Raw genomic sequence first — 72089 nt, forward strand, 5'->3', positions numbered from 1 at the left:
TAAACTTATTGTGGCAATCATTTCATGATATATGTAAGCCAGACCATTTGTGCTATATAAATCATTATATTAGTTTTTATAGTGCTACATGCAATTATTAATAAAACTGGAAGAAAAAATGAATTATTTAGAACTGGAAAAAATAGCATTGAAATGAGAGCTGGAAGCAAAAGTTGCCAAGGTCATGTTATGGCACAGAAAAACAGTGCTGTGTCCTTCAGATCAACTGGGCAAACATAAGCAGGTGAACCATGTCTAGTAACATGGGGAAATGGAGGGTGTCTGGATTTTTTTGTAAAGAAATAAAAATATACTGACTGCACATTCAAGTAGGGATGATGAAAAATATTTTAAGTGTTAATTTGTTAGTTTTAAATAAATAAATAACACATAAATTTATACAATAGCAAGGAATATACTGTGAAGAGTAGTTCTCCCTCACTTCTGCTCCTCAAGCACCAATTTCCATACTAAAGCAACCATTGTTGGCAGTTTCTTGCATATTTTTCAGAAATATTCTCTTTATATACAGGCATTATGTACAAAATCCTTATTAGATTGGTAATGTACAATAACATGGTTCTGTACCATTCTTCTTTTGCTTAAAACAATCCCAGAAGTAATTTCATATCAGTATTTTGTTGATTTTTATGCCATACAGCATTCTAAAGTATGGATATAATAGAACTTATTTAACCAGTTATCTTTGATGATATTTTTTAGATCATTCTCAGTTTTTGCTCTTACAAATAGTACTACAACTAGAATTATTGGCCATATAATGTCAAGCATATGGAATATATGTATTCTTAGGTTTTCATGTAAGTAATCAATGTATGTACAATTGTTTATTCTGCTTTTTTCAGTCAGCATAGTCAGAAGAATTTGGTTTTCTCAGTCATCCTCATTATCACTTCATGAGTGCATACAAGTAATTGCCATAAATAATTTAATAATATCTGCATTGGGGTACATTAGTTTGTTCCTATTTTTCCATATTTACTACTGCAGGGAAAAACTTTGTGCACATTTTAATCTCTTGGAATTTCATGGGGAAAAGTTTCTTTTTTCTTTCAAACAGTAAAGAGCTTTTTGACTCATTTTGACCTTCTGATTCAAAATTTTGTTCAGGGGAACTAATAGCATTATGGAAACACTTATTTAGGAATCTTATGAGAAATGTCTATTTTGAACTCTTTTAAAATATGAACTCTTTTTCAGTATTTTAAAGATATAATTTTGAATGAATATATACCCCAGCTAATAGATAGCCATCAGCATAGCCATCAGCATAGGGAGGCTGGCTGGTTGGCCTACAGGGTACAGTTCTTGCCTAGGTGTAAGAGGTACCAGGCTCAGGACCCGGATGAGCCCTTTTTTTGGAATTCCCAGGTGGCACTAGTGGTAAAGAACCCACCTGCTAATGCAGGAGACTAATAGACAAGGGTTTGATCCCTGGGTTGGAGAGATCCCCTGGAGAAGGGCACAACAACCCGCTTCAGTATTCTTGCCTGGAGAATCCCAAGGACAGAGGAGTCTGGAAGGTTACAGTCCACAGGGTCACAAAGAATTGGACATGACTGAAGTGACTTAGCACATATCAACATAAGTCCAAGGGAATAATTTCTTTTGCATTATTAATTTTCAAAACACGTAAATTAGGCCTTGAGGAGGATATGTGCAACAGTGTTCATTCTTCATAGCCATGTATTTCTCAAGAAACTACTATGTGCCAGACCCCGTGATGGTTACCAAGGCTATGACAATGAATGTGATCGGCACGGCTTACTTTCTAACAGCATCTCTAAAAGCCGAATCTAAGATGCTTTGACCTTGACATTGTGTTACAACACATTCTTGTCCTCCAACATTTCCAATTTCTTTGTTCTTTTTCTTTTAGGGCATTTAACTCATTCCTTAATATCAGCCCAACATGTGAAGAGTAAACAATATCTTATGCTCAAAAAGATACATATATATCTTAGAATACACATATATGCATACATATGTATTATATATAGTTTAAGAATCTCTGAAATCATATTTCTCCCTCCCTTTCTGAGATTTAAGGATCACTTTAGGATGAAAATATCTTTCTCTGTAGTTTGAGGGCTCTCTAAATAATCTTATCCTCATTGTCTATATTTCAGATTGCCTCTAAATACATTTATCTTTTAAGCAATTTAGCCTAAATAAACCAAGTGCAGGGACTTTGGTCCCTCTGTTACAGGAACATCTTAATGTGAAAATAAAATGTATGTTTAGGCTGCACACCACGATTGATTAACACAGTGCCTGATAACCGCAATTTTCATGGGTAGAGATAACCATTTTGGTCCCTTTTAGGGAGTCAGATACAAAGAATCCTTATGTAAAATTGCACCTCAAAATTGCATTTTAACTTTTCACGAAATTCTTCCATCCCAGACCTACTAATTTCTTGATAAATATAACTTTTATTATCATAGTGTATTTTATTCGGACGTGGGGTATCTCTTCAGGGCTGCTCCAGCAAAGCGCAGCCGCTGCTCCTTGTTTCAAAAGCTTTGTAGTGCAGACTTTTTACTTCACTGATGCTTAAATATTTCAATGGAGAAAATAATTAATTAGTAAATATTACATCAGTTTAATGGCTTAACAAGCAGATCAAACTCTTCATTGACCAAGTGAATATTTCACTTTCAAAGATACTGTCATATCATTTTAAGGAATTTTATGTTAGTTAATATGCATCTAAATTTTACTAAATTCTCTATATGTACTTTTGTGTATATCTACACATTTCTATGGGCTTCCTTGGTTGCTCAGAGGGTAAAGAATTTGCCTGCTATGCAGGTAACCCAGGTTCGATCCCTGGGTCAGGAAGATACCTTGGAGAAGGGAATGGCTACCCACTCCAAGTGTTCTTGCCTGGAGAACTGCATAGACAGAGGAGTCTGGTGGACTACAATCCATGGGGTCTCAAAGAGTCAGACATGACTTAGCAACCATCACACACACACACACACACACACTTCTATATAATTCCATAGGCTGACTTTTAGAAGGGAAAGTGTGTATTAGGATGTAATGATAACTGTCTCTGAATCTAAAGTTGTATAAGTTATTCTTAGCAGAGATACCCAAATTAGTTTCTCATTATTTTGCCTAAATAGAATTTGCACTTTAATGTGAGGATATGTTCCAGTAATAGAAATTTATAGACTACTCTTCTTGATGAAAAACAGAAGAGGGGAGACTTCTTAAATTCAGCATACCGCTTCCATGAGTTTACTTAAAGCTATTTAGCCATTAAACTGGCTCCTCCTACTAACAAGCTGATCATAAGACATTACCAAGGTAGCCCAAAGGTGGAAAAGTAAAGACAAAGGCATCTGAAAATGGAACTCTGGTAGATTTAAAAAAATTTTCTCCTTATTCTAATATTCCGTATCCTTAATATTGAGGTTGGAGTCCTTATTGCAACTTTGCACATACCCTACTGTTTGAACTAAAAACCCCAGGAACTACCTGTCTGAGATCTGAATGTATTCTTGGTCCCAAATCAATCTTGTCACTTCTCAGGAAAGCAACAGAAGATAATAAGTAGTATTCACCTGATTGCTTTCCTGCTCCGAGACAGCTGGTGACGCGTGTCTTCCTGATAACCAGGAGTTTCAGATCTGAGGCAGGGATAAAGAGAAACTCGGAGCTGGCAGAATCTAAATTTGACAGTCGATGGCTGAGGAGAGGGTCAGAAGGGATGGAATCTGTGACACGTATGAGAAAGGAACAAAATTTATCTGCTCTGGTTGCAATGATTAGATGTCTCTTTGTCTGGCTCTCCTACAGCGGTTGACTGATTGTACCTGCCAGCTGGCTAATATCATAATTAACAAAGTTGCTACTACGTCTGCAAAGTTTAATCGAAAAATTTGCCAGTGATATGATGGCATTGTCACAAAGATCACAAGGGACTCGGAGTCGACTTTCGCTCAAGGTGGAACGGCAGAGCTGTGGAGGCAAAATGAGAAATCTTGAACTTGTTCAGCCAAAGGTAGGTTTCTTTCATAATCCAACATCCTAGGCTCTCTTATTAAGATTTTTATTTGATGGTTAGTGGGCTTTTTTTGGTTGTGAGACTAGGACGATTCAGAGAAAGATCCATATGCTTCTTGAGCACTTACAGCACATTCTCAGAAAGCTTTGAGTTTTTTCCAAATATAGAAATTCAGAAATATAATGAAATAGCTTTTGATGCTGAGAATGGAATATAAAGCAATATATTTGCCTTTTATTTTATCTAGCCAATCTTTATCAGTTTACAGAATTACTGTTTGGTAACCAATATCAATTGAACAATTATATTGTATAGCACTTGGATTTATTTTTGTTCAGCAACGTAAAAGCTATTACTCCTCTTTATTCTACTGTGTCAACCTAGTTATAAGAGTGAATAAAAGCAATCGTAGTTATAGAATGTGTAAAGTTCTATTTCAGTTTCCAGAAATGCTCAAAGTGGAGGGGGAGGATTTCTAAGGTCTTAAGTCAAGCAAGAGATTGGGGCTTTTTCTTTGTAACACTCAGAAAAACCACTGCTTTTTGAGATCATGTGCTATTCCTCAATGCCAGTCTGGCCATTGACTATTGTACCTGTATTTTCTTTTTACCATGATTTGCTTTGCTTTATTGAATATTCATTCTCTGGGGAGTTTCCCAAATGATAGCCTTCACATATTGCTAATTAATGGAAGTGAATATTGATGAGAAGGGGCGTGCGCCTCTGTGTCTATGCTTGTGTGCTCCCTCTGAGTACAAAGAGAGAGGAAAGTATCTCAAAAAATCATGCGGGAGGCAAAGTTTGGGTTATTTATGCTGTGTCACAGCCCCGCTGTAATTCCAAGGCAGTCAGTTTGCAGTGTAATTGGGAGCAAATGTTAAGGGTCTTTTACTTTCCCTCCATGGTCATCTAGGCACTATGTCATGGCAGAAAAAAGTGCAATAATTTTTTTTTTATGTCCATTGCTATTTATCTTTGGTGTTAATAGCAATTTTAAAACATCATGAAATAACATTTCAGAAACAAATGAATGCACAGCACGTATATTTTTTAATAAGTCCATAAACTTTCTTGTGGTTTTATTCCTAGCCCTAAGGAGACTAGACATTCTGAATATGCTCATTTTTAAAACTTGACAAATTTCATATTCTCAAATATAAAAAATGAATCTTTTTTATGGGATTATAAATTGTAAAGTCTTTAGGAGTTGGATAGTTTACAAAACTGTTTATTGAAATTTTGGTTAAATTTTTACTTAATGCATTTCCAGTCTTCACTAAAATTTAATGACGTTGATAAGAAAAGCTAGAAGTGGTATTTTAAATCATGATTTTATTATATTCTGGACATTGCTTTTGGACGAGAATGTTATTCTCCTGATACAGTCTCTCTTTTTTTTTCTTTGACTTTACTCTCTCCCTTGGTAGTATGTGGCACGTAATAGGCACTCGATGCATTTTTATCGAGTGAATGAATTAATGAATTTGAGTCTTTCTATTGCTATTCAAATATTGTTAGCATCTGCTGCCTCTAAATCGATAACTTTTGAATGTGGTAAACATTATGGACAGAAACAAGTAGATGAATGACACAGTCACAGACAAGAGGGAGGATTAAGTTCCTAAAATAATATAATGTTGTTTTAACGTAAACCTCCATAATATTTTGTGTAATTGAGATTTGCTATTGTAGAAGCTCAGTTGGAGGAGCAAAGGTCTATGAGGATTAGAAAGGGCCAGGAAAGCAGTTCACAGCTGATGCACACGTTCTTTTAAACAGGATTATCTCCTGAGATGTGTAGAAATGAACTCTTGTCAGAGTTTCAAAGGAATTAATATTTTTGGTAAAATGTGCTAATGTAAAGAGTTAGAAGATTAGTGATGCATAATGAAAGCAATGCATTCTTTCACATGGAAATAGGAATATAATAGATGTCCTGCAGGTGATTGGGGCTGTAGCAATTTTATTCAAGATTAAAGTTTGATTGACCTTTGTTAGGGTGATTAACCCTTCTGAAATTAAAAGCCAGAGCGGAATTATGCCTGCCCATTTAAATGCAAACATTGAGCAGGTCGTATGTCATTCAAATAATAATAATAAAAAACCCTCCTATTTTAATTTTCATTTTTGCACATCTGAATGAGATGCTGCTTTGGAAGGATTATAGTTCAGGCAAAAGCAGGCTGGTAGCAGAGCATACAGAATAACATATAGATAATTGAGGGCACGTGGGAAGAGTCCTAGGTTTTACCCCCTCCCCATTCAAAGCATCAAAACCACCACCCCAACAAAAGCAGGGAGCCTGAAGACAGTCTTCACACATTTAGAATGTGTGTTCTCAATAGAAAAAGAATATAGAAATAGCTGGAAAAGGGTTGGAATAAGTAACAGTGACATCTCTATTCTTACCCAGTGCTAACCACTAAACTGCGTATTAGATCCTTATTAAATTCATATGATGCCTCCTGAAAAATGGGGGCTTTGGGGTATGGTTGCTTATGAAGCTGTTCACAAAAGTTGATTGTTTCCGATAACTGGAATTTTATTCCCCGTGGTCTCTCATAGTCTATAGATAGCATAGGTCTTTTCAAAAATGTTGTATGAGAAGCAAACTAGTTCTTTACAAAGCTTTTCAATGGCTTGGTTTTATTTCTCTTTGTTAAATTTTCTTGAAGCCTTGTGAAAAGTTGCGTATTCACGTTGCTTCAAAAAACTGATTCCATTTTTCATACTATATTAAATATTTTTATCCCTAAGTCAGTGAATATTTTTAGTTTTAGTTTCCACCACATGATGAACGCATCTTCCTTTTATGTATCTGTGGACTATTAAAATGATAATAAATGTTCTCTTCCTTCCATATGTAATTTATTTCTCTCTAGTCATCAAAGAAGTTAGTCTGAATGTTTCAAGGTAGAAAAGTCTAAGGTATTATAGTGTAAAAATTAGGAAGCCCGAGGTACTATAGTTTATTTTATATAAGCTTTTCATGTGCTCTTTTAACATCCTTAATAATGATAGGCTTCTACTCCAGGCCTATGAAGAAAGTCAAAGATGAAAAACTTGTGATAGACTGACTGAGATTATTCAGCTAACAAAGTGACTCTCACATCCTCCAGAGAATGGGATAATACCACGCAGCACAGACTAATAACATGCTTAACTAAGATCTGTTTGCTATAAGGATAATTTCCTAATTCTTAATCATGGGGTTAGTATTCAACTATAAATGGTAAACAAATACTTTCTGTACCTTGCCTGATAAAGTGTAGATTATCAGCTTTAGTTTTGGTACATTGAATTGTCAAACTTAAAAAAATATCCAGCTGTTCCCTGATAATATTTTCACTAAAAAAAAATAAACCCCACCGCTAAATCAAATCCCTAAAATAAACACCATTAATTCTTCAGACATATCAACAGTCTTCTCTAATTTGATTATTCTTGTTTCACCTCTTACCAGAACTGAATGAAGATAATTTGGGGCATTCTGATTTATTGTAAACACACCATTTTCTAAACATAAAGAGCTAATGTGCCAGGCTACTGATAACATCTTCTCTGTGTTGCCGTTAATTGTCAGCAGTCTTCCATAACACAAAATCATAGATCAGAGAAGAGAAATTCATATCATCTTAGGGTAGAAAAAAGAATTGGTGAAAGAGCAAAGACAAATAAGATTATATTTTGTTAAATCCAAAATCCAATCATTTGTGTTGCTTCAGTGTGTTTAGAAGATGTTTTTATTTCTTTGTTGCCTTTGTTTGTGACAATCCGTTCCCTTCTAATCCGTCCAGTCCCAGACCTGACATTTTCACTTTTAGTTGTGAAATAATATTCTTTGCCATTAACAGGCTGAAATTAATCTGTTTGACATTTTCATGGGACACATATTCTAGTTGGAGTCCTGTTCAATAAAACATGCAGTTTAAAAAGTGACCAATGGTGTTATTTTATATATCCTGTATTATTTGTCAGTCAGCAATTTAATTTCACAAAAATTTAGAGTAGGGTCACCATAAGCAATTTTATTGTTCTGGGCTGGAGAGGGAGAACAGGTGGCAAACTTGAGGATTTTCAGGGTTTTAAAAGTCAGTAATAGTGAAAAAAAAAGTCACACGAATTTTTCAAGATGTTATTCTCTTTAACAGACACTCATTCTGGAAAAAAAATTAGTGGGTTATGTCAGTCCAGTGAATTATTTTTTGTAATTTGTTTGACAAAATAATATGCTCTCAGACAATAAATGCTCTGATGTTGACTTTACAGCTAATTGGGAAGGTTAATTCCCTAGCTTTAGTTTTAAAGCAAATTGGAAGGTGCCCTAATACAGTGCAATGGCCTGCGGCCTATTGATGCATTACCTGCTATTTGTATTAAAATGATCACACCATAATCCCTTGAAAGCTGGAGAACTGCTTAATATAATAACTTTGACTAAAATGCCTTTAGCGTTTCTGGAGCCATCACTGTCTGACCTTTATTCCATTTCAACATTTACTGAGCACCTCCTATGTTCCAGGTACCCCCTTCAACCAAGGGAGGTGGATCTGTGAACCACATTTTATGAACCAGAAACCGAGACTCAAGGGTGGAGAATGATTTGCCTAACGTCACACAGCAAGTCAATGGTACAGCCTGGGTTGGAAGCCAGTGCCATATTTCAAGGTCTTTGAGACCGGAGCTGCCCTTGCATAGTAGTCTTCCACTTTGCCAAAACTTGCTTATTGTGAGCACAGGGATGTTTAGCACTTTCCCCAGATGAAGGAATTTCCTAAATCACAGGATCTTCAATGAAATGATGAATTCTCTCCTGATTCACTCCCAAGGAAGGAAGAGAAGAGGTGCTTTAGAACAGTTCAGATTATTCCAGGTGATGAACGTCACTTATTGGTTCATTTCATGGAGACCAGAAATTGTCCTCTGCAAATATTGGCCATTTAGTTCAGAAAAAAAAAAACACAACTTTTAGGCTCTTTTAAAAAATACGTTTACAATGTGTTTGCTTACCTATCTTTCATTTAAAATTCATAAATAATTGGGTCTAATAGAGTCCAAGTAAGAGGTACTTCATCCCCCCTCATCCACTTTGGCTGGTTGAATAGTTGGACAATCACTGATAAATATGCCCCCAAGTTTTATAATTCCTGCCTTTGAAACTGGATTTGAGCACAGAGTCTGTTAGATTTCTGTTCCATAGGGAATTGTCCAGTTGTTTATGCCAATTGAGTTTAAAGGAATATATGGGGAAATTTTTTTTGGTAAGTATTTTAAAGATACGAGTTCTATGGGGTGACTGCAATATGAGAAAAATACACCATGCTATTTAATGAAACAGTTTTGACTTTCATTTCCTCATTTAATATGAGAATAAAGGAATTAGCATGGATGAGTTAGAAAAAAAGTAAACCTCTAAAAAATTAGCCTCAGAGGTCCCAAAATTTGGGACTGACAGATACATTTTCCTTTGGAAATTTGTTCCACGTTTTGAAAGCTGGCTCTTTTGGTCTATAAATTCTCAGAGTGTGGCTCACAGAATTCCAAAGGTCCAAATATATCCCTGTATCTATCCACAGGGCCTAGAAAAGTGCCTGATACAGGTAGGTACTGAGGAAATGTTTGTTAAATTGGATTGAAAGTGACTATTACCATTAAATAAAGTTTGGGATGCTAACTAAACCCAGTGCTTCATTTAAAGGCCTGGTGTCTGCACTAAGAAATAATGTTTTAGACTTTCTAACTTCAGAGTTCGAAAAGAGAAAGGAGAAGTTGAGAGAGAGGAATACAGGTGTAGAGATAGTTATATTTTCCCATATGCATGTTAGGATTTTTGTTAAACGGTCCACTTTTTTCCTTTTCATAGCTTTACCTCTAAGCCTATCAACCTCGCCCAATCCTGACTTGTTAGTCACTAGTCACTTATAACCTACCAACAGGGAACTTAGCTTTTCTGAACTGATTAGAATATTTAATCAAAATGATACAATTGGATTATGTCTATAGGAATACAGGGAAAATAATTCACAATATTCATTTTGAAAATGAATGGAAAAGCAACTTAAGGGCACTACATAGAACCAGGAAAGTTTAAAAGTGTTTGCAGGAAAATAAGAAATTCTACTGTGATTCTAACTACAAATGAAATTACTTGGCAGCAGAGAAAATTAGTGTGTGATAAGATGAGATATACTGAGAGCATCTCTCCTAAGAGATGCTACACAAGAAGGGAGAGCAAGTTTGACCAACACCTCCACAAATGAGATAAGTACTTGAGCATTCATTAACCATTTGAGTCCTGTTTGATGATGATTAAACCCTTAGGTGGATGTGAATCAACTTTACTATGTGGAAACATTGAGGAAAACATTTATGAAAAATATGATCCAATTTCTGAAAATACAGGCCAATTAAAGTTTGAGTTTTTTTTTAATGCTGTCTGCATGATGTATATATTAATAAGTATGTCTATCCTCTCATTCTTCATCTTCTTAAGCAAAAGCAGATTTTTACTTATTGACATAATACTGAAGAATCTAGTTTTTCTCCAAAATTATACATTTTTTTGCATAAATGTGCCTAATTACCTGAATTCAGTTTTGATTAGCAGTGTTAATTGATGCAGCTGTGGATGGTATCTGTTTACCTAAATTACCATGTGCAAACAGCAATATGTCTGGAAGTGAATATGCTAAACTGAAAATACTAATTAGCTAAGACAGATTGTTATTCAAGTCACATCGTAGGGCTTTCTAATGAAAGCCTGGATGTGTCAGGGCTTTATGATATTCAGACAGAAATGTCTATATTACATATGATTTCTAAATTTAATTCATAAGAACAGATGGGATGTCAGCCAGGGTTCTTCTGCCTTATTCCAGTATTAATGTGAATATTTTACTCAACTAGAGATATATTCATATGTTTTTTGTAAGAAACTAGTTGTGTGCCTTTGTAAGAAACCGGTTGTGTGTTTTGACTATGTGCCAGCTTTGCACATTCAGAAACTTCTATTTCTTGACCAATATATTCCTAGATGGTATCCACCTATTGTCCCAAAGAGGAAGATAAATAAAACATCTTGCAAGTTTAATCACATCAATTGACTAATTTAATGAAATCAAGTAGCAGAAAGTTTAGTTAGAAAGACAGCTTACATTGAGTAATAATTTATGTGTGTTTTCTTGCATTCCAAATTAATAAATTAATAGTAATAATAATGAAAAAAGTTTGCTCATAGGAATCTTAAGAATCAGCAAGCAGTTTGCAGGGCTGAAAGGTGATTTCTCATTATCTTCAGATTTTCTTGCATCTTTAATCATTTAAAAATGAATAGAAAAGCAGTGCTTATTTTCAGCTACCCAGTTTTGAAGTATTAGAGTTTTTTCTGTGTCTGTGGTTCCCATTCCCTTTGTCCTAAAGCATGATCTGCTTTGCGTAAGGATTCTCTCCAAAGAAAGCATTAATCTTTTACTGTCTGCTGAGGTACTCAGCACTCATTAATTGCAGTGTAACTTAGATGTACCCAAAGATTATAGTACAAATCCTGGACATCATGTATTGAGGAAATAATGGACCCGTATTCCTTTTCCCAAGAGGCAAAATAACTATGCTTAATGCATAATAAGTCTCTTCTTCCCAAAGGCTGTGAAAATAAGGCCTTTTGACTCAAACTTAAGAGTTTAAGATCCCTTATTAGATGTTTTAAGATGGCATGAGCAAAATGGGGATAATTTTCATGATACAAATTTGAACATAATTATAGTTTGGCATATTTAATTTAGGTTTAAGTGAGAATTATAATTACCAAAAATTGAATTATTTCAATTATGCTAATTTCTATCCCCAAAGTTTTGTGTAATGTGGGTTCTCTAGGATAGGTTTAGATCCAGCAAAATTACAATAGAATCTACTACTAAAAATAAGGAATTTGTGAAAATGACTCTGCTGTAGTTACATTTTAGCTGCAAAATGTTAACACACTGTTAACTGGCCCAGGAGAACATGAAGTGCTTGAAATATCTTAAATCAAAGTAGAGAAAAGGAACATAATGCACTGCGTGGACCCTTTGCTTTTCCATTTTCTGTATCACTACCAACTGTAGCATAATATTGCTATTTGTTGTCTAATCAATAAAGCTAATCCCAGTATTTTTAAAATAAAATTCATGGATGTGACAGTTATGATTATTTAATAGTACGCTTTGAAAAGTCACCTTCAGAATTGTCTTGCCTTTGATAACCATTTGACATTAGTCTTTTCAAAGAGACTTAAGGTAAGATCCCTCTATTCTCCTAATTTCCTTATTCTTAAAAGCTTGAGGAGGAAGGTTTTCTTTCCCAGTGGCTAATTGTAGTTTGCTTATTGTTCTGTGGACAGTCCAAGAAAGTTCGTTGTTATAAAACCAAAGTGTGTTTGTGTATGTGTGTGTGTCCACATATTCATCAAATCACCTAAGTGAAGAGTTGAATTCAATCACTAGAGCCAGTCAACCAGTTTGATTGTCAGGTGTGTTTACTTTCTGTGCTGCTGGATTCACCAAAGCAACTGCTGAATTAATTTAAGTCTGCTTTTCAAGCATAGATAAAAGAAGAAATATCCTCTCTAGAAAGTTCAGCCATCTATTTTATTCGAAGCAATGTTTAGGGAACTCTTTGCTCACCATGATATTCTGTAAATACTATAGTAAATGAGTTTTTGTTAGTTTGTTGCCATGTATAGACATGAACTTGTTCTGTGTCATCATCTTTTCTAGAATCTTTGTTGACCTATGTGAGCATTTGTATGCGAGAACCTTAAAATGGGGAAACAGGTCAGTGATGTGAAATGTAGAATGGAGTTAAGGCATCTTATCAGACATTTCAATGAATTGTCTTTAGGCCAATCACTTAACTTCAGGGTGCAAATTAGTTAATTTTAAGAATAAATATAGCTCTCTTTCTAACTTATTAAGGATTTATCACTGGTGCCCAAGATTCAGTGGATCTGTAAATGAAATGTATGAATCTTTTCTTTGAACTTTAATTGGCATGTGGGGGAAGCAGGTCAGACTGAGTTAAAGGCTGAGGGACTTAATCCTTTGAAGAAATTTTTATTTAGTTTTATTGCTTCTAAGTATTGCTAATATATTCTAAGATGAATTTGACACTTTGCTTCATATATGCTGGTTTATTTTCAAAAAGGTAGACTGTAGGCTCCCTGAGGGATATATTTTACTTCTTTGTTAAATCTTCCCTTTGTCTTCATGCAGCTTTATCACAGGAGAAGTATTACATACAAGGGTTCTCCCTGAGCAAACTGTGGCCACCATTGAGTAAAAATCATGGCCATTAACCCCATTTATAAATCTTAGTAACTTATGTTACAGGAAACCATGTTTTATCTAACCTGGGGACTAGAAACCCTCTGAAGATATTTAAAATTTTTTAGGTTCCTGTTTATTTTGAAAAAAGTGAATATTTTTGATCAGTTTATGTTCTGGTCAAAGGAACCCTAACAATTCACAAAGGACAGAATTCATCTGAACTTACTCCCTGAAATGTATAACATAGGCTACATTTGAATTAATGCAAATTTCAGATGAATGGAATTTAAATTGGTAAACAAAACTTGATAGACAGACAGACCTAAATGCAGATTTTGCCTGTCACATTTCAGCAGTGTGATCTCGGGGCATTTTTCTCAGTTCTTCTGGGCCTTAGTTTACCGTGTCATGGAGAATCATACACACTTATAGGAGTGTTATGATGAGCAGATTGTATAGTGTATGCAAGCACCTTAACCTGATACCTGTCATCAAGCTGACATAAATAATAGACATAATTACTGTATACAATGCAGTAGTTCTGTATTAAAAACCAACAGAGGCAATTAGATGCTTTTAATGTGGCATTCATTAACTCTTAAAAAGTTTATCCATTAAACTGATTAAAATTCCCCACCAATATATACATACAAGCCCATTTTATCACAGGCATATATTTGTACATAAACGTATGTGTATACACATACACGTATAATTTGTATAAGAATGAAATTAAACACCTGGCTTCCCAAGGTATATGGTACATGAGTTTTCTTTTCCAATAGTTTCTTACAGCTACCTAACGCTTCATAGCTCAAAAATTATTCTGTACACCTTATCATATGTAATCTTCACAGTAACAAGATAAAGCAAATGGCATTTCATTCTTCTTTATAAATAATTTATGCAAAGATGCTAAGTGACTTAACCAATGCCTCTTACTATATTGAGGGGCGGGGCGGATAGGGGAGGGGCAAGGAAAATGCACTCAGAGTCGGTATCTGAACTGTTCGGAAAAAGGAAACTAACGATGCTGTTTCTCCATGCAACATTGGTAGAGGAGTGTCCTAAGAGAATATTACTACGTATACATGCAGGAACCACAGATGAGTATATTATGAAATCCAGGACATTATCCAGATTTTGATAGGTGGAGTAGAATTTGTTTCTTCTCAACAAACTTGTATTACGATATTCTGACTGGTTGCACTGTTCACACTAGTTAGACATTATCCTTTCCACAGTTATTACTAGGGCTTCTGTGGGTCTTATTTGCAAAAGCTAGGATCAGGAACTTAGGTCCCAGGCCTGGAAAAAGGCCCGGAGGTCCACACATGAGTGCACATCTAGGGATTTCTTAAGAGAGTAGCACCTGGAGCCAGATTTACAGAAAAATGTATTCTTCCTTCATGTAAGGAGCTAGCATAGGAGAGGGGAAAGACCCTCAAATGCCATCTCACCCATTTATAATTTGTTTAGCTAAGTTAGATTATTTCACTGATTCAACAAATATCTTACAAATACCTTGAATGTGTGAGATATTGCAGAAAGCACTGTAGGTATGTAAAACTGGAATTTAGAAAGATTCAATACCTTCAAGAATTTTAAATAACCATCCTGTCATTGTATACCTATTATTGCAACAGCGATGTACTTTGGGTGGTAAATTTTTCCTCCTTTAATTCCAAAGATATTAAATAATGCATTTGTCCATTCATGTATTCATTCGTTTAGCATGTACTCTTCCCTGCACTGAGTAGTGGAACATGAATGTGGTTTTTGAGCCTGGATGGCCTGGGTATACATGGATCACTGTGCTGTCTTAGTCACTCAGTCCTGTCTGACTCTTTGTGACCCAAGGGACTGTAGCATGACAGGCTCCTCTGTCCATGGGGATTCCCCAGGCAAGAATTCTGGCGTGGGTTGCCATGCCCTTCTCCCGGGGATCTTCCCAACCCAGGGATCAAACCTAGGTGTCCCACATTGCAGGCGAATTTATTACTGTCTGAGGTACCAGGGAAGCCATTTAATTCTCCTCTAATTATAGATGGGGCAAATTATTTGAATCTTCAGCTTGCTTATCTATAAATTTGGATTGATCATAAAAAGATTGATTTGGGAATTTATAATATGTATAAAGCACTTCCCATGTTGCAGGGTACACCTGAGTGCTATGATTTCTTGAACGTGAATGCTCTTCCACTCGAGGGACGTTAAAGTAGTTGGAATGTATATACACATACCTAGAGCAACTAGAGAATTCTAACAGGTGACTAAGTATAATCTAACAGGGTCCAGCCCCCGTAGGTGCTGACAGAATTTAGAAACAGGAAAGATTTTTTTATTAGGGAAGAGGAAACAGTAAAAATGCTTTCTGAATGGTGTGGCTCGAGATTCCAGCCATGCCTTTTTCAATATATGCATGCAGCCTGATGACCATCTCCCTGGAGACCACTGTTAATTTAGGAACCTACAACATCTGTGCAGTCTAAATAGGCCCAGAGCCCAAACCCCCAAAACACATAGAGCATGATTTCTTAGTCAGTGCAATTGAATAGGACCACATCCACACCCGGGCTTTGATTCATAAACTATATGGACCTAATTGACACCAAGTTGTTGCCTTCTCAGCTAGCACGCATGGCAGAGTTCTGGTGTATTTGGGCTTCTTCTAGGTCTGTATCCAGAAATTTCAAAGTAGATTTTCGTCATTAGCTTGTCAAGCTTGTCTTAAGCCCACTTAATGAGGTCTGCCAGTGGAATGCCTTTTATGTTCTGTGGCCTTTATGCTTAGCCTCAGCTACTCTCAACTGTGGCTGAGAAGCTAATGAAGTTACCATAGTGCTCGCTTGTCTGCTGCTTTTGAAAACACACCTCGTATGTGTTTGGGTATTTAAATTCTGTTTTCTAGCTTTTAGGGTTTATATTCTCGTAGTGCATTCAAGTGCTATGGAAATAAGACCAGATGGATGTGACAACCAGCCATTCGGGAAATTACATACACATTACATTTTTGAAAACCAGTATACATATGTCTTTCTGGATGCATTCATATGCTGGATTATTTTTGTTGCATCCAAATGGTTGGGATTTCAATGAACCAGTTACCTAGAATGTCAACTGGAGAATTCCTTTCAGAGGAAAAGCATGGCCTGCAGTGAGCCATTTTGTCAAACACAGCTGAATATGGAAACAGAATAAAGGTCACTCTGCATTTCTCTGTCTTCCTTTAGTTTTCTGCTTAGTAATCTTCACTGTAGACATTATACAATAAATTTGTTTGTCTATCATCCCCCTAGAATGTGAACTCTATAAGGACAGGAAATTTTAATACTGTATGTAGTGTTTAATACTATAGTGCTCAACATATCTTAAGCATCCGGTATGTGATAGTGAATAAGTTGGCTGTGACTGAGATAATGAAATGGTGTTTAATTCCCCCTTGTGCTAAAACCAGTATAACATGCGGGTTTTCTTTTGTCTCTTCAATGAGGACCATATGATTGTGAATAATGATGAATACCTAAATGCATAATGTTCACTATGTATCAGGCACTGTTCTAAGCACTCATAAGAACCTTTAGTGTCAGTTCAGTTCAGTCACTCAGTCATGTCTGACTCTTTGCATCCCCATGGACTACGGCACACCAGGCCTGCCTGTCCATCACCAACTCCCAGAGTGTACTCAAACTCATGTCCATTGAGTCAGTGATGCCATCCAACCATCTCATCCTCTGTCATCCCCTTCTCCTCTCGCCTTCAATCTTTCCCAGCATCAGGGTCTTTTCCAGTGAGTCAGTTCTTGGCATCAACTGGCCAAAGTATTGGCATTTCAACTTCAGCATCAGTCCTTCCAATGAATATTCAGGACTGATTTCCTTTAGGATGGACTGGTTGGATCTCCTTGCAGTCCAAGGAACCTTCAACAGTCTCCTCCAAGATCATAGTTCAAAAGCATCAATTCTTCAGTGCTTAGCTTTCTTTATAGTTCTTGCCTTGAGAACCCCATGAAATTTTTGAAGAAGGGAATAGCAAACCCCTTCAGTATTCTTGCCTTGAGAACCATTAGTGTGGGGCCTGTTATTCTCTCTATTTTATGGATTGGGGTATTTGAAGCACAAATACTATGATGTGACAGCCCAAATTCAAACTTATCAGCCTGTGCTTGTGTTTCATGTGCTATTAAAATGTGACTTCCAGGGTTTGAAAATAAGTCATCTCAGGAATTTATCCACCTTTTTCCATTAGCAAAATCATCACATAACCATGATTTATTAGTTCTGTGCTATTCTTAAATATGCTCTTCAGTTCAACCCGGTGGTGCAAGGAGAATTACTCATACTTTGCTCTAAGAAGTGGGAATCTGTAGAGGCAATCACTTTTCTTATTTGCCTTACCCTCTTCATTGGTTTGCTTCCTTATGAGCTCCTACATGGAAAAGATACTAGATGATAAATGCCGTAAATAAATATTTCAAGTTTCTGTGCTCATTAAGATATTATGTTAATAAGCCCAATGCATATCGTCAAGCTAAATGGAACTGTTGGTATTGGGGATTCTATCTTGGCTCACTCATGGTTAGTCAAGTTTCATTCTTACTGACACAAGTAGTGATGGAATAACCAAATTTAGATTTGAGATAAAAACATAGAACTTTGATGAACAAATGTGTCTGCCCAATTGAGTTTATTTAGGTTGATGAAAGATAAGTGTCTATATCTCAGCACAGAACTCTCGTGGTGGTATAGGATTTGTCTCAGGTGAAAGCCAGAATGGAATTGTTAATTCCTTACTATTTGGCAAAAATCACCTCCAAACACACAGGTATTCAGGGTGTGGACAGTATATGGAACGAAATGGCTAACTGATCTTCAGAATAGCAGTTTTCAGAGAGATGCTTTTGTGTATTGAAAGCAGAGTGTTCCATGGCCCCAAGGACCGTATTTCCCCTAGAACTGGGGGTTGTGTTCAGGACCTGTGTGTTTCCCTGCAGCCTTCCTTACTGTCTGTCCACAGGGAAGGATTACTTTACCAGCTCATTTCCCTGACACCTTCTGATATTAGTCCAGGCATTCAAGTCAAACTTCCTCCATTCCTTCTTTTCCTGAGTCTATAAATTCCATGAAATCCCATTCAAAAATGAAATACCTTTATTTGGGGTTTACATAGTCCATTTATTTCTTTTGTGTAATCTGCATTTATGTGGTAAGCAATTTTAGTATTACTTAATATGGTAGGTCATATGTGAATGGTCTAGTGGTTTTCCCTACTTTCTTCAATTTAAGTCTGAATTTGGCAATAAGGAGCTTATGATTTGAGCCACAGTGGGAATGAGAAATAGATTTAAGGGACTAGATATGATAGACAGAGTGCCTGATGAACTATGGATGGAGGTTCATGACATTGTACAGGAGGCAGGGAGCAAGACCATCCCCAAGAAAAAGAAATGCAAAAAAGGAAAATAGCTGTCTGAAGAGGCCTTACAAATAGCTGTGAAAAGAAGAAAAGTGAAAAGCAAAGGAGAAAAGGAAATATATATCCATTTGAATGCAGAGTTCCAAAGAATAGCAAGGAGAGAAAAGAAAGCCTTCCTCAGTGGTCAATGCAAAGAAATAGAGGAAAATAATAGAATGGGAAAGACTAGAGATCTCTTCAAGAAAATTAGAGATACCAAGGAAACATTTCATGCAAAGATGGGTTCGATAAAGGACAGAAATGGTAGGGACCTAATGGAAGCAGAAGATATTAAGAAGTGGTGGCAAGAATACACAGAAAAACTGTATACACAGGAAAAAAAAAGATCTTCATGATGCAGATAATCATGATGGTGTGATCACTCACCTAGAGCCAGACATCCTGGAATGTGAAGTCAAGTGGGCCTTAGGAAGCATCACTACGAACAAAGCTAGTGGAGGTGATGGAATTCCAGTTGAGCTATTTCAAATCCTAAAAGATGATGCTGTGAAAGTGCTGCACTCAATATGCCAGCAAATTTGGAAAATTCAGCAGTGGCCATGGGACTGGAAAAGGTCAGTTTTCACTCCAATCCCAAAGAAAGGCAATGCCAAAGAATGCTCAAACTACTGCACAATTGCACTCATCTCACACACTAACAAAGTAATGCTCAAAATTCTCCAAGTCAGTATTCAGCAATACTTGAACCATGAACTTCCAGATGTTCAAGCTGGATTTAGAAAAGGCAGAGGAACCAGAGATTGAATTGCCAATATCCACTGGATCATTAAAAAAGCAAGAGAGTTCCAGAAAAACATCTATTTCTGCTTTATTGACTATGCCAAAGCCTTTGACTGTGTGAATCACAACAAACTGTGGAAAATCCTGAAAGAGACGGGAATACCAGACCACCTGACCTGCCTCTTGAGAAATCTGTATGCAGGTCAGGGACCAACAGGCAGAACTGGACATGGAACAACAGACTGGTTCCAAATAGGAAAAAGAGTACATCAAGGCTATATATTGTCACCCTGCCTATTTAACTTATATGCAGAGTATATCATGAGAAACGCTGGGCTGAATGAAGCACAAGCTGGAATCAAGATTGCTGGGAGAAATATCAATAACCTCAGATATGCAGAAGACACCACCCTTATGGCAGAAAGTGAAGAAAAACTCTTGATGAAAGTAAAAGAGGAGAGTGAAAAAGTTGGCTTAAAGCTCAACATTCAGAAAACTAAGATCATGGCATCTGGTCCCATCACCTCATGGGAAATAGATGGGGAGACAGTGGAAACCATGTCAGACTTAATTTTGGGGGGCTCCAAAATCACTGCAGATGGTGATTGCAGCCATGAAATTAAAAGATGCTTACTCCTTGGAAGAAAAGTTGTGGCCAACCTAGACAGCATATTAAAAAGCAGAGACATTGTCAACAAAGGTCTGTCTAGTCAAGGCTATGGTTTTTCCAGTGGTCATGTATGGATGTGAGAGTTGGACTATAAAGAAAGCTGAGCGCCGAAGAATTGATGCTTTTGAACTGTGGTGTTGGAGAAGACTCTTGAGAATCCCTTGGACTGCAAGGAGATCCAACCAGTCCATCCTAAAGGAGATCAGTCCTGGGTGTTCATTGGAAGGACTGATGCTGAAGCTGAAACTCCAATACTTTGGCCAGTTGATGCGAAGAGCTGACTCATTTGAAAAGTCCCTGATGTTAGGAAAGATTGAGGGCAGGAGGAGAAGGGGACGACAGAGGATGAGATGGTTGGATGGCATCACTGATTCAGTGAACATGAGTAAACTCCGGGAGTTGGTGATGGACAGGGAGGCCTGGAGTGCTGCAGTCCACGGGGTTACAAAGGGTCCGACACGACTGAGCGACTGAACTAAACTGAATTGAATATGGTAGGATATCAATTCCTGCCCCTACTAACTGAGACAATTTATGCAAAAGTGCTTAAAAGCCCAGTAAATGACATCTGTTATTAGGCATCTATGCCTTGTAAACATCCTCAAATACACTGGAAGAAAACTAAAGAAATCCATTTTACACAAGAACTTTCGGATGAACCCATGATTTTTCCCATTCAGTGTCAGATAACCAAAATCATATGTTTATGATTTAGGTTACAGTCTTGGACTTCGATATCATACTCACTCTAGTCTGCTTCCTCATATCTTTCCTTTATATATTATGAAATTACCTGGTCCTCATCTAACAGTCAGGTGTCCCAGGTAGCACTAGTGGTGAAGAACCCACCTGCCAATGCAGGAGACATAAGAGACACAGGTTTGATCCCTGTGTCTCCAGAGGTCGGGAAGATCCTCTGGAGGAGGGCATGGCAACTCACTCCAGTATTCTTGCCTGGAGAATCCCATGGACAGAGGAACCTGTCAGGCTACAGTCCATGGCGTCGCAAAGAGCTAGATATGACTGAAGCAACTTAGCATGCACATATAATGATATACACCCATCATTACAATATGACACAGAGTATTTTTATTGCCCCCAAATCCCTGCTCTGCCTATTCATTTTTCACCTCCCCAGTCCCACCCCTGGCAACCACTGATCTTTTCTCTGTGTCCATAGTTTTGCCTTTTCCAGAACTTCTCATAGTATTGGCTTGTTTCATTTAATAATGCATATTTGAGGTTCCTCTTGGTCATTTCTGGCTTGATAGCTCATTTCTTTTTTAGTGTGAATAATATTCCGCTGTCTGAATATACCACAGCTTATTTATCCACTTGCCTACCTAAGGACATCTTAGTTGCTCATGTCATGGAATTTGATGAGGAAAAAATCCTAGGGATATAGAAGTTTTATTCATTAATGTTTGTAATATTGCAGTAATATTACTATGACTCCGCACAAATATGTCTAACAGCTTTAGCACTGAAAAGATGAATGTGGCGTGGTTTTTATAAATTATATGTGTTGTTGGGTGGAATGAAAAATGAGAATGGCCCAGTTTTTATTTAAACAACAGTATACCAGGTGACAAAACATTCAAGATAATAGCAAGGCCATATCTGTGAGTGTAACGTTGAGAGCTTAGTCATTGCAGGCATAAGAGGAAGTGAGAAATGGTTTAGGAGAAATGAAACAGATATACTTCAATGATTATTATTACAAACTTTTGTTCTTTTTCTATCATACATCCCAAATTTGGATGCCATCTTCATCCTCCAAGTGCTTGTATCATAGAAGAACATCAATATTTTTGTTAACTTATTTTTCCTTATCACTGAGAATATTTGTGTGTGTGTGTGTATATATATATATATATATATATCTGATTATAAAGATTTAATCTTTTCACATTTATGGTTTTAATCAAGGAAATGTTAGTGCCAGAGTAAATTTTTGTGACTTTGACTATTTTGTTGTTGTGAGAGTGAAGAAAAAATATTTTGATCCTATAAAGAGCAAATGAAGAAAATTCTACTAACTGAATATTAAAAATAACCAGTGGAGGTTGACTCAAAAGGTTTACATTTATTTGATCAAACTCTAACTGACTCTAAGTTCTGAAAGCAGAAACTTTGGAGGAATAATGATAGAATGATTTGGGAACGTTGACCGAAGGGGAAAAAGATATTACAATCTGCAGAAATAGAGGGCTGCTCATTCTCTGCTACTCATCTCTGAAAATGATGCTAGAACAAACACATATGCACATCATTAGCTTTAAAACCAGGCCCTGTAACAAGTCAAAATATTCTTATGGGAAGAAATCGGTAGACCCTCAAATCCTTTTTGGATTTCAGGAGAGAACATGTTTTACCTTATCGTATGACTGGTAGAGTGTTGAGAATACCTGTTGTGTACATGTGTTTTTATTTGATTTGTGAACAGGCCCGTTCCCTTAATAGCCACAGGAGCCATTCTCAGAAGGCACACAGGCAATCAAAATATTTTCAAATCCCGAGAGCCACAGAAACACTAACTTTCGGTTTATTCACTGGGCTGTGCCTTTCTAAACATTTTCTTTTTTAAACTGGCCCTAAAGGGCAATAAACTAGGCCTCCACTAAGCCTGAGCAAATAGAAAAGAAGAGGATTAAGTGGAATGTCCTGCAAGAATGTCATGCAGATGGGGTCTGTCTCAAGACCGATGGCCCTTCAGGTAAGTTTAAACAGGACCATTGCTCTGTGTTCATACCAATCAGCCAAAACTTACTCAGCAACATGTTTATTACAGACTCGAGTAGGTAGCATACTTGTTAACAAAACATACATATGAGGGGTTTTCTTTCTCAGTTCCCTCCCTCCCAGTCTCATTACTATGGTCAGCAGTGTGCTGTGTCTTAATAAAGCAATATAAATGTTGAAGAAATTGATGGGTAATTTTTTTTAAAACTGAAAAGGTAACTGTTGACTTAGAAGCAGGCATTGATAACAAAGGGTAGTTTCAAGATCAGTACTCTGCAAAAAGAGAGTGAAAATGCCATGAGCCAAGTTGGAATTTCAGATCTCTGCAGAATTCAGTATTTTGTAATGAATGTTTTCTTTGCTGTTTTATATTCCGAGAGACCAGGTTAAGTAATTAGCATCCATTATAAGTTCAAAGTTGAAAACAAATTGAGAAAATCAAATGGTATTATGGCAAAAGAGCCTTTCCTAAAGTTCTAAATGCTTGAGAGCCATTAAAAGTAATGAAATATTATAGGAATTGAAATAATGTAGATAGTGTCCAAATATAGGGACATCGGCTATGTTTTGACACCCTGGCATGGAACTTGTTCAGGGAATTCACCTGTGTCAGATAATTTAAGATGTAGTTGACAAATCTTGACTTCCTTTGAATTAAATTTAAACACACACACTTGGCTTTGTGAGATGAAATTTATCTGTAGGATCTTTATTTTCTTGCCTTTATTATTTCCAGTGTAATTTATACTGTCACCTTCATAATCCCCTGCCACCAGGGCTCCAAGACAAAACATACTTTTGTAGTATCTCTCTTTGTTCAATGTCTTTCGGCCATATGTTCACCCACATATCAGCCAGGTAGGATTGGGGAAGTGTGGTTGAAAAGTAGGCTTACCAAATCCCAGAAACCCTAGATTATTGAGTTTTCACCTAAGTTGCTGAGGAAAGTAAGTTGAATTACCTTTATTGAGCACCTATTATATTCCAGCTTATATATACAGTTCTGTTCAGTCACTCAGTCGTGTCCAACTGACTCTTTGTGACCCCATGGACTGCAGTATGCCAGGCTTCCCTGTCCATCACCAACTCCCAGAACTTACTCAAACTCATGTCCATTGAGCCGGTGATACCATCCAACCATCTCATCCTCTGTCGCCCCCTTTTCCTCCCACCTTCAATCATTCCCAGCATCAGGGACTTTTCAAATGAGTCAGTTCTTCACATCAGGTGGCCAAAGTATTGAGTTTCAGCTTCAACATCAGTCCTTCCAATGAACACCCAGGACTGATCTCCTTTAGGATGGACTGGTTGGATCTCCTTGCAGTCCAACAGACTCTCAAGAGTCTTCTCCAACACCACAGTTCAAAAGCATCAATTCTTCAGCACTCAGCTTTCTTTATAGTCCAACTCTCACATCAATAGGTGACCACTGGAGAAACCAACCACTGCTATCTGAAAAGTGGAGCATCTTATGGCATAAACAAAGAAGCAGTTACCTGGGACACATCTTGGTAACTGATGCACAGAATAAGTCGAGATAAAACCCAGATGCTCACAGACGAGGTTCAGAGGTACAGAGCCTGGATGCAGAGACACAGAGCGGAGGGAAGAAGCTGGGCGGGACTGACCTCAGTGCAGGAATACGCTGCCTCTAGAACGGCTCACTGCACGACAAACAGCAACTACTCTTCTTGCTTTTCCCCTTTTTCCATAAGAGCAAAAATCCCCTTAGGATTTCTAAAACAGATACTAATATAGGTCTTTCATAAAAGTGAATTGGCCTAAACTTTCAAAAATCAGAGGACACCTGTATAACCTCTGATTGATACACAACAACCCAGAAAAGTAGACCGCACTATCACTATTTTATAGATGAGAAAACAAAAAGTGTGTTTAATGTGCTTTTCCAAGGTTACCCAGATCAGATTTTTAAATGACGATTGACTCTAAAGACCATATTCTTTCTCTCACAACACAGCATGCTTGAGAGACTGTACCAACTCAAACTATAAAAAGAATCAGTGGTGTTCATGGTCTGCTGTTAACAAACCCAAAGCCCTGTTCTGCTGGCCCCTGAGTCCTCCTGGTACTTGAAATGACCAAGCCTGGCATTTCTTATGCCATCTTGGGGAAGAGATAACATTAGCTAAAGGAGGGAAAAATTGGAAAAAGAGAATATTAGCTCTGTCTATTTGGTGATGGCTCTTAGAGGAAATAAATGGAAGATACATGTTTTCCTGTTAATTTTTTCTGTTTAAAAGAGAACAAGGGGCCTGGGGTGAAGAGCAAATAGAGAATACTGATGCTGTGATAATGAGCCAAAGAGCGTTGGTTTGGGGCTTATTTCTCTATTGCCCTGGTCATTTCATCCTTCACAGAATGAGAATATCCTGTTCAGCTTTCAGGCTGGGGTTGTCATGCGAGAAGAGTACGATAATTTCATCCTTTTCTGTAACTTTCTTTTGGGGATAAGCATTTTGGTTTTCTGCTGTTTATTATTTCAAAGGCATCTATATGCTAATATGTTTTATGCTAATTATTTTCATGTTTTCCCCTTAGGTTGTGCTTCATATAACCCACCAGGGAGGATCATCTCTCATGAAAACTTTCAAATTTGATTTTGAAAATTATTCAGAAAAATTTAAGCCATGCTATCTCCCAGGGTAGGAAAGAATATGCTCTAGAGACTTCTATAATTCAAAGGCAATGGACTGGGATAACATTTAAGTTATCAGGCTGCCAAAATCCTCTTGAGAACAGCCAGGTACACAAAACATTTAACACTGTGACACTGAAATGTGGGAAGAATAATTAAAATAAAAATCTAGTAACAGGCTTTCAGAAATCACTAAAGTACCGTTTGATCCAGAGAGGAGAAAGGAAAGGCTGTTTTCATTCTCCACCGCGTCTGAGGTGTGCTAACTGCTTCTGTTACTATGAGTATCATGTTTTAATTGTATGTCAGCATTCCTTAGTGTCATTCCTAGAAATTTAATTGTAATGATATTAATGCCTGAAACAGTTTGTGCTTACAGGGAGAATAAGGTGAGAGAGGTTTTCGTATAATGAGCTAGCTTGATGTTTTCTTCCAGTTTTTTTTTTTTTTTTGTTACAGAGATTTTTTTTTTAATGAAGTTTCAATTTAGAAAGTAGGTTACAATTCTGGAGGAAAAAAACCTAGAAGTCAGTCAATTAACCTGTCTTTAAAAACCTTTTTGCAGGCATCTTCTTTTGAAGATAGCCAGGTCTTAAAAACTGATTCCTCAATATGAGATATTAAAACTTTATTTTTAAAGTTTTTTGTATTACAACTTTACATTTTTTGTTTGGTTCGGAAATGGACTTGTTTTGTTCCCAAGCACTTCAGGGATGCAAAGAAAAGGTCCCCATTTCCCACTCCTCTGCATTGTTCTCTGCCTTGCTCTGTGTATAAGGAAAGAAAGGATTCAGAAGCGCTGGGGGAGTCACAGTCCAGATTTCGGTTCATTTTGTGGGCTGTCTCTTTTGCACCTATTCCTCTCTCCACCTTTGTAGCTGCACCCCGTTTCAATTCTCTTTTTCAAATGCTTTCACTTTTAGAGCTCAGCAGGGTCTCCATCCTGCCAGAAGTGCGGCCCAGCTGCTGCTCTGTCTCCTCTTGATTCATTCCAATGCCTCTTGACTCCAAGATAGCTTTGTCAGCAGGAAAGTTCACTTTCGGGCTTGGAAGAAAGGTCTCCTTCTGGAAGGGGGCCTGACAAGTAAGCTAGACTCTCCCCCAGAGAGGAAGGGCTCAGAGTCAGCCTCCAAAATGCAGATGAAGGCAGATCCCTGGACAATCTGTTCTGGGACTGCCAACCAGCATTTCAACACATAACTGTCATCACCTCTCTCCAAACAGGAAGAATCATTGCTAGGGATATGTTTGGTAAATTGGTTAGAATAAACGATTGTCTGTTAAAGGTAAAATAACATTTTCTTGAAACCTGGCTGTGTTTGGTACATTCTGTTGAAATAAAAGACCTGCAGTAGTTTATGCGCTAAACTCTGGTGACCCATCATTATTTTCCTTTCATTCCATTTATCTGTCAGTGACAATAACAAAATAGCTACACATTTTCCCTTTTAAAGTTGTGTTTAGAGAAGGATCCCTTGAGCTAACGTATTCGATCTTAATGCAGCCCCAGCTGAGAAAAAACTTTCTCTTCTTGCTCTTCTCTGAACATAATTCAAAGGTAGTTCAAATAGAAAAGCAATTTGTGTACAATTAGGCTCCAAATTTATGAGGTATAGGTGAACCATGCAATTTGATTAAGGAGGCTGCTATGAGTGTATTATTCCCTTCGAGAACTAAATTCCATGAGGACAGAAAGGAGATCTATCAACAACTGTTAGCCTGTAGTGGCTCTAGGGGGGCTTCTCAGGTGTCACCAGTGGTAAAGAATCAGCCTGCCAATGCAGGAGCATAAGACATGCTGGGTCGGGAAGACCCCCTGGAGGAGGGCATGGCAACCCACCCCAGTGTTCTTGCCTGGAGAATCCCATGGACAGAGAAGCCTGGGGGGCCACAGTCCGTGGGGTCGCACAGAGTCAGACACAACTGAAGCGACTGAGCTTGCACGCACACAGCTCTAGAAGGGGGCTGTGGTTGGTGACTTGACTCAAATATGTGGTGGGCTTGACTCCGTCTATCTGAGCAGTGAGATCAGCTCAACATGCTCCAGAAATGCTGTATGATCTGAGGAGAGTAGCACAGCTGGGTTAACATGACTTTGAAATGATAGGGACTAGAATCAGAGAACCTGGATTTGCATCCCATATCAGTACCTTTGAGTCATCTGACCTGGATGGATGAGTTTCTTGACCTCATTCTCCCCATGGATAATATAAAAGTCAGATACATCCCGGCACACTGTGTGTGTGTGTGTGTGTGTGTGTGTGTGTGTGTTAGTCGTTCGGTCATGTCCAGCTCTTTGCCACCCCATAGACTAGAGCTCCCCAGGCTCCTCTGGCCATGAAATTTTCCAGGCAAGAATACTTGGGTGGGTAGCCATTCCCTTCTCCAGAGAATCTCCCGACCCAGGGACTGAACCCACATCTCTTTTGTCTCCTGCATTGACAGATGAATACTTCACCACTGTGCCACCTGGGAAACCCACATGGATAATATGGGAGGAAAAAAACCATACTGATTGTTTTAAGTGGGATGTAAGGATTAAACGAGATGACATATTTTCATGGTGCCCACGGCTCAGACATCCTCAATGATTGTTACTTCTATTTTATTATCACTATTCTTACTTGTAAATGATAGTTTTAGGATTTTTATGATCATTATAATCATTAGTGGTATTAATAGCAATGTGAAATATTCAAACTTTTTCCTTATGGAGAACTTAGCTGAAATTCAAAGATGCACACACTGGGTACTTTCTTCACTAGTCATACGTTTCCTGTGAAATGAAGATGTGGACAGGCTTAAGCTTTAAATGATTCACTGAAATCCTCTGGAATGCCAGTGATTCACTGGAAGTCTTTATACCATCGATAGCTTTTGGTAAAACTTTTTTCACGGTCAAATCTAAGATTTTGCACAAGTTGAAAAAATGTTTTAAGTCTGTTAAATGTTATTGCTTGTATTAACCAATGCCAAGTATTCAGTAATATATAGAAAAAGTCACTTGCTCAAAATTTTTACACTCACTGCCAAGAATTCAGCTATCTAGCTAATGAGCTGTCTTTTTCACTTGTCTTTTCTGTACCTAAAATTATGAAAACTTCTAGTGTTGCTGGTATGAGTGATCTTGTTGATTACAGGGTACAGTTTGAAATTCCTGAATTGCATGAGGTGTGGGATTGCTTAGAATAAAGTCTTTTAGAGGAAAAGCCATCTTGCTGGTCGATAAGCTCCCTCAGTAGTGAGCTGCCAGGTCATATTCATGGAGCCAGATCATCTTATGAAAGCATGCAGTCAGGTCTCAAGGTCATTAGACATCTCACTTGCTCGCAAAATGGGAGAAGAGAAAATGGGTTTGTGCTTGCCTCCAAACAGGTGGCTATTCCCATACAGAGAAGTCAGATGTTAATTAAACCATTGCAGGGTTAGAATAGATCATGCCGTTCTGGTTTGAAAAGTCAGCATTGACTTCTGCAGTTCCCCCCCACCCCCCCCAAAAAAAAACAAAATCCACAAATGCATTTGCTGACAAAGTTTTTATTAAATGCAAGTCACATTTAAAGTAAAAAGAAAAATATTTTTTCGTTGTCTGTAGAATGACTTTAGTCACAACAAAGACTTCATTAAAATAATATCTTGAGTGTATGTTTCAATTGTGATCCTTGGGATTTAATTTTTTATTTCATTTTCATCCTGTGCTTTCTCTGTTTCATGAAGCCAGCCCTCAAAGTAAATGCTTACAGTAAATTAACTCTGGTGTATTTTAAGGTATTTCATTTTAAATATTCACACTTGGATTAAAGCGCAGCATCATCTACCTCTCACAGTGCTTGGCATGTAATAGAGGCTAAATAAGTAGCATTACCAATAATGTAGCGTTTCTAGAGCCATAGCAATACTCTCCTGATTTCCTTTCCATTCTGCCATTCTTCAGTGTAGTTGGTGTAATTTCCCCTTGAACGGGCAAGATTTCGGATTGTTCACAGTCACAAGTAAGAGAACAAAGTAAGAGAGATTTTCATTTATAAGATTGCCTTTCTCTTATCTACTAGTCTTGCCTCCCAGACTGTCTGTCTGTCTCTGGAAAGCAAAGTCAATAAAAATGATTAGAGCTGACATCTCACAAATGTACACCCTTAAACCATGAAGCAGTAATGCTGTGCAGGAAATATTTTTCTGACCTTTTCAAATTGCATCCAACTGTCTCGGGAATTTCTCAGTGACTAGAGGTAATAAGGTTCAATCCGTTTTACTGGCTGACTTCAAATTTAGTTCCCCCGAATCTCTAACTTATCTATTCTTTGCATCTCGGCTCTGGCTTCCATTCAGCGTAGAAATCCATGCATTTCATCTTTTTTTCCCCTCCTCAGGTTTTGCAAAAAGATCACAGTGTGGAATCTACAACCATGCCAACTCTCCATTTATCACCCCTTCAAAAACAAAGTATGATCATAGGGGAGCTTAGTGGGCATAATGTCTCTTCAGTAACCCTTACTGAATTTAATTAGCTTGTAGATTTCATCTCCGTCTTACCTCAGTTTTTACCTCAGTAATCTTCATCATATAAAACTTTCCAACTTAACTTTACCACAGGCCCTCTATAAAATATTAAAGAAGCAAAATACGTGAATTTCTTTTGTGTTGAATTGATTTTGGGTTTTCTTCCGTGAGTCCAAATGTTATGAACACACTCTCTGAGTAAGGATGGGAGTCATCCAAGTGTGACTTGCTAAAAGGCAGCTGGGCAACCCCATTCTTCACTGTGTTCCCTGAAGGAGAACAGAAAACAGAAGCTGGGGACACATTTCATGACCTCACTAAAGTGTTGGATGTCAGGAAGCCTTGACAAGGAGTTAAGAAGCTTGTCTTACTTTTCATATTTAGAGCATCTCTGTGCTGACATGATGTGGGGGAGATGTCAATGTTTTCTCATTTGTAGGAAACACCAGATTCGACACATTTTGTTGCTCCCACCCATCGCCTTTGTACTGCCTCCTTCAGCAGTGATTAGAATCTTGGCTGAAAGCGCCTGTGGTCAGTGGCGCTTGAACTCTTTTTCTGCTGCCTCTCTTGTCACTGGCGAACAGCCACCAGGAGGACACCTTTTTGAAGTTCGCCTTCCAAGAGTGTGTATTTGTTTGTACAATAATTGTCAGGTTTGATCATCACAAGATATTTGGCTTTATAAAAATGAGATTATTTCAAATAATCCTATTCAGAATTTAGATTTAGAGGGAAGAGGATAAAGAGCAGACATTTGTTAAAATTCATAGTGATGCATGTTTCTTTCTTGAAAGAAAAAGTTCATCTTCATATATAGCTTAACTTTACCATTTTAGAAAATGGAAATAATGATGTTGATGAAAGTTAAAAGGTAACTTACAAAGTATGTTTCAGGATGTGGTGTTTTCTTGAAGTTGCTATTTTGTCATTTTGAAATTCAGTGTTTGCAGCTATGTGTGTGGAATGCACAATAATTTGAATTTGGGGTCAGAAGGCAACAACTCCAAAACTGGCTGGATTCCAGTTTCTCCCTGGAGATGTCATCTCAGTGGATTGGAAACTTGGTTATACCTATGGACTCTTTGAAAACAGAGTAGCTGAGTCAACTAGCTCTGATTATTACACATTTGGTGCCTTCTGTTCCCTATGTCTAAATAGGCCATATTCCCCACCCCCAGGACCTGGAGGTTAAACAAAACCAGTGTTCAGCGCTTCCACTGAAAGTATAAACTGATCTGAACCTGCCGGAAGAAAGGAGTGAGGTGGTGCTGGGTTCCATTTGTAATGAGTGATTTTGCTTCGGTGGGGTTCTTAGAGATCGGGGAATGGTATGGGAACTTGTCAGGAGCCTCCGGGTGACGAGGCACCAGAGGAGTGAGTAGTCTAGTTAACAGTGCCTTGAATAGTAATAATTGCTCCTTATTGACTGCCATCTACCGGGTAGCTGTTACCATCAGTTACCAGTTACCATTAGTAACTCATGTAGCCTCCCTTAATCTTCATAGGAGCCCCATAAGACAGGTATAACCATCTTCGATTTACAGGGGCCGAAAGCGAGATTTAAAATGCTTAAAACTGAGTTTGCTTGTAAGTGGCAGGGGTAATGTATGAAGAGAATTATTTTTATATGGAAAGGAAAGAAATAATTCATTTACTGAACTCGGCGAGTTTTTGACATTTTCTCCTCCTGTTTTTTCTTCTCCTCCACTACCTTCTTACTTCTTCTTTGCTTTTCCTTCTCCTATTCTTTTCTCAAAGAAAGAATGAAACGAGGCCCAGACAGTAAAGCATTCTCTCCCACTGTGTCTTCAGCAAGACACCATTCTTCCCTGCATCCTCATAGAGTTGCTTTCAGTAAAGCTACATACAGCATTATTTTGGAGGTTTAATAAGGACTGAGCGTTCTGGCTAGTGGCTTATATTATTGCCACATAAAGTAATGTTTATTACCTTAAATAATACTACAGAAGACGGTGATTCTATGCTGTCCTCACAAGCTCACATTCAGCCCTGTTTAATCTGTCTGTCATCTGATTAATGATTAACCAGGATGAAAGAATGGATGCCGAACACAGAAGTTGAGAAGTATTTTTGTGAGTAATCTGGTAAAACCTACTTCTGCAAATGTAATATTTCTAAACCAGGATGACTAGAAAACTAAATTCCTTCACATATACAACTGGGATCCTTTTTCTTCTTCTGTCTGCTTCCCATCTCCATATTACAAAAATACACATTCTTGATTACCAAAGCAGGCTTGTTATTGTGGCCTTAGCTCAATGAAGATATTGATGCACAAGGATTAGATTTCACTCTTACAGGGATGCCTGATATACTTCCATTTGTCTCCTGGTGAAGGGGCTTGGCTATTTATTCCGGATAAACTGGGTTTGTGTTGCCTCAGCTCTGCCTGTTCTCTGATGCCAAGGCCAGTGACCTGACGGGGCCGCCTGTGTCCTCAGCATATCAGACAGAAAACTAATTCAAATCTAAGCCGAGTGGTGGAATCTCAAAGCTCTGTCACCACTATTCACAGCAACTCTATTTCTTCCTAGAGTGGGTGTTCTGAAAATTTGATCTGCATCTCACTTGAGATAAATAACCCTCTTGAAAAATTTCAAACAGAACTACACAGGAAAGGCAGTAAAAAGCCTTAGACGGAAATATAATTTCAAGATCCCTCTCTCCCTCTGAGGTCTCTGGACTATGCATATGATCCCAGTACAGAGTTCTTTCATGAAACCCTTTCTGTTTTGCACAAGCACCCTCCGAGTCCCACTATTACCTTTATTGGAAATAAACTCAAAATAATATAAGCAAACAGGAATAGATTGTTCTGAAATGATCCGCTGCACACCGTTCATCCTTCCATTACTGCTGAAGAAGAGAAATGATGGCATCAGCTTTAAATCTGTAGGCTGAGTGGTGGGCCCCTGTCTGTCCTTCTGTGACATAGAGGCAATCTCCCCTTATTGTTGGGATTCAGCAATACTTTTATACTTAACAAGGCAATAAATATATCCATACAGACATAGAGCATAACCACCATGGCCTATTATAATATTATAGTCAGAAATATCAACATTGGGATCAAAGTTAAACCAACACCTAGGCTAATAGAGTTTCTAGATCATCTTTTGATATTATTAGGAGTTCACTATTTTTCTGTGTTTATCTTTGGATTTAGAGCGAGGCCAGCAGAAAATTCAAATTGAATACCTTTTATCACAGTGTTTCCTTTTCTGTTTTAATTCCTCTTTGCATTGCTTCCAGAAGTGAAGGAAGAACTAACTGGTAAAATTACTGACTATTATACTTTATGAGCAAGGACACAACAAATACCAGAGGTCTGGGCGCTCTGTATAGAAATGGAGCTGTTTTATTCAATCTTTGTTCTACCCTCTCTCTTTTTAAGTGAATAAATATAAGGTCAACTTTATGAAAATGCCTAGAAAGCCTTAATTTTACTAAAGTTAAGTTAATGAAAATGAAATTGACAAGTAAATCCCTTTCATCTTAACTCTCAGTGCCCAAACAGGACTCGTTACCTTGGACATCAGAGGGCCACTTCATTGTCTTTATTTATGGTCACAGCATTTGCACTCATTTCTCTCTTGTGCTATTTTTATTTTCGTCATTGGAGTCCATGAAGACTTAATCATCAGCCCTCTAATTTTCCAGAAAAAAAAAAAAAGTTGATTTATCAAACTGGCGGCAGAAAAGGAAGAAGATCAATCTGACATTGTAGGTTAATAGTAGGGAACAAAACACATTCATAATTAGAAGAGAAAAGGACTTTCCTTGTTCATTCCAGTTTATAATAAAAAGCCCCTCGCCAAAGCGTCTTAGAAAATAATGCATTCAGACTGCGTCGAATTACCGCCTAGCAGATTCTATTTATCTGTAGCTTAAAAAGCAGCTGCGTTTTTGTAAAAAGCAATGAATGTGGCAGTCCTACTTAAAGGTAGAAGAAAAAGAACACCCCTTGTTTTGTAATAAGGGGATTTTCCATTTAAAAGAGAGAGCGAGCCCGTTGTGTGAAGTACGATTATTACATTCACTGTATTCTATCTCACCCACCAGGAGGCTAATAATGAAGGGGCCAGAGAAGGAGGCCAGTGCTACTAGGGTTATCTCGCAGCCTCAGATGTTGGATAAGTCGAAGAAGGCAGGATCGCTTCAGGATGACATTCAGAAAGGCCGGAGTGATTACCGGGAAGAGAAAAGCCTACCTATTCTTTTCTAAGGTAAACAGTTCATTTCATCTGTCAGCTGCATGTTTTATTATAAAAACATGTTTATATAAAGATAGCTCTAAAGTTTACCTTTAAAAATTATTTTAGGTGCCTGAATATTCCCCTGGCCTGCTTGTCCATGCACTGATGCGTTATTAGCAACCTGCCTTAGACAAAGGAGGCACTCGGAGCCCCACCACACCTCAAACCACGCTTTGAAGGATCTGCCAAGCTCACTTTTAATCATGAGGAAGGAATTACCCACATGGAGTCAGCAGAAAATGAGAAAGTGGAGCTCATGCTGCGAATAATTCCAGCAAGTGCCAAGGGGCTAGTTGAGGAATGGTTTCATGAGGTGAATATCTTTAGCTTGTACTTAGGGTTTGGGTAGCGTATAATCCTTTTTTCTTTTAGGAGTGATGACTATCCTAAGTGTCCTTCCCAACTCAAGAGCGCTCAGAGCATTTGTCAGGCTGTTGACAGATTGCTATCAGTCTCGTCCTTGTTGTTATTTACTGTGACTAATTTTACATTTGCAAACATGCAGCAGCCCACTGGGGCTGCCGAGCCACAGTGCTGACGGCTGCGTGTGTCTGTGTGAGTGCGTGTCTGTGTGTGAATCCATCTGTGTGTGTGCCCTTGTGCCCGTCTTCTCTGTCGTGCACGTAGGTGGGGAGGGCTGGCCAGCCAACGGCTTCTCAGATGTGGTCCGAGGCTTTTATTTGATTTTTGGACTGAGAGAAAAAGAACGTGTCACATCATGATGAATGGTCAATCTGAATTTTCAATTCATACAGAAGGAGAAGCGGGGAGGAGGCTATGAGCCCAGTGGTGAGACTAACCTTTTCCCTTTGGGAAGAGCTTGATTCAAATTAAACATCACTTTCAGTGTGAAATTAGTTTGAAGGTCTCTCTCTTTTTTTTTTTCCTTTGGTGCCTGGTTTAACTCCTTGATGGGCTGCTCTTTCAGGGAGGAACCCTTCCGTCCACCTTTGTGCTTGTGTCTGTTCCCAGCAGCAGCCCATAGTTCTTTGTCCTTTGTTCTGTTTTTCTAAAGATCAGGTCCAAAAAAATTTTTTTTCACTATATTCAAAACTCCCATTATTCACAAGATAACATTCTCCCTAAAACATGTTATTTCTTGATGTCCCAAACGTATATCTGAAATAAATAACATTCTGCTTCAAAGGATAATCTTGCTGGGGAGGAGGGAGAGGGAAAATTTGGGATCTTTTTGAAAGAACCTCCCGGTGTCTCCTGCTTTAGGCCAGTGTCTGCTGGCCAAGGCAGTCAGAGAGGAGGAGTAGCAGCCCCAAAGCCCAAGCATGCTCTCGTTTCCCTAGTTCCCCACATAAATAATGAGTCGCAGGATCACCCAGGCCAGCCTGCTGCAACTCTGGCCTCAAACATGCAGGTGCCAGGAGGCTTCTGAAACCTCCTTTCAGTGCTCCCTGGTCCAAGGACTAAGGCCTGAACGTGTAGAAAGAACCGCTGTCCATGGACATCCAAGGCTGCTTGCCCATCTGGGCACACCCTTGCTGCTTTGGTTAGGCACCCACAGGGCTAAATATGTGATTGATTCTCTTTCTGGAATTTAGTGGCTTATGGGAAAAGGGGTGGTGTGGAAAAGACTAAGAGACAAGGGTATTCTTCCAATGAATCTTCAGAAGGAAAATGCTTGGGTTTTTGAATTCCTAAAGAGGAGTGTGGAGGTCAGGCAGCTGGGTTTGGAGTGAGGTTGGGGAGGTGAGGCAGCTGAGGGTGGAGGTCGAGGTGGAGTGGGGGGTGGGAAGTGGAGGCAGAGGAGCAGCTGTGTTTATTTTAATCCATCTCATTTAACCCTCACCTAAAAACAAATTGGAGAGGTTTGGGAGTGCATTAATCTGGACCCAATTAGCATGTCTTTCTCCTTCAAAAGTGCAACCTGAGATTAATGAATATAAACTAGAGTTTCAGATGCAGTGCTTAAATCATTTGCATGTTTCATGCATGATAATTGAATTTATGTCTGCACTTCCTTTCACTTAACTATTTCCAGTCTCCTTCCTGTGAGTCACATAAAGCAAGATTTCATTCTCCTAACCTTTCGGTGGAGTTTGCCTAGCTCTTGCTCCTAATGAGAAACTCAAGTGCTTGTTCCTTTTATTTGAATTTGAATAATACAATATTTTCCACAAAGCAGAGGGCAAGGCTTAATAGACTGGGATGCTGTTTCAGGAACTGGTACACAGGCACTCCAGGTTTATTTTTTAAAGACCAGAAAACCCATGGGAACTGAAGGCATTGAGTTTTCAGTGGTCCCAGAAAATTGGGTTTCAGTGTGACCACTTTTAAGTGTATTAATAATGCCAAGAGGAAGGTCACTTTATGCAACATAAAGAATGTTCTCAGGCTCTGGACAGAGTTACTTATCACATGGGATTAGCGCACAGTACTTTTCTGGCATAGTTAGATATATGCTTCTGTGGAAGGGGGAGGTGGGTAGTGTCAGCCTTCATGAAGGTGTGTGTAGATGAGCAGTTAGCACTTGTGGTTGCTTAGCATGCTGTAGGTTTTTTTCCTCCGTTCTTTCTTTCTTTTTGTTATTTAGGTGTAGAAGGCTTAATGCTGACTTACTGCAAGTAGGGTTAAAGTCCCCCCTCCCCACCTGCTCCAACCTGAAAAGCCTAAAAGCTGGCAGTGAGCATGAAAGAATGCTTCCTAGGGGAAACGCTGAGGCCAGAGGCTTGAAATAACCCACCCTGGTTTCAGTTTGTATCAGTGATTTGTCTGTCTTCTGTCTTTCCTCATGTGTTTCCAAGTCCAATGTCCAAGTGATGAGCTTTTCTCCAGGAATTGTCCCCAGTGTCCTTTGTTTTTTGGTGCATTCAGTGGTTGAGTGTTGCTGAGTGTCTTCTGGTCTTGTTTCCTGGTCCTTGTAGCTAAGCATGTTGCTGAAGGATAAAATCTTGTTAATTTGTGATGTCACCGTTTAAGTGTGCTTCCTGTCACTTATGTGTAGTTTAAAATGTTCCTTAATGTAGCATGAAATGATTGGTTAGCTTTGCAATGGTTGTGAAGTCATGTGAAGAAAATAAGTTTTGCATCCGACCAAGATAAATTCACTCTAGTGCTTTATGGCTTTTTATTCCTATGTGATAGTAATAAAGTCTCATGTAGGGATGGAAGCCATGAAATACATTGTGAAAAATCATCAACTAAGAAGGGGCCATCAGTATAGAAAATGTTAGCCTATGGAGCTGTGAACATGCTGGAGAAATGATTTGGCGTATAACTTTGCTACATTCATGGTGTTTCTTTGAGCTTCTTTATCCTGGGATTTTGAGAGCTAAGGAATCTAGGTTACAAGAGTTGCTTCATCTCTGTAATCATTGATTTACATGCTCATTTGGGTTTGCACCTTTCTGTTTATCATACATTTTTCTCCATTGTCTCTTAATGAAACTTCTCTAGAAACTATTGGTGGCCCACCCATCCTGAGGCTTCGTTTAGTGTTCCTAAGCCTCCTTCCTCCTCTTGTGACCTCTCTTCTGAAACAAGGAAGAAACAGTCCAATCAGACTTGCCCTCTTGGAAATGTGGTCCAGATTGCTCTACTCCCAAGCTCCAAAAAAGGTGGACATTGAGTGGGCTCAATCTACACCTTCCCAGATCCATGGAGCCACTGAGAGTTGTTTCAGCTTTACGAGTGTAGTGTAGTTGAGAAAGTCTGGGTGTCAGAGGAAATGGGGGGCTTTGGAGAACTGGGTTCTAATCTCTCTGCCACTTCAATTTGGGGACCTGGGGCAAGTTGTTTAAGCTCTGTGAGCCTCTTTATCTTTAAAATGAGGAGAAGAAATACATCTTGGGAGGATATTGTGAGGATTAAGTGAGTGTTAGGCATACCTAACAAAGCATTTAGCATGTTAAAAAAAAAGTTCATGAATATTGCTTTTTCCCCTGTCCTCTCTCTTCCCTCTTCTGTTCCCATTTCTCCCCACTTCCTTTAGTGGAAAACTAGCCCCTTTGAGAGTGAAAAAATAGAATGTCTAATAAAATGCAAGCAACTTTTTAAAAAAAGAATGTTTAGTTGCCTCCTTCCCATATGTGACTGAAATCCCTTGCTTGGATCAATAGCTTTTTCCCTTGAACTACTTTACAAATGATTGACCTATTTCACTTCTACTGTTTTCTGTATATTTATTTTTGCTTGACTGTTTTAATGCTGACTATTGACGTCTACTTATTTTTACTGGTTTTCTGTTATTTTTTTAATGAGAATTCCAATAAAGCTTATTTTTGTTATCTTTTGTCTCTCCATTTCCTCTGCACAATGAGATTGTAGCCTGTGACTCTGAAATGTCTGGACTGCTCCACAAAGATAAATAGTGCCTTTCCTTAGAAACTACCCATTCCTGCTACCAAGAAAACGCTACCCTGCCAATATTTGCATACCAGTGTCTTTGGGGAGACTGGTCAATTTAGTTGTAACTTTGATGCAGTTTAATTTTTAAACATATAGAAATTACAACTGACTTTATCACTAAAGTCTATAAGATAATTGTGGATAAGGAAAAGGACTTCACAAATACACAAATGCTGAAACATTAAAAAGTTACAGTCTAAGTGTATTGCTATAAAAAAATATAGTGAAAAATCTGTGACACCATATTTGTATCCAGAGTTCTTTTATTATAATTGAATTTGTCCTTTAAACCTCATTCTCACCCCTATATATCCAGATCCTACTAATATCCTTAATCCTTAGCGAGTATTCAGATATTAAGTGCTGGTCGCTCAGTTGTGTCTGACTCTTTGTGACCCCATGGACTGTAGCCCACCAGGCTCCTCTGTCCATGGTATTCTTCAGGCAAGAATGCTGGAGTGGGTTGCTATTCTCTTCTCCAGGGATCTTCCTGACCCAGGAATTGAACCCGGGTCTCCTGCATTGCAGGCAGATTCTTTACCATCTGAACCATCGGCATATTAGTGGATTACTTAGTGGGAAAGGAAGGAAGAAAATGACGGGGGAAGGAAATGAAGTAAAAGGCCATATCACCATAAGAAGTCAACTGTATGGTTAAGAAGGCCATCTAGAACATTTAAGATAAAATGTAACAAATGACATACACAAAGTCACTCTGGGGATTCAGAGCGAGGAAAATTCCCTAGAATCAGGGATAAGACCTATGTCAGGATTTAGGACATCAACCAACTTTCCATGGGCAAGAATCAGGGACTTGAAAATTAATTTATCAAGGAATTATGAAAAGCTCAGATAAAGTAGTTCTTGAAAATCTTGTATGAAGTATTCAACCCTGGAACACATATTTACTTCTAAATGTCTTCACAAGTGCCATTAGATACAGGTAGTAGATCTTAATGGACACACTTACTTAGATTAATTAATTACTGCTGAATCTCAGTGGACTGCAATTAGCTCTTACCCATGTGGGACAGGACAAGTCTATGCTGCCAGCATGCCTGAGATTTCAAGGATAGCCATGTGTTTGCCCAACCTTTCCCCTCTCTTATTTTTGTATGGTTGTCTTTAAACTCCAGTACTTGCTATAACCATGAGGCAACTTGTGCAAAAGTGGTTGCCTTCAAGAAGGGCTCAACATCCCCCAACCACTCTGGATACCGATTCTGGCACCAGACACCAGCCTTTCAGAGTGATTTATTGGCAATAAATCCCATGGTATATTCCTATGTAAATGCCTATAAATTTGTGGGCCAGTGGAACAAAAGGTGCAATAAAAAGTGATTTCACTCAACAAGTGAACGAGCAAAATTGTGTTTCAGCAAAGGATGAGAGTGTGACTATGGGGCATAACAATCCTCCTCACTTTGTTTCCTTTCCACATCTTTATCAGAAGTTTCACTTCATCAGAATTTTCACCAATATTATGTTAATCAATGGAGGATAATATCTATGAGATCTGGGTTTGGGCAGCTTAAGAAAAGCTACACATTGTCCGAAACGTTCAAATCCCAAAATGAAGCTGTGGAACCATGAAGCTTCCTATTTGGTGAAATAAGGAGTGCAGAATTTTTCTGTCATTCTTTGGATGGTCCCAAGAACTCCGAAGTTATGTTGAAATAGCAAAATCTAATTGTTTTAGTCACAATTTGGACCTTGCCAAGTAGGCAAGTACTCTGAGTTGTCTTTGTTTGAGTAAGAGTGGGCTTGTAATGGCCTGTACTCTCACCTGCCTACCTTTATGGCCTTTAAGTCACTCAGTCTGATGTCAGGCATGGCTGAGGGTTCGTCATCAGCTCCGGATCAGAATGAGGTCCACACAGGAGCACAGAGCCCAGAAACTCAGTGAGCACCAAATAACACAACCCTCCGGGTCCTGAGCTTCAGGTCTCCCATCCCTAAACCATCCTTGGAACCAGAGCTTCCAAAGACAGCTACTCCAGAAAGAGTTGTCCCAGACCCTGTACTTATAGACTGTCCTTGGATTTGAAGCACTGGGGGGCAGAGGGTGGAGTGGGATGGGGTTTGAAGAAATCATTCAGACACCATTGGATGTCTCCTCTCTCCACTACCTTCCATGAAACAGACCCCTCGACATGTGACAATCTGCTAATGCCAGACCTCATCACACTTATTTTCACCTTTAGTCCTTATCTAGATGAATGTAGAATATATTGGTTGATTTTAGGTAATAATACTAGCAGCCCTGGAGTTTCATTCTTTCTTTCCATTACTCTTTTCTCTTTCATATGTTTAATGAGGCATGACAAAATAAATTTTCTAGCCAAAAGATGTAAAAATATTCTGGGAGTATGTTTTAACTGGGAAGATATAAGCAACTAACTGGTCATCCAAAATCAGGTTACACAAAGAGGGCTAAATAAATACTGATGACTTAATTGCTTGCTGAATTAAGTTTGAAGTGCTTCTAGTAACCCACAGTGCCTCACCGGGCATTTGTCCCCTCTTTCTGACCTCATCTCCTGCCCCCTCATTCAATCAGTCCAGGCTTGTGAATTTGGTCTTATTCCCTGAATATACTAGTTACACTTCTACTGCAGAGACTTTGAAATTGCCGTCCCCCCACCCCCACCCAGAATACTCTTCCTGAAAATCTACAGGTCTCACTCTCTCATTGCCTCCAAAGTCTCCCCTTCAAAGTCTCCTTCTTACAGTGAGGTCTGTCACGTGACTATTCTCTATAAAATAATAACTACTTGGCTGTACAACTGAAGCTAAAACATTATAAATGAACTCTACCTCAATAAAATAAGAATCATTCCCCTCCTCTTTCACACTCCCAGCACCTTGCATGCTGTGGGTGCTCGATCGATTCAGTCGTGTCCGACTCTTTGTGACCCTATGGAGTAGCCCACAAGGTTCCCCTGTCCATGGGATTCTCCAGGCAAGAATGCTGGAGTGGGTTGCCATGCCCTCCTCCAGGGGATCTTCCCAACCTGAAGACTGAACCCTTGCTTCCTGTGTTTCCTGCGTTTCAGGCAGATTCTTTACCCACCAAGCCATGTGGGAAGCCCTCCCAGCACCTTACCTTGATTCATTTTTCTCCACGCATAACACTCTTCATTATCTAATATACTACATATTTACCTGATTTTTTAAAAAATGATTGATTGATTGCCTTTCCTCACAGAACATCAGCTCCAGGAATCCAGGGGATGTATCTGTCTGTTTTATTTACTGGTTTATCTTCAGAGTCTAGAATCATGTCTGTACATAGTAGATGCTCAAATATTTGTTGGGAAGTAATATTCATCAGGTGCCTCCTGGCCTCTATGTGTCAAGATACTGACAGTATATATCCTAACAGCAAAGAATCTTTGGATTTCTCATCATTTGAATTAACCATTTTGTCTTCTCAGAAGACAAAAACCTTTACTTTTCCAATTTCCCTTCTTATAAGTAATAGCATGATGTGCATCTTTGTCCATCAAATTGAATCCAAATTCTTCCTTAGGAAAAATTCTGAGTTGTGGAATTACTGAGTCACAGATTAGTGGGTGTTTTTATGTTTCTTTATTTATCTTCCCAAATTGCTTTCCCGGCATGTTGTACCAATCCACACTCCAAGAAAAGGAAAAATGTAAGAAAATTTTTGTTTGCCTTTTTTGTTTAGCATCACACTGATTCCTACCATGTTCACTAGATTCCCCTTGCTCTCTCGGTTCATTTGATTGATTCCACCTGAGAATGTCAACTGTGCCATTTTAAATTTACGCTTTGGACTTTGATTCTAGATCGAGAACAAAAGAAATTACTTTAGAGATGGAAAGAAGTCAGAAATTATATTTTCCAATTCCTCTATTAGGTGAGGCAGGCAGTAAAGTTCCAAGACCATCCTGTTAGTTGGAAGAAAGGCCGGGACTGAGGGGCTCAGGTCAGCACCTGAAAAAATGTGGAAACAGTGAGTCAGCTCACAGGAATGAGAGTACACCGTGCTACTTCTAAACTATCAGTGTCTCCCTGTTCCTCATTAAAATTAATGTCAAAATGTCCACAGGAGTGTCTTTTGATGTCTTAAGAGATTGGTGGTATTTATGGCAAGTAGGATATAACTTTTAGGTTGAACTACCTGTTCTACTGGCTGTGTTAACTTGTTCTGAAGTCTTTTATCTCACTCTCTCTTGCACAATCTGGCCCCTTCACATTTTTTTTTCTGAATTTTATGCAATTACAAAACAACCAAGAAATGAGTAACATTTGTTGCATTTCTTTGAATATAAGTAAAACAATTAGATACCTGGTCTTTTGTGCTTCTCTGAGCTACCACAGAATTGTCATTTGGATACTTTGGGAATGACTATTCAAACCAGTTCATACTTTGATAAAACCTATAAGACAGTATCTCACGTACAAAAACACATAATCTTCCATTTCTCTCTAAAGAAATGTACACTAGCAAAAAACCTGGAATTTTATTTTGCCTTTCCTTTAAAATGCTCAGAATTGGTCCTGTATTTTTTTCTCACACGTATATGCCTTTATAAGATCTCTTGTCAGATAAGGTGTTCTTATCTTACTCATGGATTGAACTGTTACAAAAAATGCCAGAGGTGAAGATCAAACATTACTTAACATGAGTGAAAAACAAGAATAATTAACAGAATTCTGTTCACTTCCAGAAAGATCTTGAGAGATGAATCAATTGATGGCTTACATAGGACACTGTGTCCTGATAAAAAGCACCAGTGCATGAATATGTGTCTTAACCCAGGTGTCTCCTCTAAACGCAGGAAGTCTGAAATTTCAAACTTTCTATGGAGAATCCACTACTATTTACTGATAGGCATTAATATTTCTCAAGAAATTTACCTGGGTGCCTAGGTAAAATAAACAAATAGCTCAAATTGATAGGAAACCTCCAAAGGGAACCAGAATGTCGTTCACCACAGCTGTGTAGGCTGTGTGTACTGTGGGCATATTCATCTGTTTCAGGAGCACACATTTATCTTCAATTCAAGGGCAGAAAGCTATGAGACCCCCTGAAAGAAACCAGACTCTGTGCAAATGAAACTCATGATTTTTAAAATTTCATTTTTACTTTAAATATCTATTTCTTGTTATGGCCCCATGTGTCTGGCTCTCTGCAGCCCCATGGACTGTATACTCCACGAAATCCTCCAGGCCAGGATACTGGAGTGGGTAGCCTTTCCCTTCTCCAGGGGATCTTCCCAACCCAGGGATCAAACCCAGATTTCCCGTATTGCAGGTGGATTCTTTACCAACTGAACTCTCAGGGAAGCCCCTCATCTTATTTAGACTGTAGGAAATAATTTCAATAAATATTTCCCTCAGTTTTATCAAAACCAAATCTTTAAAACCAAGGGACCCCCCCACCAATGTCTATCAACAGCTATGCCCTCTCAAGTCTAGAAAATAATCTTTTCTTCAGATATTCAAAGCCTCATTCCCTCTCACTCCATTTCCACACTGTCTTCCCCCTCCAAGATGCTCAGAAAGTAAAAAAACAATAATCCACCACCAGCCTGTTCCCGGCCGTGTCATTTACATACATCATTTTGATTAATCCTCTGAGCATCTCACCAGGAAGTTATTGTCCTTATTTTTTTTCCTTTTCGAATTTAGAAACTGAGGGGCTGAGAGAGAGTGATTCACCAGCTGCTTTCCACATGTTCTCATTACATCCCTAGTGTCCATCCTCAAACTCTGGACACGACTCTGCCAGGTGTGCCGGCTGTGGAGAGATTGTGTCTCAGCTCCAACCCCGCCCCTATGTCTTGTATATGGTGATACTAGGCCTTCCCTGGTGGTTCAGACAGAAAAGAACTTGCCTACAATGCGGCAGAGACCTGGGTTCCATCTCTGGGTTGGGAAGATCCTCTGGAGGAGGGTATGGCAACCCACTCCAGTATTCTTGCCTGAAGAATCCCCCAACTCGCAAAGAGTTGGACGTGACGGAGCAGCTAAGCACAGCACAAAGGCTCCCTTATTCCTACTTCTCCTTGGAGGTTTGAGATGGGAGTGGGCCAGTCCACCCTTCCTACGCGCGTGTGCACACACACACACACACACACACACACACACCCTTTCTCATTTCTTCTAATGAGTGAGCCTGTCCAGGAAAGAGGAATTGTGACCCTCAGTCACTCCATACGCGCTGCCACCCAAGCTGCTTGCCAGCATTTTCCCATAATTCTGGCTAAAGGTCAGAATAACTCTAGAAAAGGCAGAAGTGGCCTTCTGGGGGCAAAATGTCTCGGAGTACCTGAGCAGTAAGCATCCTGCTACCCCTGAGGGAAGTCACTAGGTCACTGAGGAGGCTTTCCAGACCTTCCCCCACTTCTTTGCGTAAACAGTACAGTCAAGGAAACTGAACGTGAAAGTCTCTTAGTCATGTCCTACTCTTTGCAACCCCATGGGCTGTAGCCTGCAAGGCTCCTTTGTCCATGTAATTCTCCAGGCCAGAATACTGGAATGGGTAGCTTTTTGCTTCTCCAGGGGATCTTCTTGATCCAGAAATTGAACCAGAGTCTCCTGCATTGCAGGTGAATTCCTTATCAACTGTGCTACCAGGGAAGCAGGTCCAAATCTTAATTCTACTAGGGCAGGTGACATCAAGAATAAAGGTGAGTGGTGAAGTAGATATTTTAGAACTACTCAGCCATCCTTTTCCAACCCATGAGAAGCTTTCTGTATTTGAAGAATGCGTTGTCTGATGATGGCTAGTGAACATGACAGTAGAATTACAGTCAGAGGGCTCAAGTCTGCCTCTGGCTAGATGTATGAGCATGTGAAGGTCACTTGTTCTCTTGACCCAAGTTCCTCATCTGTAATCTGGAATAATTTCCATCCTTACTTCAGGTGGTTTTGAGGCTCAAGCGATACGTAAACAGAAATGCTTCAGTGAAATGTAGGACTTTGGAGATGTAGCATCTAGAGGGTTATCAAGTTGTAAATTGACACAAAATGGCAAAAATTTAATGTCACTTGAAATTTAACTTGGTGATGTTAAGTTCATTCACTGGTTCATGTGCCAAGCCCTGTGTCAGGGGATGAGGTGATACCAAGAGCAAGGCAGGCGCAATCCACAGTGGGGATTAATGGCAGTGGTGGAAGATAGAGACAGAGCCAGTGGTCAGGGTAGAATAAGGGTTATGAAGAGGGATGCCTGGGGTTCAGGGGACGTATGGAAGGCTCCCTTTGGCAATAAGAAAAGTCGTCTTAGAGACTTGACATTTAACCCTGGTTTCAGAGGTGGAAGCCACAACTTCCTGAAAACCATAAAAAACTCTCCCACTCTGTGATTTCCACACCGTCTTTTGACACGAGTATAAAATAGGCCCCTAATGAGAACCTACTGTAGAGCTCACGGAACTCCTCTCAATGCTCCGTGCTGACCTAAATGCGAAGGAGATCCAAAAAGGAGAGACGTATGCATACGTATACCGGACTCACTTTGCTGTGTGGTAGAAACGAATACAAGATTGTAAAGTGACCATGCTCCAATAAAAATTCATTTTTTAAAAATGTCCAGTCATTCCTTCTACTGTCCCACAGATATAAAAGGAATTCTTAGTCTAAGGATGATAACTGTTTATACAAAGCATTTTCCACTGTGCTCCTCTTTGGCTAGCTAAGCAGCGCTCAGTATCTATGACCCATGTTTGGGACATGCACCTCCATTCTCCTGGAGGGTATAAAATGGGAGCCACATCTCCATGTCTTTGACAGGATAAAAATATGTTTTCCTGCCAAAGCAGAAACAAACCAGGGGCTTCCCTCTAAGCTGTTTTTAAAGTCAATCTCTCCAGCTACTTTCCTCAATAAATCTCTTTCATGTACAAAAGTTTTCAGAGAATTGTCATTGTGTGTGACCTTGGACAAGTTACTTAACCTCTCTATGGAGGAATAATTAAAACCATAGGGTGCTTCTTATAGGATTGTTGTAAGTTATGAACTAAAATAGCGCCTGAAGGACTTCCCTGGTGGTCCAGAGGTTAAGACTCCAAGCTTCCATTGGAGGCGGCTCAGATTCCGTCTGTGGTTGGGGAACTAAAGATCCCCCGTGCTGCGGAAACACAGCCAGAAGAAAAAAAATTGAATTTGAAAGTAGCGCCGGGAACATTTGTTGTTGTTCAGTTGCCAAGTCGTGTCCGACTCTTTGCGACCCCGTAGACTGCAGCGCACCAGGCCTCTGACAAGCATAAGCCAATATTATTATGATTATAATCACCATCTCTTTTTTCCTAACTCCTACTTACTTTCACTAGTTCACTAGTTCACTACAATTTGCTTATAATCCATGGCTTATATCCATAAACAGCTCTTCTTAAAGTAACCAATAACCTCCATGTAGCTGAATCTAAGTGGCTATTTTAGTTCTTATTTTACTGACTTCTTCATAGCAATCTAACCTGTTGATCTGAGCCTTTTAAACATATATATATTCTCCTCTGTTGACATCTATGACACAAAAATTTCCTGTTTTCCTTTTAATCTCTCTGGCTATGGCTCCATTTCTTTTGTTGGCTTTTTAATATTTAATATGAAGTTACTTAAAATGTGGGCCTGGGTCTTTTCCTTCTTTCCTCTTCTCTCCCTGGGTAAGCCTCTTTAGGTCTGTGACTTCATAACTTTGTTGTCTGTCTCTTTTCTGAGCTCCAAATCCATATAAATAACTACCTTCTAGTTATCTCCTAACCTACCTATCTAGACATCTTCACTAGGATGTTTCAAAGGTATCATCATTTGCAACACGTTTAAAACAAATTAGATATCTTCTACCATAAACCTGGGCCTCCTCTATAGGTTCCTCTTATTGTGAATTGTATCAATTGTGTAAGTAGAAATCCAGGCATAATTCTTGGTATAGTTCTTACCCCATTTTCTTTTCTTTAATTGAAATATAGTCAATTTGCAATGTTGGGTTAGTTTTTGGTATACAGGAAAGTGATTCAGTGATATATATATATAAACTGAATATACATATACACATATATGTATATTTCAGTATATTGTCTTTTTCATATTCTTTTCCATTACAGCTTATTTCAAGACACTGGATATCTTGTAATATTCCTGTGCTATATAGTTCCTTGTGCTATATAGTTGTTGTTGAGTCTGTAAGTCGTGTCTAAGCCTTGGCAACCCCTTGGACTGCAGCAGGCCAGCCTTCTCTATCCTTTACTATCTCTGGAGTTTGCTCAAACTCAAGTCCATTGAGTCAGTGATGTTTCTAACTATCTCATCCTCTGCCGTCCCTTTCTCCTCCTGCCCTCAATATTTCCCAGTATCGGGATCTTTTCCAATGAGTCGACTCTTCACATCAGGGGCCAAAGTATTAGAGGTTCAGCTTCAGCACCAGTTCTCCAAAGTATATTCAGGGGTGATTTCTTTTAGGATTGACTGGTTTGATCTCCTGCCAGACCAAGGGACTCTCAAGTCTTCTTCAGCACCACAGTTTAAAAGCATCAATTCTTCAGCACTTAAGCTTTCTTTATGGTCCAACTCTCACATCCATACTAGCTCCTAATTTGTCCCTCCCCCCAACCCATTTCTAATTTAAATTAAATCTTTTATGTATCTTTCTCATCCACTTTTCTCTGATTCCACTGCCATGATTCAAGATCAAATGGCAGAAGGACCCATAAGAGACTGCAGCTTGTCATTTCTGATCTGTCTGTACCCTCTTGGGGTCTCCAGTCTCATAGCACAGCCAGACATAGCTCTTCAAATTCAAAACTGACACATCAACTTCATCTCCTTCTTAAAATTGTTTTAGTGTTTTCCAAAGCTGTTAGAAAACAGACCAAAGTCATCACCATGCCTTTCAAGAAACTACAGGATCTGGTCCCTGTCTATCTCCTTGTCCCCACTGCTCCATGCAATCCATTCTCCTTCGTGACTGTCAGTCCTTTAAACATGTCTGTTGTTCCCACCTCTTTACACTCAAGTCCTCCTCTGTCTGGAAGGCTCTCCAGTTAACTGCTCCACCTCGTCTTTCTGGAAGGGACGTCTACTCAGCCTTCACACTCTCCTCCTGCCATATGCCACCTCTCAGCTTCGCAGGCTAGATCTGGTTCATCTGTACCTATCTCCATAGTAGTGAGGGTCTTTCTTTAGGAATTTTGATTCAGTTTGTAATTAACTATTCACTGTGTACTTAATTAGTGTTTCTATTCCCAAATATAACTTCAGTCAGTTCAGTTCAGTCACTCAGTCATGTCTGACTTTTTGTGACTGCATGAACTGCAACACCCCAGGCCTCCCTGTCCATCACCAACTCCCGGAGTTCACCCAAACTCATGTCCATTGAGTCAGTGATGCCATCCAACCATCTCATCCTCTGTCGCCCCCTTCTCCTCCTGCCTTCAATTTTTCCCAACACCAGGGTCTTTTCAAATGAGTCAGCTCTTCACATCAGGTGGCCAAAGTATTGGATTTTCAGTTTCAACGTCAGTCCTTCCAATGAACACCCAGGACTGATTTCCTTTAGGACGGACTGGTTGGATCTTCTTGCAGTCCAAGGGATTCTCAAGAGTCTTCTCCAACACCACAATTCAAAAGCATCAATTCTTCAGTGCTCAGCTTTCTTTGTAGTCCAACTCTCACATCCATACATGACCACTGGAAAAACCATAGCCTTGACAAGGTAAGAGAAACCCAAGTTAGATGGTAGGCATTGACAGGGGCATCAGAGTGCAGACAGACTGAAACCACAATCACAGCAAACTAGCCACTCTGATCACACGGACCACAGTCTTGTCTAACTCAATGAAACTAAGCCATGCCGTGTGGGGCCACCCAAGACGGACGGGTCATGGCGGAGAGGTCTGACAGAATGTGGTCCACTGGAGAAGGGAATGGCAAACCACTTCAGTATTCTTGCCTTGAGAACCCCATGAACAGTATGAAAAGGCAAAATGATAGGACACTGAAAGATGAACTCCCCAGGTCGGTAGGTGCCCAATATGCTACTGGAGATCAGTGGAGAAATAACTCCAGAAACAATGAAGGGATGGAGACAAAACAAAAACAACACTCAGTTGTGGATGTGACTGGTGATAGAAGTAAGGTCCGATGCTGTAAAGAGCAATATTGCATAGGAACCTGGAATGTTAGGTCCATGAATCAAGGCAAATTGGAAGTGGTCAAACAGGAGATGGCAAGAGTGAACATCGACATTCTAGGAATGAGCAAACTAAGATGGACTGGAATGGGTGAATTTAACTCAGATGACCATTATATCTACTACTGTGGGCAGGAATCCCTTAGAAGAAATGGAGTAGCCATCATGGTCAACAAAAGAGTCCAAAATGCAGTACTTGGATGCAATCTCAAAAATGACATAATGATCTCTGTTCGTTTCCAAGGCAAACCATTCAACATCATGGTAATCTAAGTCTATTCCCCAACCAGTAATGCTGAAGAAGCTGAAGTTGAACAGTTCTATGAAGACCTATAAGACCTTTTAGAAATATAACTTAGGCACTATGAAACTTAGGCACTATGGTCTTGCTCCTGTTTTACTCAAGCACTTACCAGAGGGTCTATTTTATAAGAAGGAACTCAATATTTGTTGAATAATTGAATGAGTGACTTCCCCTTCCTGGGTTATCAGAGTATTTCATGTTTCTTTTCAAAACTCTCATATCCCTTCCAAAGCTTGGTTGTATCACATTGTAAGAAAGATTTGAAAATTATAATTAAATTTGGGGCTAAAACATAGTGAGGGTTTCTTTCTGATAGATGAGGATTCCCTAAAAAAGTGAGGTTCATTAGAGCACAAGTTGAACGAATATGTGTAAACAGACTCCAATCAAGTACACAAGATTCAAATAGGAGAGAAGCCACAATTAATTTGAAACCTAAATTGTATTTTTGCATCAACAAAGTTATAGAAAAACAAGCCATTAAGTAATTGCTATTGTGACACAGATTCATGCTACAGTTGAAGTACTTTGCACAGCTGTAATCTCAAACTACCTTGAGGCTTGTCACATTTTTTAATTTTCTGATTGATTAAATGGATTATTTGACATTTTGGCAGATCATAGAAACTACGGAATAACAAAGACTTCTTTCATTCCTCATTATTTGCTCTTTCGGTGCTTAATGCAAATTCTTTAGAAACAAAAGTGTGATATTTCCTATTCTATAATTTTATTTCAGTGTTGTAGTTTTACTGATAATAGTAGCAGTTCTTACACAAAAATTTGCATAATTAACTTAGCATTCTTTCTAATTAAAATGTAATGCAGAAAAAGATATGAACTTCATGTCACATTCAGACTTTTATCTTCTTGTCATTTGTACAGAGAATTGTGTACTTTTATACTCTTGTCATTGGAACAGACGATTAAAAAAAAAACCCTCACTGATGATGGAAAATTCAGTTTTGGAAGCCAATTCATCCTTTGAAAGACTAGGTATTTCCAGGTGGTCAGTTAGGGATGGTTTGGACAGTTTTACATAAACTAGACTGGCCAGAGAAGGGCTTTTTGATTCCAAGCTCATTTTCTCTAATCTATTCTGTTAGTACTGATTATATAAATAATACATAGTTGTCACTCATCCACTGGGACACCCACAGACCTCCGTTTACAACTTTCATCCAACTGCTAACTCAGGTAGTTTTCTTAGGTAGACTCTCTAATCAGGTTCTCATGCTCACTCGAGGAGAGAGGGTATGTGTTTGGGGCTGACTGCCTTTCTAGGCAACCCCAATATAAAAATATATATACACTGAGTTTCTACTAAGTGACAGGAGCTGGACTAGACATTAGAAATAGACACTGAAAAGACGCCAAGTCCTCTTAAGCACAAGATCCTGAGACTTAATTGGGAAAATAATCATGATGTAGTAGAATAACTGCTATTCTGGACAATTTAACTATCCCCTACCCAACTTGGCAAGCAGGGAAGACTTGTCAAAGAACTAACATCTAGCCCAGATTTGAAGAAGTAAGAGGAAATGCAGGGAAGAAGGGAAGGTGGAGGGGGGAAATGCAGAACTTGTAATGAAGGAGAAGCCTCTGTTAAGCTTGGAAACATCACCCGCCGGGACAAGATTCAAGATATGCAAGCAATTCCAATTCAGTACGTCCCCAAACACAGGCTTGAAGAGGGGCAGCTTAAAAAGAGGCTATTCAAGCAGAAACCTGAAGGGTGTGTCAATAAGAAGCTGGATTTTATCTCTGTATGTGATGGAGAACCACTCAAGATTTAGAGACAGGAACATTGCGCTCAGCTTTGCTCCCCAGGAAGATCTCTGTGATTGCAGGGATGAAAGGAAAATATAAGATGGAGAAAGGAGACCCATTTGGAGGCCAATGCAGTCACCCAGTACTATGCAAATCAAACTATTGTGATAGCAGTGAGGCTGGACATCTCAGCAGACAAACCAGAAAGCTATTTAGGAGGGACATTAGGTAGGAATTTGCAACCACTAAATGCACACAGGGAAGGAGGGTTGAAACTGAGAGCAATGCTCCGGCTTCCCTGAGCTCCTGTGTGGAAGGCATCACAGTCCATGATGTAACACAGACGTCCTACTGGCAGTGCTAATTACAAATAGGTAGAGATACACCCCTGGATCCTGGAAGACTTAAGCAAAAAGGATCCAAAGCATTTCTTAACCCATCAGTTTCTGGGCAAGAGATTTGAGGCTGTGGCCTTTTCCCTCCAAGAGAGTCTTCAATTAGGTGGCTTCTTGTGTTCTCAGGTCACCCTCCCTCCTGGATTTCTCTTTCTTAGCACAAATCAGATTGTGCTGTAGTTGTCCATTTCTTTAACTGTTTTCCTCAGCAGAGTACCTTTCAGCAGAGAACTGTGTCTTATGACTCAGGCATTCGTGAACTCAATGAGGGTCTCAACACCCACGGTGTCTAGTAGGCGTCAGGCACTCATCACGCACAGGACCTTACACAATGCCTGTAAGCTCAGCTGTAAAGAATCTGCGGGCGATGCAGGGGACTCAGGTTCAATCCCTGGGCAAGATCCCCTGGAGAAGGGAATGGCAGCCCACATAAGTATTCTTGCCTGGAGAATTCCATGGACCAAGGAGCCTGGAGGGCTACATTCTATGGGGTCGCAAAGACTCAAACACGACTTAGCAACGAAACAACAACATGTCAATTCCAAACTTTCCTGTCTTGTTCTATAATTCTCCTATCCTCTGACCAGGCTGCATGATGGTAACACCCAGTACAGAGAGCAAAAATATCTGCTGTTTTTTCAGGATAATAGTGATGAATGGTTGGTGCTTTGTAATCGTTCTATCAGTGTTCAAATCCTGACTCTGTCACTCATTAGTGGGATATCCCAGCTGCTTTCTTTTATCTCCTGAGCACCCATTTTCTCATTAGTAAAATGGGGCTAATAATAGCATCCACATCATAGGATCACAGTGAGGAATAAATGAGGTATTACGTGTCTAATTCAGTAATTGACACATAGAACTCATTCAATTTATCTACAATGATTTCATTTATGGAAATCCTTTTTAACTTTCCAGCAGTTATTTAATAACACTTATTAAAAATTTATGGTGCATAAAACCTAAAGCATAGAGGATGCAAAGATGCATACCTTAAGTTTAGTGAAGGAGATAAACAAAAAAACAAACAAGTAGACCATGTATTGTACTTATTGTACTAAAGAGAGAACATCTAGTATGAGCTGTTGTTACAGGTCTGTGGTTCTTAATGTGGCTTTTATGAATAACAGACCCTACGCCCAGATATATTGATTCACTTGGCTTGAGCATCTGGTACTTTTTAAAGTGCAACCTAGATGGTCCTATGTATAGCAGGTTTCAGACCATATACGTAAAAAATCCAAAGAGGGAGAAATTATTTAAGGATGAGATTCCTGAGGAAGTCTTCATGTAGAAAGGGAGGAATATGATAATTTCTAAACTTAATTAATCATACATCTTATTATAAAAATTAAAATGGTAAAAGACCATTTAAAAAATACATAAACCCTCCCCCAAATCTCATTCTTTTATTTCTATACTGTTTTTTTTCCTTTTTTTTGGTCTCTGAGCTTACATATTTGTCATGCTAAAACAAAGCTATTCAATACAAACATATTGTGAGCCACAAACTCAAGCCAGACATTTAATTTTAAATTTCTCAAGATCTACACTATAAAAATGTAAAGGTACAGATGAAAGTAAATTTTAAAATGTATTTCATTTAACCTATTATATAAAAATAGTGTCAATACAAAATTAATGATATAAACTCATATCTAAATACACTCTTTTGCATGTGAGTTGCTTAAAAGCCACATATGGATGGTGACTATCACATGTGTGCTTAGTCACTCAGTTGTGTCCAATTCTTTGCAACCCCATGGACTGTAGTCCACCAGGCTCCTTTGTCCATGGGGATCTCCAGGCAAGAATACTGGAGTGGGTTGCCATGCCCTCCTCGAGGGGATCTTCCCAACCCAGGAATCGAACCCAGGACTCCTGCATTGTAGCCAGACTCTTTACCAGTTGAGCTACCATATTGGACAGCATAGTTTTAGAAGGCATGAGCTATACAAGACATTTAAGGGACTCCAAAATAGTGAATAGATTTAACTATTATTATTGTTTGCTCTTGTTGTTATAGAGATCTGATTAAGACAAATCCCATAGTCAGACCACCATGTAGATTACTTACATCTTGGGTGAAGGGATTTGAGTTTTCTTTGACGACCATGAGAAAGCATGGGAGATGTTGAGTAGAAACGCTAACGTAACTGGACCATGTTAGATGGATTGGAAGAAAGGGCAGTTGGAGGTGAGAAGCCCAATTAGAAGTCCAAGAGAGATAATTACGGTGTGGATTCCAGCCAAGGCAGGAAATAGGAGGAAAGGAACAAATGGGAAAATGTTCACAAAGACATGGTGATTGATTTCATTTGGGAACGTGGGTAGAGAAACAATAGAGGCAAAGATGACTCCGTGGCAGACGGGAAGGTTGGGGGAGGAGTTTGTCTAGGGGTTACAGAGTGATTCTATTCAGGTTTATACATGTTGAAGTTGAGATCTAAACAAGATGAGGACCTGATCCAAATATCTAGCAGGTAATGATTGGTATATGGACTTGGATTTTATCTAGAGTGATAGTTAAACCAAAGAAGAATATAGAGAACATAACAAAGGAGATCCATAGGGGACTATGAAAACTGTCTTTAAATACCTAAAGAACTGATATTTGGGAAAATTAACAGTTTGCCAGTGCAGCTCAGCAAAGCAAAAATGGGATTAGTAAGAAAAGTCATACTGAGGCAGAGTTTAGCTTCATATGTAAATAAATTACCTAACATTTAGATAATTGTCCATTTATAGAACAAGTGACCTCAAAATTCCTTGAACCTTTTCAGAGCAAACATTTAGAAATAAAAGCACATGTAAATACAAATCAGGTGTCTTTGTTGCTCTCGAACTAGAATTTGCATCGTTTCTGTAAGAGCTTATCAATCTTAAACACATAAGCAGAATAGATTGTTAACCTCTATTAAACTCTTTATTCACTGGTGGCTGGGCTTTTGCCATCCCCATTCACAGCTTACACACTGGCAGACAGGTTTGATTAGCCTACCTGGAGCCTTCCGTCCTCTGCTTGTTCTCGGATCCTTTCTAACAAAATTCTCTCATCACATGGCCCTCATGTTCTCCAGCCAGGCACTCATCCTCTTTTGACTTTCTTTTCTCTATTCTACCAGTGGCATCTATTACAAGGGCATGAATGTGTTGGCTTCTAGGAAGAGTTTATTACTTCCTTTCCTCCTCCTCCCTCTCCTCGAATTGAATCAGAATCAATAAAAAGAGCATTCATCAATTATGGGGTTAAGCTGTGGTATGAGTTTGGTATGATGCGAAAAGAAGTAAAATGGGAACCCGCTTGAGGCTGCATGGTCACTCTCCCTTCCCTCTCCCTCCCTCCCTGTCTCTTTCTTTCCTCCCTCTTCCTTTTCTTCCTCCTCCTTTCCTCTTGGATCCTTTTCTTACTTTGGTCTGATACTGGAAATAGTGGTGATTAGAAATAAGCCCAATATCCCACTAAGGATAAGAATTCTTTCTCTTCAATCAATCCTCATCTTTTTAGAAAACAGTCAAGATTCTGGGAGGATTTGGAACATGCCAGATGACACTATTGTGTGTGTGTGTGTGTGTGTTTTAGGTTTAGGCACAAATCCTGAAAGTAAAAGTTTTGGGGATCCACAGGGCCCAGGTTGTTAACAAAAACCAACTCCATCAGAGAGAGTACAGGGTAGTTGGTAAGAGCGCAGACTCTGGAGTCAGGCTGCCAGGCTCCGTCCTGGCTCTCCCATTCACTAGCTGTGTGTGCTGGGTCAGTTGCTCACCTGTGGGTTTCTCCCATTCCTAACCTGTGAAACAGGGATGTGATATCTCTGCAGTTGTGTGGCAGTCACTGAGAATAAGGCAGTAACAAAACAGATAACTTTCCTGTTGGGATAGACTTTCCATTCTAGCAAAGAAGACAAAACACACAAAAAATAAACATATGATTTTTATTGCATAGTGATCAGAACAAAGAAGAAAAGCCATACAAGGTGAAAGGATAGAGAGTGTGGAAGACGTACTAGTGTAGGGAGCAATCAGGTAAAGACTTTGTGAGGAATGACGTTTCAACCAAGACCTTGTGTATACCTGGGAGACAAATGTCCAAACTGAGGGAACATCAGGCATAAGGTCCCAATAAGAGATACTTCCCTGAGTGTTCAAGGAGCAGCAAAGAGACCAGCAGAAGCTGGAGTAAAGTGAGGGGGGAGGAGGTGGCAGGAGATGAAGCCGGGAAGTAGAGAGAGCACAGATTGTTCTGGCCACAGGCCTGGGCACAGACATCAGATTATCTTCTAGGTGAAATGGAAGTCCCTGGAGAGGAGTTAGAGGTGACTGCGAAGTATTTTGCTGGTGCAATTAGAGTTCTGCATAAAGTTGTCATTTACTGAGGGAGAATCAGAATGGGGAGATCAAGAGTTTATAACTAGACACATTAAATTTGAGGTGCTTATTAAATTTTTAATTGGACAAGTCAAGTAGAAAGTTTAATATATATCCTCAGAGTTCAAATGCTGCTGTGAGTCCATAGGAAATGAGAATTAAACATTGACCATTAAGTTTGATAAAAAGAAAAAAAGAGGTCGCTAGTGACCTGGACAGGAATATTTCAATGTTTTAATATTTCAATATTTCAATGGGAGGACGAAAGCCTGACAGCAGGGAGTTTGAGAGAGAATAGAAAGAGTCTGCTTCTGGCTATGATGATTGAGCTTGTATCAAACCAACCTCCTGCTGAAATGACGAGAAAAGCTGGATTAAAAAAGTCTGTTTGAAGATATTTGCAATATACTAAGACTGACAGTATGTGAAAAGCCAAGATGCAGAGAGAAGGGAAGTGCATGGATGGAAGTTCAATATTTGATGCTAGTTCTTCTCCCCACCCCTCCCATTTAAGGCATTTGCCTATTCGTAAGTTGTACTGAGTGGAGGCTGGGAGACAAGAAGAACATGACAGTCAAGGAATTAAGAAGCTGACCTGACCCATGGACAGTCTAATGGAATTACAGAGAAAAAAATAGAGGAGACGGAGCTGGTGAATAACTCAGGATTTCATTTGGAGACCCTCAAGGGCTTCATCCTAAGAACAAGAGCAACCAGAGATAGACCAAATTTCCCAAAGAGTAAAGCTCAGCTTCTGCTCACTTCAATCACAGCCTGGAGTAACAGTTTTCCAGAAGCAATAATAAATCCTCTGGAGCAAAGCTGTCCAAGACAATCTTCCATGATGATGCAAACATTCTATATCTGTGCTTCTAGTGGGCTTTCCCCAGTGGCTCAGCAGTAAAGAAGCTGCATGCAATGCAGGAGACACAGGAGATGGGGATTTATTCCCTGGGTGACGAAGATCCCCTGGAGGACGGCGTGGCAACCCACTGCAGTATTCTTGCCTGGAGAATCCCATGGACAGAGGAGCCTGGTGGATTATAGTCCATTGGGTCTCAAAGAGTCAGAGACGACTGAAACAACTTAGCATGTGCGCTTCTCATGAGGTAGCCACTAGCCACATGTGGTTACTGAGCACCTGAAATGAGACTAGAATGACTAAAGCAAAGTGTAACTTTATTAATTTTAATTTGAATGGATTTAAGTTTAGAAGGCCACGTGTGCTATTAGACAGTGTAGCTTTGGAGGAAGATAATGTATTTAGTGACTCAAATTATCTCTATAATTTTTCACACAGAGTGTCTACTTTCAATCAAAAATTGCCAGGCATCCCAGAATATAAGAGTAAATGAACAAAAGACAAGAGAAAGAAATTATTAGCTTAAAATGTATTGTAAAAACTTAATGAAAAGATGGGGAATTTCAGCATAACACTGATACTAGACAAATAGAAATAAAAGGAAATTCTAGAATAAAAAATATGAAAACTCAGTAGATAAGTTTGATTATAGGATAGAAACAACTTATGGCAAAATTAAGGAACTGGAAGATGGGTAATTTGAAAATGTCTGGATAGAAGTACAGAGAAAGAAGAATGGAAAATACAGAAAAACATCTATATGTCATATGAAACACAGTGAAAAGATCTGACATACATGTAATTGCAGTACCAGAAGAGAAGAGAAAGAATGGGGTATAAACAGTCATTCAAGGCATAAAAGTTTCCAAAACTGATGAGAGACTTCAGACTACAATGAGGGGGTTGGGTTATAATTGTATAAATTTCAGAGTCATGGGTTCAAATTAATTTTACAATTCCCTTTCACATATCTTATATCAGTTCTTAGCCTAAATGAATAAAGCACTGTATCTCTTACCTAACCAATAGAAGCTGACACAAAACTATGCCCAATGCTAGATTAGTTACCAGGTTACCCCTATAAATCTAAGTAGTTGAGCTTATTAGAATAACCACAGTTAAAATAATTAAACACAACAGAACAATGCATTGAAGAAAATAAATGAAAGTAATGATTTGGTGTCGAACACCTGACTGCTTTCCCTACCACACTGGAAACTGCCAACATGAAAGAGATGTGCCAATTTTAAACTCATTCACCTCCATTTCGGGTTTGTTTATTTGTTTGTTTGTTTTTTGGTTTGGTTTGCTTTTGTGTGTTTGTTTTTTAATATGTTTGGATGTGGGCCATTTTTAAAGTATTAATTAAATCTGTTAGGGTATTGCTTCTGTTTTATGTTCTGGTTCTTTGGCCCCAGGGCGCACAGGATGTGCGTGTACCAGGGACCAAACCCACACCCCCTGCATTGGAAGTTGGAGCCGTCCTAACCGCTGGAACACCTCCATTTTGTTTTAAGAAAATAGACTGGACGATATACTTCAGGGCAATCTGACTCCTACTTCTCTTTTTCATATTAATCAGAAGTACCATACTTACTTTAACTTCTATTTTAGGAAAAGATTGCAGAGAATGAAAGTACCAACAATGACTCAGATACTTAGAATGGAAAGCTGACTTTGACGTAAAGTAATGGAAGAAAAGATCTAAAGGCTATTTAGTTTGGGATGTCTTGGAGGGTTGAAAGAAAGATGGGATAAGGCAGGGTTTGGACAAAAGGTCCATAGGGGATCTTCTGGTTTCCTTCTTCAACCACCGCTGTGCTGAGTGATTGATTATGGTTTTATTTGAAGAAATGTTTCCACTGATTCCATGAAGGTAAAAAAAAAAAAAAAAAAAAAAGAACTTTACAAATTAAATGGCAGCCACTGGTCTAGCCCAACTCACTCAGTGAAGAAACTGCCTCAGAGAAGAGAACAGCAAAAGTTTAGGTTACAATTTTGTGAAGCTTCAAAGCAAACTTTTTTTTTTGGCTGCAAAACAACCTCCCAAGCTTTATCTGGCAGGAGTGCTCATGTGTGAAACCTTACATTAGTCAGGTTGAGAAAATTACCTGGATAATTTTACTAGCAAATAAATCAGTCATCTGAAATGATTTAGCATGGGACTAATGACACTTTATATCATTTTAAGTACAGTTAAACTTCTTAATTACAGACACTCTAGAGACTTAGAAAAATGGCTACAATAATGGCATGTCATTAATTCTAAGGAAACACAGCTTCCTAGGCAACACCTGCTAGGTGCATGTAATTGCCAGGTTAATATGGACTTTTAGAAATTAATAGTTTCCTTGCTCTTAAGCCACAGTGAACTCCTGAAATCTCTACCCAGCTATGCCAATGTCCACAGTGATTTATTTCAATATTTTGTGTTGATACGCTTACATTTCATAACTTTCGAAGGTTGGAAAAATTCAGGACGAGTATTGAATAAGTAGAGACTGACTTCTCAGAACTGCAGAAACTAAACATGAATATTTTAAGAGCAGTAATATGTGCTTAGTGCAAAAGTATAGAAGAGAAGATAAAAGATGACACCCTTCACATAACTATTTCATTTCCAACTACAAAAGTTGGATAAACAGTCATGCACTTATTTTTTATCATTTCATACGTGTCCAATGGGCTAAGAAACATATTTATGTTCATTTTCTTCAGCCTTGATCAAACGATCCTTCTGCTTTAACCATGAAAGCTTTCAGATCTTCCAGTCCTTAAATTTCAGGCGGGATTTTGCCTTCACTGGCCGCAAGTATTATGGAATTGTAAGAAGTTAACTGCAGCCACGTGACACGTCCATGTTTTTTCATATGGGGGGGGGAGTAATAATAACAGTTAATATTGAATACCAACTGCATGCCCAGTCGTGGCTTTGCACGCATTATCTCAATACCATCCATCCAACAACACAATAAATATTGTGTTTATACATGTCTTATTGATACAGAAATATACATTCAGAAAAACAGAAGTTACTCAATATCACAGACTTCACAGAATCTAAGTTGAGCCTGTTACCCTGCTTCTTACCCCAAAATGCCTGCCCAAATGACTGTTAATTAACTCTGCTTATAATACTATAACTAGAAAAAAATACTATCTCATACAATTAATATTGCTTTGTATTTATAAAATTCTTCATATCTCTTTGTCTACTTGATCTACTAATACAAAATTCTGCATGTGAGATAGGAGATTAAAGAACCTAATACATAAAAAGATTGTGATGTACATTATCCTATACATTATTTTTGCTCCAGAGCCCAAACTCTTCCCACTGCACCACACCTCCCATGCAGTAAAATACTGAATAAGAATAATAAAGTAATGTAGGTGTGTATGCGAAATGCCTACCACGTGCCAAGAGGCATTTATCCTCTCTGCCATTATGTGTATTTGAAAATCTCCACATTTCTTTAGTAGCTTTATGTCTACAGTAATGTTAAAGGCCCCGCAGTTGTCTCAGTTTTCAGTTTGGATTTATCTTTCCATTATGTGCTGTCCCAAGTATCTGCACACATTATTCAGGAGCCCTGTGGATCATTCTCCTGTACATTTCTTGCTGTTCCTAATATCACTAATCTAGTGCAAGATCTCTTCATTTCACACCTGAATTACTACAGCTTCCCAATCTCCCTTTTTAAAAATCCTTCATTTATAGAGCAGATGTTGGTTTACAGCAAAATTGGGAGGAAAGTGCAGAGATTTCCCATTTATCTCTGCCCCAACACAGGCATAGCTTCCTCTGTGATAAACATCACTCCCCAGACGGTGCATTTTTTTTTTTTTTTTTTACCAAGGATAAGCCTACATTGACATGTCATAATCACTTGAAGTCCATAGTACACTTTAGGGTTCACTATTAATGGTGTACATTCTGCAGGCTTGGATGAATATACAAGGACACACAGCCATCATTATAACATCATAGAGTATTTTCATTGCCCTAAAATTCTCTGTGCTCTGCTTTTTTCTATGCTCTCCCCGATCTCCATTCCTAGCACCACTGATGTCTTTACTGTTCCCATAGTTTCGGTTTTTCCAAAATCTCAGATAGCCTTTTCAAGTTAGCTTCTTTCACTTAACAACATCCATGTAAGTTTTCTCCATGTCTTTTCATGGCTTGATAGCTCATTCCTTTTTAATACTGAATAATATTTCTTTGGCTGGATATACAACAGCCTATTTATCCTATTTATCCTGGTTGTTTCCAAATTTTGGCAATTATAAATAAAACTGCTATTAACATCCATGTACAGGTTTTTGTGTGGACATAAGCCTTCAAGTTTGGGCAAATATGAAGTAATGTGATTGCTGGACCATATAGAGTATTCTTAATTTTTTAAGAAACCACCAAACGGTCTCCCAAAGTGGCTGCACCATTTGGCATTTGTACCAGCAATATATGAAAATGTCGGTTCATCTATATACTCATCAGTATTTGGTATTGTCAGTATTCCAGATTTTGGCCATTCTAATAGGTGTGTAGCAGTGTCTCACTGTTTGTTTTAAATTTTGGCCATACACCCTGCAGCATGTGTGATCTTAGTTCCCCAACCAGGGATCAATCTTGCATGCCCTGCATTGGAAATCAAGCTTAACCATTGGACTGCTAGAAAAGTCCCATCCTACTGTTATTTTAATTTACATTTGCCTGATGACATATGATGTAGAGCATCTTTTATGTATTTATTTGCTATCTCTATATCTTCTTTGGTGAATTGTCTGTTAAGATCTTTGATTCACTTTTTAATCAAATTGGTTTCTTATTGTTGAGTTTTAAGAGTTGTTTGTGCATTTGGGGTAACACTTCTTTATCAAATGTATCTTTTGCAATATTTTCTCTTAGTGTGTGGCTTGTTTCTCATTCTCTCGACATTGTCTATCACAGAGCAGATTTCTTAAATTTAAATTAAGCCAGATTTGTTGATTCTTTCTTTCATGGATCATGTCTTTGGTGTTGTAGCTGAAAAGGCATCACTAAACCCAAGGTAATGTAGGTTTTCTTCTATATTGAGTTAATATTGGCCAAGGGTGTAAGGTCTGTATCTTCTTCTTTTTTTTTTTTGGCATATGAATATATTGTTTCAGCACATTTGTTGAAGAAACTATCTTTGCTCCATTTTATTGCTTTTCTCCTTTGTCAAAGATCAGGTGACTAAATTTATTTGGGGGTGCCTTATTCTGTTGTATTGATCAACTGTTAGCTTATCCTTCCACCAAAACTTCCCTGTCTTGATTTCTATCACTTTATAGTAAGTCTTAAAGTCAGCTATTGTCAGTCCCCTAACTTTTTTCTTCTTCTTGTGTTAGCTATTTTAGGTCTTCTAATCCATCATCCTACCTCCTCCAGTTTTACTTTTCATCTTGTTTCTATAAAATGTTTTCCCTTAGCTTTATGCTCTTGAGCAAAGTAAATTATCTCACAAATTCTCTTTCTCCATAATTAAAGCACTTGTATTAGAAAAAATTATCAAAAAACTAAAAAATTTTGATATACCTTGATTCCCAAATCACTGTTTTATCAGATCACCTCTCTGTTTAACCTTTCATGGCTTCCTATTTATCTACATTGTAAACTGCAATATTTTTTAACTTAAGAAAATGTTTTTTTAAATTGTGTCCCAACTAATCTTTACAGCCTCCTGTCCTTTTGTTTTACTCATGATTCATTCCATGAATGTTGGTTGGTGCCAGGCTACATTCTGTGTTCTTCATAGTTCCATAATTTTTCTCTTTGGGCCATATAATTTTCCCCACAGAGAGCTCCAGGAGACTACTACAAATAAAAGAGTATAATCTGAGACAATAAAATGCTTAACATATTTTAAGAGACAAAGGAAAAAGCAAAATCAATAGTGAATAAAGAATCTTATGAAGTATAAAAAAAAATTTTGAAAAGGAATCAAATGAGTTTCCATAATGAAAAACTAGATGGCAGACTAAAGCATGAATTAAATATAGCTATAAAGAGAATCAGTGAACAGGAAGATTGATTTGGAGAAATCATTCAGAGTGCAAAACAGAGAGGTGAATAAGTAGAAAATTTTAAAGAACATTTAAAGATATGAAAGCAAGAATGTTCAAAGAAATATGGGTTGAGGTTTTTTTCTTTAAAAATGTAAAGACTAAAGTGATTAAAGAAACACTGACTAGAAAGCTCTTGCAGAAAATAAAAATAAATCTACTACTATCTAGATCCTTGTAAAATTGTAGAACATAAGAGGCAACTAGAAAATATCATATGGAACAAGACAAAAGTATAGATTGCCTTCATAACATTTTCAAATTGACAATCTAAAATTCTATATTCTGTTAACTTGCCATACCAGAATAAGAGTGAAATATGAATGTATTCTTTATCTTTAAGGAATTTATATGCTACTAGAGAAGAGGTGATTAGCTGTCTAATATCATCTAAATGAGGGGTCAAGCAAACTCTTTCTGTAGATATTTTAAATACTGTATGAATCTTTTGAACATTTTTTTTATCACATAGAGTCTCTGTTGCATACTCTTTATTGTTTTACATCCCTTTAAAAATATCAAAACCATTTCTAGTTGGCTCATGTGCTATGTAAAATTGGGCTCTAAGCAGATTTACCTGAGTCATATTTTCTGATCCTGATCTAAATTCTCAACTTGTCATTTAATGACCTCTACTTTCTTTGCAAACCTTTTTCTTCTTCTTTTTTTAGAACCAATTTATTGAAAAAAATATCAACCCTACACTGGATTTTCTTTGTACCTCTGGCAAAAATCAGTTGTACCTAGGTTTTTGGATCCAGACTTTCTTTTAAAAGGTGTCCCACAGAGACATTATACTCTGATATATTTAACAGAATAGAATATATTTACTACAAACAGTAGCAAAGGAATATATATTGTCTTTCTTTTCTGTCCCAAGTGCTACGGGTTGACCCAGGCAGGATTCAATTTTTGACTAGTTGGATTCAGAAAAATGTGCCTCTTTAACACAGCTGTGATTTAGAAGTGAAGCAGTCAACTGCAGGCTTTATTGGTTTATATTTATCTTTGGAATTATGATTATTCATACCAAGACTACAACAATTCATAGGATTCTCATCATAAATGTGAACAACTCAGTTGAATACTTGCATTTTATGAATACCCTGAGCAGGTCAAGCACTGGCTATATTACAGGGGTTACGAAGATGAATATAACAGTCACTTAGTTGGAGGACCTCAGAATCTACAAAGAAGAGAATCTAGGTGAATTAATTTAAATTTATGATCATTAGTTTCAAATGATTTGTCTATTAAAAAGACATTGCAGGCAAAGTCTAGAGGTTAATCTTGAGTACTTACTATAAGTCATTTAAAGAACAAAGCCAAGATGCTTCTGCCATACAAAAAAAAAATCTAGTTATTTCATGATTTTGTTTTCTTTGGGTTATAATTTATTACTTACACACAAATTTTAAAGTGTATCTATTTCCAGGTAGCTCTAGTATTAAAGAACCCACCTATCAATGCAGGAGATGTAAAAGATGCAGGTTTGATACCTAGGTCAGAAAGATCCCCTGGAGGAAGGCATGGCAACCCACTCCACTATTCTTGCTTGGAGAATCCCATGGACAGAGGAGACAGGCAGGCTACAGTCCATGGGGTTGCAAAGAGTTGGACCTGACTGAAACAACTTAGCAGTCACATACACTCATTTGTTCAGATACATTTTGTCCTCTTGGTATTAACCACTAAGCTCAGAGAACATTTAGATTAAAGACTGTTTTAAAGCTTTCTTTCTTTCTGCAGAAATTGGGGCTGTCTATAGCCTCTTGATGAAAGTAAAAGAGGAGAGTGAAAAAGTTGGCTTAAAGCTCAACATTCAGAAAACTAAGATCATGGCATCTGGTCCCATCACTTCATGGGAAATAGATGGGGAGACAGTGGAAACAGTGTCAGACTTTATTTTCCTGGGCTCCAAAATCACTGCAGATGGTGATTGCGGCCATGAAATTAAAAGACGCTTACTCCTTGGAAGGAAAGTTATGACCAACCTAGATAGCATATTAAAAAGCAGAGACATTACTTTGCCAACAAAGGTCCGTCTGGTCAAGGCTATGGTTTTCCAGTGGTCATGTATGGATGTGAGAGTTGGACTGTGAAGAAAGCTGAGTGCTGAAAAATTGATGCTTTTGAACTGTGGTGTTGGAGAAGACTCTTGAGAGTCCCTTGGACTGCAAGGAGATCCAACCAGTCCATCCTGAAGGAGATAAGTCCTGGGTGTTCATTGGAAGGACTAATGCTGAAGCTGAAACTCCAATACTTTGACAACCTCATGCGAAGAGTTGACTCACTGGAAAAGACCCAGATGCTGGGAGGGACTGGGGGCAGGAGGAGAAGGGGACGACAGAGGATGAGATGGCTGGATGGCATCACCGACTCAATGGGCATGAGTTTGGGTAAACTCCGGGAGTTGGTGATGGACAGGGAGGCCTGGCGTGCTGCGATTCATGGGGTCACAAAAAGTTGGACACGACTGAGCAACTGAACTGATAGCATGTGTGTGTGTTTGTGTGTGTGTGTGTGTGTGTGTGTGTGTAATGGTGGAGGGTTAGGGGGATATATATTGCTGTTGGTAGAGAAATGGGAAGATCTCCTTCAAAAAACAGAGAAATGGCTTTGCTTTCTTGATTTTTTAAAAACCAAAAATCCCTTTGACTTCCGCTCCCAATCATCAATTACATCACTCAATCAAAACCCCAGTGCCATTACCTCTTAGCTCCCCACATAGCTAGTTCTACACAATATGACTCTAGCCATCCCAATGCTGAGGCCACAGTATTAACAAAATGTATCAAGTTGCTTGTGATGCTTCATTCACAGTAATCAGGAAAAGAAGTCAAGTAGGCACATTTATCATGGTGACCTCGGAGTCTGTAGGTGAGGCGCTCCAAAGGGAGAAGATACCTTTGATTAAGTTAAGACAAACTATAATGGATGAGAGTTCTGCTCAAGTCCAATAAATCACCAGAGCCTTCCCAGGCTAGCAGGGATAGGAATCATTGGTAAATTAAAACTTGCTGCAATGGCTATGCTGATGCCTTTAGTGAGGGCTCTGCCTGGACAACTCTGCAAAGGAAAGCTGGAAAAGGAAGTCTAAATAGTCTTGAGAGGATCTCTGTGATTGATGACTACAAAATGTATTACCCAGTGGACTTTTTCAGGGCTATACTTTAATAAACCTCTGTCCCTTTTAAGTGTGGGATGTGGTGAAAGGTCACTGGGCTCAATTTTAGTAATCAAACTGGCAGGTTGAAATAGAAGTGGTGTTGGGACCATTTGTGAATGTGGATCAGTCTCTCCTCTGAGGATCTGAGAGTCAGAAGGTGTCATTGGAAATAAGAAAGCGTGAGTCTTTTTGTTTTGGATGTCTCTGTGCCTACAAATTTTTGAACTTTTTTCCCTAGGATTCTGAGGCCATGAATAAAATATGAGTATGTTCTATTTCTTTTTTTCCTTAATGAGAGATTGCCTTGGATGGTAGGCCAGTCCCTGCACAGAGAAAGTCACACGCTGGATTTATTAACTCTTAGGAAATGTTTGTTCGATGCTGAGTAATGAGGAGGTTTGCCAGGGCAGCAAGATAAAAGGCTTCCCCACTTTGTGTTTATCCTCTGGGTAATGAAAAAACAAATTGGTGATTTTGTATTTTTCCTGTTGGAAATTCGTAAGGTCACCGGAGGAAAACAGAGAAGGTTAACTGGCATGAACATTTGCCTGTAAGCATGGTGTCAGGAAAGAAAGGTCACAAATGGATGAAATACCCCAAACCACCACCAGTGCCACTGCAAATGTAGAGCCCTAGGACAAGAAATTTCATTCAATGAAAGCAGAATCTTGGGAATAGCACTGACTGGTATACAAGGAATCCTTCATTGTCAGCATGCATGCACTGAAGGAAAAAAAGAAAAAACCATTTGTAAACCAGTAGGATAATATCTCCCTTTCAAAAGTTCTTCACTTTTTGCCACTTTCCATTACCTCCCTCTCTGCTGGCATTTTTTCTTTCTGGGCTTTATGTCCTGTTCCTCAGTCCTTTGGCTTTTATCTCTCACTTCAGAGAAGAGCTACACGCTGATGGTCAAAGCAGGGAGAAGCTGGTAAAACTGAAGCTGATAATCTACGCAGAGTTCAGGACATTCAGACCTGCCTTAAGCTTCATCTGATAACTTTTCTTAACATGGAGCAAGATAAGTCCTTTGTTTCCTTTGTGAGACTCATGAGGAACCAGAGAAATGCTATCGCTGGCATGTTTGCAGAGAATCTCCGTTGAATATTTTGCTGCAAAGTTACATCTGTCATTCCCTTTGGATGAATATACCAGTTTGGCTAAGGTCTCTGTTAAGTTAGAAGGCAAAGGCCACGGTCATTTCTTACCAGCTACTTTATTCTAGCCCTTTAGGAATCCCTAGTCTGTTTCATGACAATCTAGATGAGGTGAAAATGGGAAGTCGAAAACTCTTCTGGCTGACTGTTCCCCAGAATATGAAATAATCCCCGTCCTTCATGGGGACCTGTCACCAGAATAGGAAAACTGAAGGAAGAATGAGAGAAAGAAAGTAAGACAATGGAAGATGGAAGAGGGAAAAACTGGCAGGAGGGATGGAAAGATGAGAGGAATAAAGGACCAGTCTTCAAAAATTAGGAAAATTACAAAAAAGTGGAAGTAACTAGGAAAAACCAAACTAGAAAGTAAAGTCGGTGTAAGCTAGGGTAGACGAAGGTCTTGGGAAGTAAGTTCATTCAGAAAACAATAATGTTGGACTTCAGTTACCCCATTAGTTTCTTCTGTCCTTCCCAAGTGGAAAATTGCAGGGTTCTGACTGGAAAAATAACACTTCTTCATTCTCTAGCGGAAGGACAAGAAGACTGGGAGGTACTCAGAGGAAAAGGTTGGTGCATATGTTAACTCTCAGCTTTGAAGAAAACGATAGGGTCACAGAATCATCAGTTAAAGAGGACCACTGACATCTCTCTAATCTAACCTGCTCATTTTGCAGATGAGAAAGTCAAGGTGCAGATTATGGGGAGGGCTTATCACACATGTAGATCGTTGGTTTTAGTGATGCTGTTGGGAGCTGAACCCAAATTTTCTGCCTCCAGGTCACGTGACTTTGCTACCTGCTGTCAGAGCTGACGATTTCTGTCTCATTGTTGGTGCCTGGTCCATGATAGAGCCCTGGGCTCCTGTAGCAGCTCACCCCTCACAGCCCTGACACTAGAAACAGTAGGGGATGGAAGTTTCCGAGCAGGGGAGGGATACAGTGAAACTGGGTTGGCAGAGAATCATTCTAGCAGCTGAGTGTGGTGAGCAGGTGGGAGGAAGAAATCACATGGTAAACCCTGATAAAGTCTGTGCGACCTTGAACCAACCCGTTAATCCCTGAACTCAATTTTCTCACATATAAAATAAAGACATTGGATGGTCCCACACACCTGTGACGTTTTGTGATTCTGAGCCACCCCTTCCTGCGGTCATGGCAGTTAATGTCACTTAATTACAACAGTTGACAGGCTGTGCCACGCCTGTCCTTCATTTCCCTTGATGTTGGCCACCCAGGCCCTGAGGTAAATTGGCCACTCCACAAACAAATCCCTGAGAAACGGTAACTCTAGTGACTTGCCAGAGGCTATGCCATGCCATCCAAATGGCGAAAAGACAGGCTCACACAAATATCTGTTTAACACTCCTCTCTGTGATTAATGAATATTATCCATGGGAACAGCCATAAAATACAAAGAATTTACACAGCAAGAGACTCCACCAGTTTCCCCAACCAGCTAATAGGAATAGAATCCCAGGGGTTCTGACTGAAATGGTTCAGTATCTAACTGAGGGTCAAGAAATAACAGTCAGCTAATTCTGTCACTGGTAACATCATCATCATGAAGGAAACCCAGCTCCTCGATTGTTTCAAACCAGTTACTCTCTTATTCTACATTTTAAAAGTTGTCATTTCAAAGAAAAGGCTGTCTCCTGTCAGAATTTACCCTTTAGAACCAGGTTGATAATAGCCCATTAAATGGAGAAAGAGGTCATTAATAAGAGTTCTGAAAAAATAGTAAGCTCTTGTCATGTAAAGATGGAAATTTTTTCCAAAAGAGAAAAATGTTACAGAGAGAATATTGCTCTAATAGTTTCAGAAATCTTGTGTGGGTTGCTCATAAAACATTCTCTGAGGTTTGAGAAAAATTAAAGTTACAAGTGCTAAACTAACAAACAGCTTTGGGGTATTTGATAAACATGGGAAACCACACTAGCATTTACTGTTGGATAATCAGACTTTACACCCACAACAAGTAGGAGGAGCACAAATGACGTCCGGGGCAATGGATTTGTCTGGAGAAAGCGCAAGGTGAGCCTTGAATGTCCACCCACTCAGAAATAAAATGGTGTGTGAGTCTAACTCACTGAACAGACTGAAGAAAGACCTGGGGTGAAAAGGAGGCATCTCATTCTTCACTGGATTTTTTTTTTCTTAAAAGGAATTCACAGGTCAAATAAAAGAATTAGCCATTGCCTAACTTTTGTTGTTTACACTCGAAGTTGTGTCCAACTCTGTGACCCCATTAACTGTAGCCCGCCAGGTTCCTCTGTCCATGGGATTTCCCAGGCAAGAATACTGGAGTGGGTTGCCATTTCCTCCTCCAGGGGACCTTCCCAACCCAAGGATTGAACCTGCATCTCCTGCATTGGCAGGTGGACTCTTTATCACTGAACCACCAAGGCTTTTATTTTTACAGTAACCATTTATTACAGGTTTTTGTTTATCTTAATTGAGAAGACTTTTGTTTGATTTCCTGGTTAGAGATTTTTCTTGGGTGCTTTGCAGTGATATTCAGGTGAGTCTAAAAATCCCATTAAATGTCAATAGAATGGGCACCAACTCTGTCAAGAATAGCAGCCTGAGATGGGAAATGAAAGAACAGAGTTAATTCTCCTAACGAAACATCATAGGGCTTCTATATACCAGGCACTGTCCTGTGAACATACAGATCTCTGACTTCTCAGAAGTTTCCTTTGAATATTGTGTTGAATGACTCTCATCTAACAAATGCTTTCAATCATAACTTATTGGAAGTCAAATATTGGATTAATGAAAAGAAAAGACCCTGATAACTGGGAAGAAGGCAGGAGGAGAAGGGGACAACAGAGGATGAGATGGTTGGATGGCATCACTGACTCGATCACATGAGTTTGAGCAAGCTCCAGGAGTTAGTGATGGACAGGAAAGCCTGGCGTGCTGCAGTCCATGGGGTTGCAAAAAGTCGGACATGACTGGGCAACTGAATTGAACTGAACTGAAAAAGAAGCACTGCCACTCTCAGTTCTAATGTCTGATAGTCTTATAGCTATAGATAAATTGATATATTTCTCAGCACAATTTTAAAAAATATCTCATGGTCATGAAATTTTAAATGAGGGTAACACCAACAATACCCTTCTGTCACCTCTCTCTCCTTGCCTCTTCCTCGCCCCAATATTTTCAGATGTAGAATATAAAAATACTTTTACTTTTATATTATCAAGAGTGATTGCATTTACATTTTGTTCCCCAATTATAATGGAACCTTTATTGCTTTACCTAAATGCTGAAAGCATTTAAAAGCATTTCCATTATTATGACTGTGTAAATGTATTTTACTGCAGAACCAATGTGTACTCATAGTCCATCTCTTTATGTATCTCTCTGCCACTTAAAAATACAATGTTTTCAGAACCAAGGTCAAAAGATTTCTTTATTCCTACACTTCATTAAAGTCAAATTTGTTTATTTGAGGAACATAATATTCTTGTTTGTTTTCTAAGTTTTTGATCATCTCCTATCCTGAGGGGCAGGGTGGGGGGAAATGTTATTGATGTAGTTCAGCTCGTAATCATTGCAACTAGTCTTGAGATCCATCCTTTTCTACCTAAAGCCATGCTTGTTGTATGGCAATAACTTTTTGTTCTATAATTAGCTTTTTTTTTGTCCTGTTTTACAGCTGTCATCTTATCATGATTCTCCCTGGACTCTTGGTTTAGCTCCTCTATCTCGTATATCCGACAGCTTCATTTTCTTGTTCTTAATCTCTGTTTTGCCTGAGTACATCCTTAAAGAAGACTTTGAAATAAGGAGATAAACTTGAAGAGTTCTCATGTGTCTGAAAATGACTTGATTTTGCTCACATCTGATTACTAGTTTGATTAGTTGTAGAATTCTAGAATCAATATAATATTCTATGAATGTTGAAGGCTCTATTTTATTGTTTTCTAGCATTTATTACTGATGATGACCTACTTTTTGTTCTTTTGTAGGTTATCTTTATTCCTCTTTGGTAACTTTTGAGATATCTGGTTTTGGTGTTCAGAAATTATAGAAACTATGCAATTTTTTTTGCTGTGGATTTTT

General features: G+C 38.8%; 1 long non-coding RNA gene across 1 annotated transcript; it reads left to right on the forward strand.

The window, feature by feature from the left end:
• Positions 1–3847: 3847 nt before the first annotated feature.
• On the forward strand, positions 3848–34685 carry LOC122423504. The gene is made up of 5 exons (XR_006264163.1): positions 3848–4036; positions 22807–22922; positions 25508–25712; positions 34191–34354; positions 34451–34685. It is a non-coding gene; the product is annotated as an uncharacterized LOC122423504 (long non-coding RNA).
• Positions 34686–72089: the final 37404 nt, after the last annotated feature.

This window comes from Cervus canadensis, chromosome 21 (genome assembly GCF_019320065.1).
Source record: "Cervus canadensis isolate Bull #8, Minnesota chromosome 21, ASM1932006v1, whole genome shotgun sequence".
NCBI lineage: Eukaryota > Metazoa > Chordata > Mammalia > Artiodactyla > Cervidae > Cervus > Cervus canadensis.